This window comes from Petaurus breviceps, unplaced genomic scaffold (genome assembly GCF_028583685.1).
Source record: "Petaurus breviceps papuanus isolate PSGF00001 unplaced genomic scaffold, PetGlider_PUasm1.0 99, whole genome shotgun sequence".
Classification (NCBI taxonomy): Eukaryota; Metazoa; Chordata; class Mammalia; order Diprotodontia; family Petauridae; genus Petaurus; species Petaurus breviceps.
In genome coordinates this window covers 8,572,038-8,636,052 of record NW_027187465.1, presented here as the reverse complement: position 1 = coordinate 8,636,052, position 64,015 = coordinate 8,572,038, and the positions used below count along the sequence as shown (strand labels likewise).

General features: G+C 48.9%; 1 protein-coding gene across 7 annotated transcripts; it reads right to left on the bottom strand.

Annotated features, from left to right (window-relative positions):
• Positions 1-15,724: 15,724 nt before the first annotated feature.
• On the bottom strand, positions 15,725-61,673 carry GIT2 (GIT ArfGAP 2). 7 transcript variants are annotated; one of them, XM_069081622.1, is made up of 20 exons: positions 61,510-61,673; positions 51,932-52,065; positions 50,308-50,420; positions 49,546-49,651; positions 46,819-46,905; positions 46,524-46,654; positions 44,257-44,351; positions 42,960-43,005; positions 42,040-42,091; positions 41,271-41,343; positions 40,756-40,853; positions 39,906-40,017; positions 36,796-36,938; positions 35,538-35,687; positions 30,764-31,012; positions 28,735-28,824; positions 24,638-24,720; positions 23,300-23,488; positions 17,269-17,332; positions 15,725-16,709 (listed from the first exon to the last, which is right to left on the bottom strand). In XM_069081622.1, exons 1-20 carry the CDS (start codon positions 61,559-61,561, stop codon positions 16,497-16,499), a joined length of 2,280 nt encoding a protein of 759 aa, XP_068937723.1. In that variant the 5' UTR covers positions 61,562-61,673; the 3' UTR covers positions 15,725-16,496. The 7 variants fall into 7 exon arrangements, with proteins under 7 accessions (XP_068937723.1, XP_068937724.1, XP_068937727.1 ...); XM_069081623.1 differs by having other exon boundaries at positions 42,040-42,088; XM_069081626.1 differs by lacking the exon at positions 61,510-61,673 and adding an exon at positions 52,944-53,155.
• Positions 61,674-64,015: the final 2,342 nt, after the last annotated feature.

Below are 64,015 nucleotides of genomic sequence, written 5' to 3'. Positions count from 1 at the left end.
CAGATATTGCAAAGGTGAAATGGACAAGAGATGCTGCAGAGGCGAAATTGACACAGATATTGCAAAGGTGAAATGGACAAGAGATGCTACAGAGGTGAAATTGACACAGAGATATTGCAAAGGTGCTGGACACAGAGGTGTTGAAAGGGTGAAATGGACAAGAGATGCTACAGAGGCGAAATTGACACAGATATTGCAAAGGTGAAATGGACAAGAGATGCTACAGAGGCGAAATTGAGAGATTTTGGCACCAGCTTGGCTATCAGGACTAAAGATAGCAAGGAGTAAAGCCTGTGAGATAGGGTATAAAGGTATTTTTTGGTTTGGGTTTTTTCCTTTTAACAGAATAGTTTATTGATGCCTTGTCAGCTAGGGGGAGCCCTGGACTTGCAACCAGGTCAACTCACCTTCATGAGTGGACACAGAGTGTCCAAACGTGAGACACTTACTAGCTGTGTGACCCTGGGCAAGTCACTTTGCCCTGTTTGCCTCAGTTTTCTCATCTGTAAAATTAGCTGGAGAATGAAATGGCAAACCACTCCAAGTATCTCTGGCAAGAAAATCTCAAATGGGGTCATGGAGAGTTGGACACAACTAAAATAACTGAATAACAAAAAATTGTTTTCACATCAAGTAATTTCTAAATATACAACTCCCTTCCCTGCCCCTCTCTTCATTTGTAGGAATCTTTCCTTTATCATAAAGGCAAATAGTTAAACAAAACCAAGTAATAGTATGTGCCATAGTGCAGTGGATAGAGTGTCAGATGTGGAGTCAGGAGCACTTGAATTCAATTTTTTTTTTTTGCTTTTTTTGGGAGGGCAATTGGGGTTAAGTGACTTTCCCAAGGTCACACAGCTAGTTTTTGTGTTGCGTGTCTGAGACCGGATTTGAACTCAGGTCCTCCTGACTCCAGGGCCTGTGCTGTATTCACTGCGCCACCTATCTGCCCCTTGAATTCAAATCTTAACTTGAACATTTACTAGCTTTGTGATCCAAGGCAAGTCACTTAACTGCTCTGTGATTCAGTTTCCTCATCTGTAAAATGGTGATAATAATGATACATATCCCTCAGGGTGGGCACGAGAAGATCAGATGATAAAATGTGCTCATGGACAAGACTCAGGCACCATTCAAGGGTTCCAACATGAGCCAAAAGAAGGATTTACATGATTGTAATCATCAGAGGCAGTGTATTGGGAGCCATAGAGCCAAGAGGACCTGGGTTCAAGTCCTGTCTCTATACATCCTGGCTGTGTGACCCTAGGCAAGTCACAGCCTCTCAGTGATCTAAGCAACTCTCTAAAATTATAAGTGGAGAAAAAGGTGCTAACCTGCTTTGGCAGGAGTTCCCCCCACCTCTAAATCACAGTTCCTGTTCTATTGAAGTCATGCCCAGGTCGTTCTGTCCCCATCGTGCACAGGGGAGGCTCATTGTCTTTCCCAAGGTCACACAGCCAGTGTGTCAGAGATGGGATCTGAACTCATCTCCTCCTGTCTCCACGTCCAGCATTCTCCATAATTCTACCTGATTGTTGGCAAGAACAGAAGAGGGCATTTTGTCCAGTCTCTTCATTTTCTCAAAGGTAAATTTTGTTTTTTATCCATTGACAACTCTAAGACTAAGAAAAGAAAATGAGAAAAAAAAACAGCTTGAGTGGTGACTGATCAACGTGTCTGTCTGTCTGTCTGTGTGTCTTCCCCCACTTAGCCATTGTTCGTTTCACCCCCTAGAGGTGTCTACGTGAATGCGCTTCTGCCAGCCCCTCCCCCGCCCCATCTTTGCTTTCCTGTTCCTTTCTGGCCTTTGTTCCTGGGTGGAGCACGTGAATTTTTGCCTGTTCATGTTGTCTTTACAACATGGCTGTAGGACGCACCAAGATTTCTTTGGTTCTTTTCTTCCCTTGCATATCACTGCATACAAGTATTCCCGTGTTTCTTGGAATCATCATGCTCAGCCTTTCAGTCAGCTGGTCGATCAATAAGCATTTATTAAGCACCTACCATGTGCCAGATACTGAGGATAGAAAGAAGTTGACAAGCATTTATTAAGCACCTCCTCTGCACCTGGCACCATGGGGATACAAAGAAGTCAAGAAACATTTATTAAGCACCTGCTGTATGCTAGGCACTCTGCCAATCACTGGGGACAAACCAGCAAGCATTTGTTGAGTGCCTCCTATGTGCCAGGCCCTGTGCTAAGCCCTGGGGATACAAAAACAAGTGAGCAAGAATTTGCTTTTTGTCTTTTTTTTTTTTTTAAATAAATGTTTATAGGGGCGGGTAGGTGGCACAGTGAATAGAGCACTGGCCCTGGAGTCAGAAGGACCTGAGTTCAAATCCGGCCTCAAGACACAACACAAAAACTAGCCGTGTGACTTTGGGCAAGTCACTTAATCCCAATTGCCCTAAAAAAAATGTTTATATATTTCATTAACTATTTCCCAGTTACATGCAAAAATGATTTTTTAACATTTAAAAAACTTTTGAATTCCACATTTTCTCCCTTCTTCCTGCCTCTCCCCTCTCCATGAGAAGGCAAACAGTCTGTTATGGATTATACATGTAGAGTCATTCACAGCATTTCCATATTACTCATGTTGCTAAAGAAAAAAACAACAAAATAAAACAAGAAAAATAAAGAAAGTTTTTAAAAGTCTGCTCCAGTCTGCATTCAGACCTCATCGATTCTGTCTTTGGAGGTGGATAGCATTTTTCATCATTGGGTCCTTTGGAATTGTCATTAGTCATGGTCTCAATCAGAGTAACCAAGTTTCCAACCATTGGTCACCCTTATAATATTACTGCTACTGTGTACAATGTTCTCCTGGTTCTCCTCATTTTGGGGGGGGGAAAGTAAAACAAAAAAGTCTGGGGGCTGCTAGGTGGCACAGTGAATGGAGCACGGGCCCTGAAGTCAGGAGGACCTGAGTTCAAATCAGACCTAAGACACTTAACACTTACTAGCCGTGTGACCTTGGGCAAGTCACTTAACCCTAACTGCACTGCCCTCCCCCCTCCAAAAAGCAAAATTAAAAAAAAGTCTGCTTCAGTCTGTATTCAGACACCATCAGTTCCTTGCACTGGGGATGGACAGCATTTTCCATCCTCCTTCTGAGTTGTCTTGGGTCACTGTATTGCTGAGAATAACTAAGTCATTTGTGGCTGATCATCTTACAATATTGCTGTTACATTGTACACAGTATAAGTCACTTTGTTTCAGTCTGTGCAAGTCTTTCTGGGTTTTTCTGAGAGCATCCTTCAGCAAGCATGTCTTAAGCACTTACTGTGTTCCAGGCACTGTGCTAAGCCTTGGAGATACAAAGAAAGGAAAAAACAGTGGTCCCAGCCCTCAAGGAGCTCACACTCTCATGGGGGGAATGGCATGGAAATAACCAGGTACATATAGGCGACAAGCATTGATTAATTCATTGCCTACTCTGTGCCAGACACCGACGTGGGTATACAAAGAATGGCAAAAATAACTCCTGCCTTTAAGGAGTCTGATTATCTGGGGCTAGAGTGATAGGGAGGGAGACGCAATACTGTTTTTCAGTCATGCCCGATCCTTCATGACCCCAGCTGGGGTGCTTTGCCAACTTCTTCTCCAGCTCATTTTACAGATGAGGAAACTGAGGCAAACAGGATGAAGTGACTTGACCAGGGTCACACAGCCAGGAAGTGTCTGAGGCTGGATTTGAATTTGAGGAGTTGGCCTGAATTGCCCTGAGCCCCGTGCACTATGGCGCCACCTAGCAACTGTCTTGAAATATCTGAACACTTTTGGAAGCGGGATTCAACTTTTTCTGCTTGGCGCCTTAGGGAAAAACCAGTAACAGAGGCTGGAAGTTGCAGAAAGGAAGATTTCAATTTGGTATAAAGAAAAGCTTCCCAACGATTAAAACAGTGCCCAGACTCAACCCCTCCCCCACCTTTCCTCTGAGACCATCTTCCTTCTATTTTCTTTATCATGTCCGTACATAGTTGCTGACAAATTGTCTTCCCTATTAGACTATGAGTACCTTGAGGGCAGGGACCCCTGTTTTAGTCTTTCTTTGTATCTCCAGAGCTTAGTATGGTGCCTGGCACAAAGTAGGTGCTTGATAAATGCTCATTGTCCTCTTTACCCCCAGTGCTTAGCACAGTGCCTGGCACACAGTAGTAGATTAATAAATGCCCGTTGTAGGGATGGCTAGGTGGCACAGTGAATAGAGCACCAGCTCTGGAGTCAGGAGGACATGAGTTCAAATCCAAACTCAGATACTTAACACTTACCAGCTGTGTGACCTTGGGCAAGTCACTTAATTCTAATTACCCTGCCTTCTCCCCTCCAAAAAGCAAAAAATGAAAAAAAAAATTTTTAAAGGCGACTAGGTGGCACAGTGAATAGAGCACTGGCCCTGGAGTCAGGAGGACCTGAGTTCAAATCTGACCTCAGACAATTAACACAAAAACTAGCCATGTGACCTTGGGCAAGTCAACCCCCAGTTGCCCTCCAAAAAGCAAAAAAATAAATAAATAAAATAAAATAAATGCCCGTTGCCTTCTAGCTGCCAGGCTGCCTGGAAGAGTGGGGGGGTATTTTTCCGGGGGAGGAGAAGGTTCAGGAGAGACACAGGAGCTGTGTCTTAGGGCATTGGAAGAGCTGGGACTGGAGAGGGATTGCTGGGCTTGGCCCCACAAGGCAGAGCTGACAGTGGCCGGGGCCTGTTGCTGAAGCCATTGTTGTCTTGGTGCTAGGAGAGACTTCCGCAAGGATGACTGGTCCCAAAGTGAATCAGAGCATGGACAGCCCCTTGAGAGGACATTCCTATCCAGTACTGACTTGGAGGGAGCCCCTGGGTTCCGTCCAACACAGATTCTGTGATGCCATGAGCTGGACAGCACTGGCCTTGGGATCGAGGGTGGTGAGGTCAGAGCTCCCAGCAGTCAGTCAGAGTAGACATCTGGCAGAGAAGTACTGAATGCATTTCCAGGGTGGACAAACCATAAGGCAACCAGATGGCTCAGTCTATAGAGCTCAAAGCCTGGAGTCAGGAAGACCGGAGTTCAAATCCAGCCTCAGATTGTGTTAGCTATGTGACCTTGGGCAAATCATTTAACCTCTGCTTGCCTCAGTTTCCTCAATTGTAAAATTGAGATGACAGACCTACCTTGTGGAGATTAGATGCGACGGCATTTGTAAAGTTCTTAGCACAGTGCCTAGCACATAGTAGGTGCTATATAAAAGCTTCTTCCTTTCCCTTCCTCTCTCACCCCAAAGTGGCACATCTGGACTGGAGGGCAGTTGATTGTGTCATCACAGGATAGATCTAGAGATGGAAGGGGCAATCGAAGTCATCAAGGCCAACTTCCTTATTTTGTAGATGAGGAAACTGAAGCCAAAAGAGGTTAAGTGACTTGCTCAGGGTCACACAGCTTCCTAGACAGGATTCGAACTCAGCTCTCCTGACTTCCAGTTCAGCCCTCCATCGCCTACATCACCTGGTGCCCACAGGACTAAGGTGGTCCTGCATGATGGTCAAAATCCCTGTCTAGGCACAAGCACAGGAAATGCTAGAAACATTTCTCTGGGGCTTTACAGACACCTCTGTGAGACAGACACACTCTAGGTACTATTCATATTCCCATTTTATAGGTGAGGAAGCTAAGGTTCAGATCAGTGCAAGGTTGTATGTCTTCATTTGGTGTCAGGGGTGGGATTCGAATTCAGCTCTGTCCTAAGCTAAGCCCATCACCATACTCCACAGTATGGAGTGCTTGGCCTAGATACTCCCCTTCCAGCATCAGAGCTGTGAAAGCTACTTCCAACATGACCTGGGGTTTGGGAGATTGATTAAAGCTTGTTAGATAGGGCGCTGGGCCTGGATTCAAATCCAGTCTCATACACTTACTAGCTGTGTGACCATGGGAGTATCAAAACTCTCTTGGCCTCAGTTCCTCATCTATAAAATGAGGCAGTTGGATTCTGTAGGCTTCTAGTTCTAGATGTCTGATCTAGAACCCTGAACCCACCAGTTTTAGGAGCGTAGATACAGTCCTACCTGGAAGCAGCCCACCTCCAGAGGTCCCATGTAGCCCAAACAGCCTGTATTGATGCTGTTTCCAGTGCCAGGCCAGGAAAATCTGATATATAGAAAGGGGTAGGACACCCAGCTGCTGGGGAATGCTAGTGTTCTCTCAGCCTCCTGGCTGTTAGAGCTTAGAACCCTGGGTCAGAGACCTGGGAAGGTGAGGTACCACAGCATGAAGTGAAGACCCTCTATGGGGAGCTGGAGCACCTCAATTCAAATCCTGTTCTGCTAGTGGGCTGATTTGCTTCCCTTCTCTGGAATCACCTGTAAAATGGCCTAGTCAGGTTCTAGCTTTAAAGCCTAGATCCTCTTTCTTCTCACCTCTTCCTCAGGCAACCAGCTCTTGGCTTTCAGGCTGGAGGTGGGGGGCATCTAGCTCTCCAAGACAGATCTGCAAGGTCCTAGGCCAAGCTCAAGGTTAGTGACTCTATCCCTGCCTCTTGGGTCTTAGCCCTTCTGGTCTCTCTCTGCTTCCAAAAGTCAGATTCTGCATTGGAGGTAGGACAGGCTTATCAGGAATCAGAGGAAGCTGGGCAAAAGGTCGAGAGCCTTAACTAACACATGCACATCACTGGAGAGCTAGAAGGGACCTCACTGGCCATGGAGTCCAACACGTTTTTGTTTATTTTCTTATTATTTCTTGTTTGTTTGCTTTTTGGAGGGCAATTGGGGTTGAGTGATTTGCCCAAGGTCACACGGCTAGTTTTTGTGTTAAGTGTCTGAGGCTGGATTTGAACTCAGGTCCTCCTGACTTCAGGGCCAGCTCTCTATTCACTATGTCACCTAGCTGCCCCTTTTCTTATTATTTGTAATATAATTTTTTATCTTACTTTTAGTTTCAAATTATCTCATTCTCTGTCCCCTCTCTCCTTCCCTCAACCTACTAGGAAGGCAAGAGAGACAAAACCCATTACTATGCACACACGCATATACATACAAATATGCATGTGTGCTATGTGTGTTATATACATATTGTGACAGACAGCGACAGTCATACAAAGCAAATAGCCATGCCCCTCTCTCAAAAAAAAAAGGAAAGAAAGAAGAAAATATGGTTCTGTCTGAACTCTGAGTCCATCTCATGGCTGGTGGATGTCATGTTTCATCATGAGCCCTTCAGAACTGTGGTGGGTCATTGTGCTGATCAGAGTTACTAAGTCTCTCAGAGTTGATTATCATCCCAATGTTGCTGTTACTGTGTACAATGTTCTCCTGGTTCTGCTCACTTCACTCAGCATCAGTTCATTTAAGTCTTCCCAGGTTTCCCTGAAACCATCCCCCTCATCATTTCTTAGGGCACAAAATCATGTTCATGTGCTATAACTTGCTCGATCATTCCCCAGTGGATGGGCATCCCCTTGGTTTCTGATTCTTTGCCACCACAAAGGGTGCTGCCATCAATAATTTTGTGCATATGGATCCTCTTCATTAATCTTTTTGGGGTATAAAATAGCAAGTAGACTACTGGGTCAAAAGGTATACACCCAGTTTAGTAGTTTTAGGGGCACAGTTCCAAATTGCTTTCCAGAATGGAGTCCAATCTATTCTTTTTCTTTTTGAGGGGGAAGGCGAGGCAATTGGAGTTAAGTGACTTGCCCAAGGTTACACAGCTAGTTAAGTGTCAAGTGTCTGAGGGTGAATTTGAACTCGGGGTCTCCTGACTTCAGGGTCGACACTCTATTCCCTGCACCACCAAGCTGCCCCAAATAATTTCTTTTTTTTTTGAGGGGGGAAGGTGAGGCAGTTGGAGTTAAGTGACTTTCCCAAGGTCACACAGCTACTAAGTGTCCAATTCCTTCTTGAACGGAATCCTCACTATAATATACATAAAAGGCTGTCATCCTGCCTCTACTTGAACATTTCCAAAGAGAAGGCATTTCTCAAATTAATCGATTAATCAATCTACATTTATTAAGCACCTACTGTGTACCACACACTGTGTTAGTTGCTGGGGATACACAGATAATAGTGGGACAGTCTCTGTTTACATTCCAGGGAGAGATAACATGTAAATAACTGGGTACTTACAGGAGAATATGGATGAGATTCTGAGAGGGGAGGCATTAGCAATAGGCAGAGCATGTGGAGAGATCAGGAAAGGTCTCCTGCAGATGATGGGATTTGGGCTGAGCCTCGGAGGAATCCAGGAAAACTAAGAGGTGGAGGTGAGGGGGCAGAGCATTTTGGGCATGGGGGACAATCAGTACAAAAGCCCAAAGGTGGAGGATGGAGGATGTAGTTCAAGGAAGTACAAGTAGACTGGGAGAGGAGAGTTCTCTGAGAGATACCGTGTAGGTAGAAACTACGAGATCTGGTCACAGATTTGGATGTATGGGATATGAAAGTGAGAACCAAAGGGTTACACAAATGTTATAAGCCTGGGTGATTGAAAGGATGAAGGTGCCCTTGTTGAGTAATAGGAAAGTCTGGAAGAAGAGATGGTTTTGGGGAAAAGATAGTGAGTTCTGTTTTGAATTTATTGAGTTTGAGATGCCTGTGGGACATCTGGTTGGAAATGTCCAAGAGGCAGCTGGCAGAGACAACAGGGCTGGTTATATAGATCAGAGAATCTTTTGCAGACCGGTAATCATTGAACCCACGGCTCCTGATGAACTCACCAAGGAAGAGAGGATAGCACAAAAAAAGAAGAGGGTCCAGGGCAGAGCCTTGAGAGACATCCATGGTTAGTGGGCACGTTAGTGGGCAAGGAGACTGAGAAGGGGCAATCAGACAGATAGGAGGGAATCAGAAGAAAGCAGGACCAGAACCTAGAGAAAAGAGATCAGAAAGGAGATGATCAACAGGGTCAGTGATGCAGGGAGGTCAAAGGGGATGAGGACTGAGAAAAGGCTTAGCAATGGAGAGTGGATTGGGAACTCTGGAGAGGAAGATTTCAGATGCATTTCAGTTGAGGTTGGAAGTCAGACCACAGAGTTTAGGTGAGAGGGAGAGCAGAAGTGAAGATGCCGGATGGAGACAGTGATGACGCTTGGGCAAATGAGCCAAAGAGAGACAGGATGAGTCCAATGGGCATCGTAAGGAAGAAGCCAGCGAAGAGGAAGGAACAGAAGATCAAAGCCAGTGGGGATGAGAGGGGGAGCAGTTTGCTGGAGAAATCAGGAAGGGATGAGATCAAAGGTGAAAGTAGATACGTCAGCTTTGGCAAGGGCTATTTCTTCATCTGAGACTAGACAGGAAGAGATGAAGCACCTACAATGTACCGATCACTGTGCTAAGTGCTTCAAGAAATATCTTACTTGATCCTCATAACAATCCTGGGAGGTAGGTGCTGCTATTATCCTTATTTTACAGATGAGGAAACTGAGGCAAGCAGAGGTGAAGTGACTTGCCCAGGGTCACATGGCTGTTAAATATCTGAGGCTGGACTTGAACTCAGGTCTTTCTGATTGCAAGTCCCAAGCTCTTCCCATTGTACCACTTAGCTGCCTCAAGTGAGGAAGGAACAAACTTAGGGTACCAATGAATGGAGAGACAAACCTCAAGCCCCCACAGAGCATCCTCTCAGGGATTCTTCACTTGGGTTCTGCAAACTTATTTTTCAAAAATATTTTGATAATTGTATCCCTTTGTAATCCTATGTATGTTTTATGCATTTAAGAACATCCTGGAAAGAAGCCCAGGACAAAAAAAAGGAAAACCCCTGCTTAGGCAGCTCCCAGAGAGAGTGGAAGCTACTTAAGGGCAGAACCGTATATTTTGTTTGGTCCTTTCAACTTTAGTGTGAGGTACACAGCAGGTACTTAATAAATGCTTATTGCTTGTTCACTGTTTTTGATTAATCATTCTTTAGTTTAATAATTTATTTTCACTTTCATTTATCATATATTGTATAAATATATAACAATATACATATTTTATTTAATAATCATTATCTTTATCACCATTATCACTAACCACTACTCTTGGTTTTAAAAAAATCAGATCTATTGATTCCAAGAGATTGTAAGCTTCTTGAGGGCAGGAACTGTTTCCTTTCTTGTCCTTGCACCCCCAGAGCCTAGACAGTAGCTGGCATATTGTAGGCACTTAAAGCACATTGATTATGTGGGGAAAGGGCAGATGTTCACTTTTGGGGGGCAATGACTTCTCTGGCAGTTTGGGGAAGCCTGTGCACCCTTTCTCAGAATCGTATTTTTAAATGCATAAAACAAATAGATGGAGAATTCTAGGGGCACCGACTGTAATGAAAAACTAAAGTGAGACTGTGGACCCGAGGTCAGGAAGCCCTTCTGTTAGAAGACACTCAGAACGAAGAGAAATTGGGAGGTCTTCTCTGGGCTGGGTGGGTGGGGGTTGGGTTGAAATGGCAAGAGGAAGGAGTTTGGGGAACCGTGAAGGCAGTGAGAAGTGTGGGACTTAGAAATTCTGACAGATGGAGAACGGCTGAGGAGGAAAGACATGAGCTACTGGAAAAAAGAGAAGAAAGAAGCTGGATGTGGTGAGAAGGGGAGAAAGGGAAGGCAGGAGGCTGAGAGAGGGGAGGGGTTGGGATCAATCTAGCAACCAAGCATTTATTAAGCACTTGCTGTAAGCCAGGCACTGGGCTAAACACTGGGGACACAAGGAAAGGCAAGCCCAGTTCTTGCCCTCAGGGAACCTACATTCTAATGAGGGATAACAATATACAAGCTTGTGTGTGTGCACACATATATATACACTCTCTATATATATATACACACATGTAATACACTATACACACATACATGTATTATATATATACTCTCAGTACACACACACACACGATATACAAGCTACATAGAGCAAATGAACATTAGCCTTGGAGGGAAAAGGACTAGGAGCTGTGGGAACCAGGGAAGGCCTCCTGGTGGTGGTCTTAAGTTGAGTCTTAAAGGAAGCCAGAGATTCTAAGAGACTAAGGAGCATGGCAGGCATGAGGCACAGCCAATGCAAAGGCACAGAGATGGGAGGTGGAACTTTGAAGGCAAAGAATAGCCCAGTATGGTTGGATCATAGAACAGAATGTGTAGAGGGAGGTGATGTATTAGATTTGAGATGGAAAGGGACCAGGTGGTGAAGTGTTTTAAATGACACATTGCAGGCACTTAAAGGAATTTCCATTTCATCACAGAGGTCATGGGGCACCATTAAGAGTTTACGAGTCAGACCAATGCTTTCAGAAGCCGCTTTTTTGAGTGGGGAATGGACTGGAGTGGGCACAGAGTTGAGGCAGGGTCCAATTTGGAGACTATTGCAATGATCGGGTGAGTCGTGATGAGGCTTATGCTTATGAATTGAAGGGGACTCTGAAAATTATTGTAGAGAAACAATTTACAAGATTTGGCAACTGATTAGATAGGTGGGTTAAGAGAGATGAGTCAAGGGCTGACACCCCTAGATGACCAGGATGGTGGAGCCCTTGGACTTCTAGTAACAAGGAAGTCTGGAAGGGCAGGGCAAGTTCCACTTTGGATATGTTGAGTTTGAGGTGTCTATGGTACAACCAGTTGGAATCATCCAACAGATAGTTGATGATGGCTGACTAACTCGGGAGATGCCAGCTGGACAAAAAGATCTGGGAATCACGGGACTGTAGATTTTGACCTAGTAGGGACCTTAGAGATTGTCTGATCTAACCCCTTTATTTTACAGATGAGGAAACTGAGGCCCACAGGGATTGGCTTGCCCAGGGTCCCACACAGCTGATATTAAAGCCAGGATTACAATCCAGGTCTCTGGCCCTCGTTCACTCAAGCTCCCCTTTTCCTAAAGTCCTGGTTCGGACTCTTCCATTTCGTCTTCAGCACTGACTGGCTACCAAGTTCTGCTGGTTGTATTTCCAGAAGCCCCCTTGTACCTGCTGGTTACTTCTGCCTTCAGTGCCCATCCCATTCCTGTTCTTCCCTTAAAACCCGACTCAACCACTGTCTCCCCCCTTCTGTTCTGCAACTCTTAACACATGCACCACATGGTACCTGAGGCCAGGCACTCTGCTTCTGTATTTGTATTTGTATCCCAGTGCTTCACGGCAGAAATATTCTTCCTTTCCCTCCTAGCTACGTGGCTTTCCCTTGAGTTGCAGAGCAGACTGCTTGCTCCCATGAATTCCGGTGCCTGAGCTCTTCTCTTTTCCACCCATCCATCTTCCCTGGTTCTTTTAAGGATCCACCTTCACTAACCCACGGGGCCTTCAAGGCTACCCCTAATCTGAGATTGCAGCTGCTTGTCAGAGAATGGAGGAGGCATCGAGGGGCAACTTACTTTCCCTAATACTAGCCAGCGAGATGACAGAGAGCTGAAAGGGTGCTTAGAAGTCAGTTAAGGCCCCTCATCCTACAGTGGGGCCCAGAGAGGTAAATGGACTTTTTCAAGGAAGGTCCCTGTGATAGTAATGGCATTTAAAGATTCCCCCTGTATTGGCTTGGTTTTAAAATTGATTGTGTTAAAACCCAGAGCTTGTTAATCCCACCTGTGGGATGGACTTGTAGATGTGAAAAGAGAGTCCTGGACTGGGAGGAGCTGGTGACGTAGATTTGGAGAGACAAGAGGGAGGCAGAAGATCTTTTTTGGAAGCGGCACCCAGGCACCCACGTGGAGGCAGAGAGAGACTGAGAAGGATTGCTGAGAGCCACTTTGAATCGCCCTGGACTTTTGAGACCTGCCCCCTGAGCTGCCAAGGACTGAGGAGACATAGCTGTTTTGCTGGTACTTTGTCTGTTTTGATGTTGTTTTGCCAGATTTGTCCACTGGTGAAAGACAGTCCTGTTGTTGAAGAAGTCCTGGAACCTGGCTTTTGGCTAAAAAGCCCTGAGACTGTCCTGCAGACAGAGAGTGAATACTGTCCACTGGTGAAGGACAGTGCTGTTGTTGCAGGGGTCTGGGAACCTTTCTGTTGGTTCAGAAGCCCTGAAGGATTTTCTTGTTGTATGTTTACAGAAATCCTGGGAGAGGGTTTTGCTAATGTTTTCAGGGGTTTTAGGACTGTTCTACAGAGGATGAATTAATGAAGGGACTGGCAACGTATCTTGTGGCCTTGCTAAGCCTTGTCTCCCCAGGAACTAAGATTGCTGAGAACTTGCCTCGTGTCAAGATGAAGAAAAGACCTCCATTTGAGTATTAAGTGCTGTGCTTAAACTTGATGTAACTCTGGGGTAGATTCAATTGTGATCCAGGCGTGGGGAACTTTTGACCTTTTTGTGTTCTATGGTTGAGCAAATGAATGTATTTTACTTATGTTTGGAAACTAATCTCCATTTGAGAAGAGGGGCTTTGTGGTGGACTAAATAAAGGTATAGCCTAGGGGTGGAGAAGTATTTAGAACAGGGACTTTGTAATTGATTGAATGATTGGAAGGTCCTGGGGTGGGGTAGTCCTTGGAGATTATTTAATCACACTTAGTAAATGCTGTATTTGGAATGATGCCATGTTTTGATCTTCTCTGTTCTTGGTTTGTCACTGAATAAAATGGAGAGCGCCTATGCTGGTATTCTGAACCTTGGGAAGTTGCCTTTCTTTTGGCATTACAGTACAGTCCCAAGTCTAAAATCGCGGTCTCCTCAGTCCCCCATCCAATTCCCTCCATTCTCCCATGCTCACCAAGGTGATGCCAGATTCATTATCCCAGGGGCAAAAGAGACACACAAATGGATGGATGGATGAGTGGGTGGAACGCCTGAATCTCTTGGGTTTAGAACCATTCTTGGGGAATGGTCAATTGGTTTGGGAAGACATTGTTACCAGTCACAGACATTTGTAAAGCCTGTTTATTGCATAACTAGCAGGCACATAATGCAAAACAATTTTACAACACTTAAAAGGTTGTACAATAATTACAATAACAATGTACAACAAAAGCAAAATCATAAGTACAGAATGATGAGTGACACTGATAAATACATTTTTCAATAAAAAGGCATTTTTTGTTTTTCCTATGCAGCATTTTTGGAAAGGAAAGGATTTCACTCCACCCAGGACAAGGAAAGAAACATGAGATGAACTTTCTGGAAACTCGCTGATGCACCTGCACAAAGAAGGGCCCCCTCTGAGGTCCTACCAGTGAAGTCACAGCAGGGACTGTCCCAGATCCTGAGCTGTGCCTCTGAGGGCCCAGCTTTCTCCTTTTTGGCAAACAGGAACGATTTGTACCCGACAGGCATGGTGGGATCTTGGGCCGAGGGCCCTTGAGGGGAAAGGCGTTTGTAATGTCTGCTCCTAAAGTGCCGCTGTTCGTAAAGTGCACCTGTCCTCTTGGCTTCTCAGCAGAGAAATACATGCTTTCAGAAGAAGAACAGACATCACAACAAGGGCTCTCTGGAGCCCTCCGACCCGGACACACGCAAAAGGGGAACAGAAACAATCCCCCCGGGTGAGGGGCCCTTGGCCAACAGAACAGAAAGCTCTGGGATGGGGCAGGTGTGACATGGACCACTGACGATAGCTTCCATTCCTGCAAACTGTGCTACTAAAGACTCCTCTGTGTGTTTTTGGCACTGCTCGGGCACAGAGAAAGTGCTCACACCGCAAAATCTCGCCTACAAACACTTCTGCTTCCCCCGCCTTTCTTGGGACGTTATCCGCCATTTAGGAGCAAAGTGGTCACTTGAGATGAACTCATCAATATGCTGAAAATGGCTTAGCTTTCCCAATACTTGAGACTTTCTGTCTTCTATTGGTCATTTATCAATGGCACCAATTCAGAACTGTCATTGCATTTCTGTAGGATTCACATGGCTAAGGTCTGGGGGCTAAACAAAGTAGCAGGACGATGAGAGGGCACCGTGTACAGCCAGAGTTATCAGACAGCTGGGTTTTTTTAAACAAAAATTGAGAGTGACCCTCCACCCCCAGCTGCCCCAAAGGCAGTGACAGCAACAGCCCCGCGTAAGCAGCTGACAAGGTTATGGCACTTGGTGGCAATGCAAACAAGGGGACGAGAATGGCAAGAGATGAGTCCTTCTCCAATGCGCACACATGCACACACCCCTCCCCTTTATCTTCAAGAGAGCGCACCTGGGGGGGGGAATCTCAACCTGCAATGTATGGCCAAAGCTACAAACATGTTTCTGCATCAAACCATTCTGTGAAAAGAGAAATCCATTTAGCACATAGACAAGCTTAGACAAAATCTGCAGCAGTGGACCACGTTTTACTATGATTATTTCAATGGGTTTATCTGCAGTGACAAGTAGGTTATTGCAGATGTAATTTTAAAAAAGAGAGCAGGCCAACACCCTCCCGACAAACGGCAATGAGGGGCCTATTTTATGGGCATGGGCCAAGGGCACTCATGTAGCCACAACCACAGACAGGAATGCCTTCAAACCTCAAACCCCAGTCCCCAGAGGCCCTGTATTATCTGAACCACAACCACACACAGACCTTTACAATCAGTGCGAATGGACCATCTTTCTATGAATGAAGATCCCCAGGGCCCAGAAACCAGGGCTGACAATTCGTCATAGCTTTGGGACATTTGGCAGCCGAGGAGTCTGTGTGCCCGAGGAGTCTTTTCTAAGTGGTGGCTACTTTTTAGGAAGGGTGAAAACCAGCTCAGGGGCACGAAGACTCATTCTGCAGGGAATTCTTACAAGACAAAGAAGCAATACCTGTAGGCTGATGGGGGATGCAGGAACACGAGTTCTGTGGCTGGGGTGACCAAGGCTGTTTGTGGCTTCTGACTGTGGTCAATGGCAGCTGTGTTTGAGGGGCTCTAGAGAACCGGAAGTGGCTTACTCAGCCCACATGCTCTTCTGTGGTCAGTTCTCACAAAATAGCCTCCACTCTGTAATCCTAAGGCTTTAAAGACCTTACCCAGACACAAACCCTGCAGCCGGCAGTCCTGGCCCAACCTAACCTAACAATAAAGAAAGGTCATGGGGTCCGTTCTACATGAGATGGGAGAGGACTAGCCTGTAGGTAAGCGATGGCATCACCTCCACCCTGCTGGTCCCCCTGCTTCCTTCAGAAATGCGCCACCACCTTTTCCCTGCATGGGCTCAGACACCCCAAGACTTTCCAGGCCAGTTGCAGGAAGCTGGCGACATTCTGGTAATTGCACAATGCTTACATATGGGACAGAGACTGTACAGTTTGAATCCAATTGTCTCGAGGACATTTTTTCTAAAGCTCTTTCCATAGTTTTAGCCAAAGACGACATGAAGCTGCTGGAGACAACAAACACCAAGACCTTTTTGCATGTAATGACGCCAGCCCAAGAGCAGTTCACAACACACTGGATCAGTAACGAAGCTGGCAAACGGGCACAAAATAAGGCAAGTGGGTTAAATTAATAGTGGAAAATGTGTTAGAAAACATGCAAAAATAATACTGAGTTTTATTTTAAAAAGTTTACTCTGCCACTAATTTTTCTTTGTAAAAATCTGTAAAGTTCCGTGTCTAAATCTGAAGCCGGCTCTGACGAAGGCGAAAAGGCCCAAGAGGTGACTACTGGTTGTTCTCTTTGGTGGTGATGGTCACCAGCTGCTTAGCTGCCTTGGCGATGTCGTACGCGCACTGAATGACCTGCTGGGTCACCAGCTGGATGTCTGCGGCACAGCTGGACTCCCCGGGCAGGGTCTTCTTGCACTCGGACTGGAGTCTGTAGGCACTGGACGTCAGGAGGCGCAGGGAAGTCCTCACCATATCAGATTTGGGTTTCTAAAGAGAGAAAATTCAACGCGATCTCCTTGAATACACACTAAAAGTCAGTCAGGGGTAGGGAACCCTTCTAGGTCCTTGGTGCGGCCTTGTGCCTGGGTCCAAGTTTTACAGACCAAATCCTTTGATTAAGGGGATCTGTTCTGTGAAGTCTGGATTCAGTCAGAGGGCTGCACTTGAGGACCTACAAGGCCATGTGGCCTGGAGGCATCAGCTCCCCACCCCCGAGTGGCTTATCTGAAATGTTATCCACTGGCACACTCTATTAACCAACAATAACATGAACCGATGGGCCCAGTAACTGACACTAATGCCGAGACCCAGAAACCATTTTCTCTCAGAGTTCTCATTATGTGCCACAGAACGTTTGTGAGATCAGGGATTTAGAAAATGGATTAAGATCCAGAATGGACCTTGAAGGTTATCCAAGACCAAGCCCTTTCATTTAGAGATGGGGAGCCTGAGGCCCACTGAGGAAGGTCACAAACCTAACAACTGGAGAAGGGCCCCCAGGTCCCCGACCCTCCAGCAGCAGGACCCAGACAGACTCATGACTTACTTTGGGGAAGAGGGCTGCCATTTCTGTCACGGCCACATGTATCCTCTCTGAGCACGGAATATAACTGCAAAATAAAGCAAGAGATTACTCAAAAGCAACAACCTATTGCAGAGCGTGGGGCTGGCTGATGGGCGAACCACCACTCCTTCAGGAACAACGTCCGGTGAGGAGGCAGCAGGCCTTCCTTGTCATTGTCCCCCTCGGTAGAGGGCTGGGGACTCCCAGGGGCCTCACACATAGCCACAATGCAGGGCCAGCATCAGGTGGCAGAGATGAGGGGCTCCACAGCCCACTGCTGGCAGAGATGCCAGGGGACGCTTTGGTCTGCCTTTCTCTGCATGCTCAGCATGGCTGCCTGGCATGCCCAGCGGGCAGCAATCACTCCAGCAGTTACTGGAGGGGAAAGGGAAAATTTGAGAGGCCACAGGGGGTGTGACCCTGCCCTGGCTGGCTGTCTGCTTACTCCTCCGAGGCCTTGTCTCCTTGGCCCCTGATGCAGAATAAAGATTCTAAGGCCCCAGAAGTCACAGGGTCACAGGACTATGAAAAACAGTAACCTGAGAGCCATTTATGCCCAAATTTATTTTCCCAAAGGATACTTTGAGCCTTTGCAGTGGTCAGAGTTGACCTGTCTATAAATGTAAACCAACATGTACAAGGAGAACAGAAATGCAGGGTCACACTCCCAAGTGAACTTCATTAAAGTCAGATGACCTCAGGCACCCCCCAACCTCCGCCTTTTACTAACATGCTTGTCTCAGGACCACGCCGCTACCCAATTAGATCCCAGAGTCTTTAGGAAGTGGCTTCTGGATGCCAGGTCTGGCTGAGGCCCAGACCACTCCAGGGAAGCCCTCAGTCCCCATGCTCCCCTCCACTGCCCATGCTCCTTCATCAAGGCCTCTGGGACACCAAAGGGCCAGAAGTCTCTGACATCCTAAGCCAATGATGATGAGGAGAATGAAGACTTTTAACGAAGCTCAAAAACAGGCATTTCTCCACATAAAACTCGCTCTCAAGACAATCTGCTTAATAAAGAAATGCTTGACTGAAGTGGATTCTCAAGAATAAAAAATCTGTGGCTGAAAAACCAGGACTAACCCCTGACCCTTTCAGGGCCCACCAAGAAGCAGCGCAGGCCTGGAGGGGCAGGGAGACAGAGCCAGGCCTCGCTCTCAGGGGGCTCCCGGCAGAGCCAAAGACACCACCTGTCAGCAGCCAGCGCCTCATCGGCTCCCACAGTGTCAACGCTCACCTCTGAGGAGATCCTCGGAGGACGCCTCCACTTACCTCCAGCGACCTCTCAGACATCTCCAGCTGGGCATTCGGCAGACGTGGCAAATCTGACATGCCCCTGCCTGACCTCGTTCTCCTTCCTCTCCCCCAGCCCCCACCCTAGGAGCCATCCTGGCTTCCTCCCCTTCTCATTCCCAGTGTTTGTCCCGCTTCCTTCCCTCTGTGATGCAAACACTGCCCTGGTAAAAGCCTCCAGCCTCTCCAGGACGCTGGCTGCCCAGCTGATCTTCCTGAAGCACCAATCTGATCATGCCACCATTCAATCACTCCTCCAGGATTAAAGAGAAAACCCTCTGGCTTTTAAAGCCCCTCCTCCCCTCTAGCCTTCTTGCTCCTGATGCCCATTCAGGTACTTGGTGACACAGTGACAGCAGTCTCCTGGTTCTTCCTCACACCAGACCCTCCACCTCCAGACTCTGGGCCTTTGTACTGGCCGTCCTCCCTGAGCACTCTCCCTCCTCTCCCTGGCTCCTGGTCCCCTCACTGCGAGGGCCTTCCCCACCTGGCCCCTGCTCAGAACAGTGCCTAGCACGTGACAGGCCCTCAATGCACGCTGAATGAGTGACAGACAAAAAGAGCTAAATTGAGGATAAACTGGAGAGAACCAGGAGAACAGAGGGGGCGTGGCCTCTCAGAGAAGGGGGGATCCTGGCTGGCCCTGGAAGAGGGCGGGGAGGACGCCCCGGCACTGGCACCGGCACCGCAGCATCCTGTAGAGTGTAAAGGGAATGCAAATTTCGAAGATCTTCCCTGCCCCTAGGCTAAAGTGCACCTGTAGCCTGGGGTGGGAGGCTTGTTTTTTCAGTAGATACTTTTTGATTGGCCAGTGAGTCAATAAGGTTGTTACATTCTCTGAGCCAGGAGAAGGCTATATAAGCCCTGATGTGTAGCTTTGTTTTGGGACTCGCTTTGAGAAGTGTTCTGTGATTTGATCTGAATTCTGGGAAACCGTTGTCCAGGGCCCCCCCGGCTTTGAAAAACCCAGATGTTGACTGGGTATGTATGTAATGGTTGGACAGTTTGGAAATCTGTCTACTTGATCTGTTTCTGCCTTGATAATTCTGCCTGTATACTTTGAAGTTCGGGGTGCTGACCTTTTATGTCTGTCTGATTAAAGTAAGCTTGTTAACCCATTTTGAGTTGCTTTCCTTTAACAAAGCAGATCCAAGAACCTGTGGTGGAAGCAACCCTGAGGACGCTTGGGGTGCTTGCTGCTACATAGAGGGAGGACAAGGGCCCGGCAATCTGTGATCCCTTAGGACAGGAGAGGGCTGAGGAGGCTCCTTAAAGACCTCAAACATCTGTTTTCCTACTTTTCTTCTCTGTAAAGCACAAAAGCCAACTTCTTAGCTCATTTTGTGAGATGATCTTTCATCTGCCCAGTGAATGACCCTAATAAATCTCACTCTAAGTAAGAAAGCTGCCTTGACCCAGGCTATCTGAAGCCTGGGAGGTGAGCTTGTGCTCTAGGAGAGCTCACTCCAGGAGGGGTGGACAGAGCTGGGACCTGGAGGGTCTGAGCTAGCCTTCCAGCTCGGGCACTCACTAGCCTGGAACCCATGGCAGCTGACTTCACCTCTGCCTGCCACGGTCTCCTCTGGGCTTCATGGCCTCTCAGGCCCCCTGCCGGCTTCCATCCCATGAGTCACTGTCCCATCTCAGCCCCGTCTGAACCCCATAATGTCAGGATGATGCGCACGGAGACTGAACTGAACAAACCTCCCACCCCTCTCCACCTCCCCTTACAGACTCTCCCTGGCCTTCTGGGACCAAGCGTGACCCAACCCGACACGCGGTTATTTGTCCAAGTCTAACACCACACGCAGAACAAGACCACTCATGCTACTCAGGAAAGGGGCTTTCACCCTTGCTCCAAGAATTCTGCCTAAAACCAAGACAGTTTCAGGCTTCACATCTCCGACAGTTCATCTGGTTCCAGTTCCCATTTAGGGCCAGATGGCCAGGCCACTCTCCCGGCCACAAGAAAAAGGGATTCTCCTTTCAGTCTCTTTGGAGAATCTGCTCCCTCCCAACGCTGGGAGGAAGATCTTAGCACAAAAGGAAGCAGCAATTAAGGAGGCGGACCCTCTGCAGGGGGAGAGTAACATCGAGAACCTTCTCTAAAGCCTTTCATGCTTAATGTGGGACCCGCTGGGGGACAGGTAGGAGAGGCTTGGAGGTAGACAGAGAGGGGGAGAGGAGAGAGAAACAGAGAGACAGAGAGGGAGGGAGAGAGGGAGAGAGACAGAGAGAGAGGAGAGAGAAATGAAGAGAGACAGACAGACAGAGACAGAGAGAGACTGCCACTGAGGTCAATGGCTTTGAGGGACAGCACCTGTACACCCCTTAAGGATTAAGAAAGAGCACTGAGTGAGGAAGTGCGGGGGGCAGGGCACATGCTGAAGGCGCACTCTCCTGGAGCAGAGGTGGAGAGCCCCTCCAAGCAGGGAGGCCACCTCCCAGCCCGTCCCCTCTGGTGTCCCTGGCCACTTAGTGCCCTGGGAGCCGCCTTGTCTGTACAAACTCGTGCACCTGCTCATGGATCTGATAACTCCTCATCTGCTCAGCCGAGGGTGCCAGGCACTGGGAGACTTCGAGACAAATGGGGCCAGGACCTCAAGCAGCTGTTTCTCTAAGAGCCACTATCCTGGAACATCCCCCTCGATCTCAGGAAAACTCATGTTGTTTTTCTGCTTCTGCCCATTTCACTTTTCCCTGAGCCAAAGAGGATGACCTGGGATGAGAGTTGTCCCCGCATCCTCTGGAGGCCCGCAGGGACCCCAGGCAGACAACGTGAGTTTTTAACACGTGCAGGAGAAAACAAGAACAGGCCAATTCCGGTTTCAGAACCAAACATGGAGCTTGGGCATTGGGAAGAACAAAGAAAAAGGGAAGGCGTGTCAGAGTGAGAACTGCACTAACTCCCCCAGACACGAAGCTTTAAGCCTTCCTGAGCCCCTACTGAGGCCTTCTGAGAACAAAGTCACCTTCTGTTAATGGAGAAAGCTAAAACCCAGTGCGGTGCAAAGTGACGAGGCCCCCATGGCACCCCGTGAGCAGCTGCTACTCTATGTATCCCGTGGGATGAAGCCACGAGGAAGCCTTTACTGTGACACCAAGGGCCCCGAGCCAAAGGAATGCAGGCAGGAACCCATGGCCGAGCAGCGACCTCACTTGGGGCGTCTGAGGCCGGTTAAGGGCAGCGTAGTGGACACGGCCCCTGCAGAACCACAAAGGCACAGAAGCCTCCAGAGAACAAGAAGCGGAGGGAGGAGAAAGGCCTGGAGGCATCAAGTGTGAGCGGTGGGGCTGAGGGGCTGATGGTGCTGCCCTCAGTGGGAACCCTCTGCTGAGAGCGCAGGAGGGCGCCCGCTTTGTTTCTGAATTCTGAACCCCGCTCTCCCAAGCTCAGCCCAACTCCTCACACTTCCTAGAAACCTTAGAACACGCACCAGGGGAGTGCCCAGAGGGTGCCAGCCCCAAGAATGTTCCAGCTGGGCGACCCTGGGCCAATGACAGCACCGCTGCCAGCCTCAGCTTCCTCATCTGTGAAGGGGGTTAAGAACAGCCTCTATTCCACAGGGCTGTTGTGAGGATAAATGAGAGATTTGGGAAGTGTTTTACCTTAAAGCAACACATGAATGTGAGCTGTTATTCTTACTAAAGTATGCTACTTCTCAGTGCGTCTGACAGGGCTGATTCCAGAAGGAGACCCCCGTGAGTCAGAGAAAAAGCAAATAACGTTCTTGATCCAGCAACTGCCCCCACACGCTGTCGGGGTCAGCTGAGGAACAGAGAGGGTCTGTCTAAGGAGCTTCCTTTCCCTGCATGAAAGAAAAGCACTCAGGGCAATGATCGGATCATCTTCACTTAGGATTAACTTGTCTGGGGCAAGAAAACCCCCAAGGGACATCAGACCACCCAAGTCAACACCGCCTTGTACATACAGGATAAGAGTGATCCCCTCTGGCACAGCAACGGCAGGAAGCACCAGAGATGGTCTGGGAGACGTCCACGGGAGGCAATGGGCAAAGCTCTGCCTGCTTCAGGTTAAGAGCAAACAGCACCCGGGTCTACACAGATGATACCAACACCACCACCACTACTATGAGCTAAGGCCATGAACAGCATTTACAATGCCCTAAGGTTTACAAATATTATTTTATTGTCACAAAAACCCTGAGAGATAAGTACTCTTATTAGCCCCATTTTCTAGATGGTGAACTGAGAGACTTGTCCAGGGTCACACAGCCAGTGAGCGTCAGTGGCTGGATTTGAACTCAGGTCTTCCTGACTCTAGTTAGGAGGATATCTGTGATACCACAGTCTGTGTTGCCCTTTTCAATAGGAACTTTATTTAAAGATGTTCAAAAATGAACATTTCTAAAAAACAATTTCACAGACTCTGAGAATCTCAGAATTGGAAAGGCTACAGAGGCTACCTCGTTCAGCAACAGCATCCCCAGCAGGGCCACACGGCCTCTGCACAGAGCCCACCTCCCCGGGCCAGCCAGTCCTGAGATGGAGGTGAAGCCAGAGCTCCTGGAGTGTGCTAGCCCCTTCCTTTTCCCCCAGGACAGGGCCCCAGAGCAGGGGGCACAGCCGTGCAGACATCACGCGCTCACTGACAGACTGCTCACCAAGAAGCCTCTAGCGGCTGCTGGTGGCCCCTCCCTGCCCTCCCCGCGGCCCCACGGCACCCCCGGAAGGCTCCAAGCAGAACGCCTCGCCTCACCTGTCATGCTTGTTTTCTTGGGCCGCTCTCAAGAGCTCCTGGATGTTCTTGGTGATCTGCTCAGTTTTCCGAATGACGTCTTCTGTGCTCGGAAGGGTGGAACTCGACAGGCTGTGGGGGTCTCCCACATCGGGGAAGGCGCCTTCCCCAGGCCAGAGGACGCTCCGCTGTCGGGCCTTTCTGCTTGACCTGGGAAGGCGAGGGACGAAGCACAAGGCTGGTGAGTGAGGGGCCAGCTCACTGCCCTCTAGCATGTAAAGGGGGATGGCTAGCTCACGGGGCAGTTGGGGCACGGCGCCCCACCTAGCTCTCTTCCCTTCATCGCGAGGCAGTTACGGCTCACACGGACCCTTTCTGGTCCACCTCAGGGCTAGACATGGTCATGGAGACAGCATGAGGCCGGGAGCAGGAGTCAGAGGACTTGGGCACAATCTGACTCTCCACATGGGTCTCTGTGGCCGAGTCACTATGTCCTGGCCTCGGAGGCCTCTGAGGTCCTCGCCTGCTCTAAAGTCTTGGATTTTAGGTTTCCTTCCACAGAAAAGGTAGACTGAGCAAGACCAATAACACAGACAGGAGGGAAGTCTTATTATTCCTGCCATCTCCCCCAGAAAAGGCAATCCCATGGCCACAAATGGAGAACAAGAATAGGAACTGTATGTTCACTGTAGAGTGAATAATAATTGTGGAAATCTATGTAGAGATACTGCTGAGACAGACATAAAGAGATCGAGAGAGGGTAGGGAGAGTGAGGAAGGGAGGATAGGGAGAGACGGAGAGACAGAGACAGGGGAGGAGGAAGGGGGTGGGGGAGAGAGAGAGAGGAGAGAAGGAGGGAGAGAGAGAGAAGAGAGAGAAAAGGAGGAGACAGAGAGAGGAGAGAGAAGAGGAGAGACACGGAGAAAGGAGAGAGGACAGAGGAGAGAGAGAGAGAGAGAGAGAGAGAGAGAGAGAGAGAGAGAGAGAGAGAGAGAGAGAGAGAGAAAGAGGAGAGAAATGGAGAGACAGAGGTGGGGGAGGAGGATGGGGCAGGAGGGAGAGACAGAAACAGAGATGGGAGAAGGAGAGAGAGACAGAGATACAGACAGAGAGGAGAAAGGGAGAGGGGGAGAGACAGACAGACACACACAGAGAAGTGGGAGGCGGGGAGGAGAGGGAGACAGACAGGGCTCTCTGGCTCTCCCAGGGAACACAATCCTGCCCAGGCCTTGGCTTCTGCCGCAGCTGATGGTGCCAGAGCACCCGCAGGGCTTGCCTAAAGCAGGAAGGTGCAGGCAGGGATGCCCCGGGCTGGGCTCTCCCCACCCTGTGCACAGGCCCTGCACAGGCCCTACGTACCCTGTGTCATCCAGCTCCGAGTCAGGGGTGGTATTGTCATAGTCGCTCTCAGGCACACTATTCTGCTTCTCTAACTTTGAAGTCTAAAACAAACAGAAGAGGCACCTGTTACCAAACGCTCCAACACCTCCCAAGCACCCTCCTTCAAGGATCTGAGGTCTGGGCTGTGCTTCCATGTGACTGAGGACTGGAGCAAACCCTCTATTGGAAACACAAGCAGCAGGATAAGGGTCCACAATTCTCTTCCCAACAGTGACTCTTGTCCAGCAAGCATGGCACCGTCCCAGGGGGAAAGGCCAGGAGGCTGCTCCCTCTTGGCAGAAAGGCCCACAAGCCTCCCTAAAAGGACCATGTGGGATTCTAGAACAATCCAACTGACTGACAAGACAGACCCCAATTTAGACATCTGTGGAAGGAGGTGGAACGGACCTGAGGGAGTGCATTTTAATGGATGAGTTAATAGAGACCCGCAGAGATCATGGAGCTCGCCCAGGGTTACACAGCTAAGTTGTAGCAAGACCTGGGCCATGTAGCTCCAACTTCCATAGACCCCTGGGCATAACAGCAAGAATGCTGGAACCAAAGTCAGGAGAAGCTGAAGTCTTTGTGAGCCTCAGTTTCCTCATCCATAAAATGGGGACAGTAACACATGCCCTGCCCCACCAGGCTGCTGTGAGCAGAGGGTTTCACAACCGCTAAGGTGCCACGGCAATGGCATTTCTGTCAGGACTACGTCCACTGAACCTGTGAACTATTCTGAGACAAAAACAAAAGGTTTCTCCCTGCTCAAGACATTTTAAGGTACGGGCTCACCAGGGAAGAGAACCCAGTGCTTCTGGAGTCATGCCTTCAACACAGGCCGAGGCTGATTCTAGGTGACTTGAGAGGCCAGAAGACTTTACTGGGGTGAGGCCTCTCCAAAGAGTGTGTCAAAGGTCCCTCAGACAATTCCCACACAAGACTTCTCAAAAGATTCTGAGTGTGGTAGATGCCTTCTTTGGAAGGGACTAGCAAAAATCTGCCATGTTCATTCTTAAGAAGAAATGAAATTGGGGTGGCCAGGTAGCACAGCGAGTAAGAGCACCAGTTCCAGTGTTGAGAAGACCTGGAGATTGAATCCTGGGCTCAGACACTTAGCAACCACCCAGAAACACCTGGCCATGTAACCTTGAGCAAGTTACTTAACCCCAATTGCTTAGGGGCAGCCAGGTGGCTCAGCGAGTAAGAGCACTGGCTCCAGTGTCAGGATGACCTGGATCAAATCCGGGCTCAGATACTCCGCACCACACCCAGAAATAACTGGCCATGTAACCTTGAGCAAGTTACTTAACCCCGATTGCTTTAGAGAAAAAAAAAAAAGAAGAAATGAAATGGACTGATCTTACAGTTTCCACCTTGACTGGAAGTAAAAGGGCTTGTAGTTATTTAGAATATAAATCAATGTCCAGAAATTATTCTGGGAATTCCCATTTGAAATTAAGCAGAGACACCCAAGTTTTTATTAGAAAAGCAAATGGTCTGGGGCAGCTACGTGGTGCAGTAAATAGAGCACCAGCCCTAGAGTCAGGAGGACCTGAGTCCAAATCCGGTCTCAGACACTTAACATTTAACTAACCGTGTGACCTTGGGCAAGTTACTTAATCCTAACTGCCCTCCAAAAAAGTGCAAAAAAAAAAAAAAAAGGAAATAGTCAGGCACTGTCAATGATAAAAAGTCCTGTCCTCAAATAATTGTGATCTGCAGGGATGGGACAGAAGAGAAGCCAAGTTTTGTCATTAAACAGGAAGAAAAATTTGTAATTATAATTTAACAAACTACTCAACTGAAACAGCAGCAGCAGGCTTTCAGCCCTTCATGTCTCTGGCAGTTGGCCAGATTTCTGATTAATCAATGCTGCTCAGCATTTTAAACCTGACAGACAGGCTGCTAATTACCAAGGGAGTGAAAAAGTGATGTGCCTGCCTAACCAGCCTGGTCTGCCCAATTCCCTGTAGCCCCTCTCCCCTAGGCTGGCTGCGCCCCCCACCAGTACCCTGTCTTCTGCTGGCAATGCTATCCCAAGCTGGAGGATCCCCAAACCAACCCAAGCCTTATAGTCTATTCCAATGCAACCCAAGAATGATTTCTTGAGAGGAAGAGATAAGGCAAGTTCTGAAAAATCTAGCACAACTGTCGACGTCAACTTCTTTTTGAACATCTTCCTTTAGCAAGAATTATCATGCTGACCTTGTAGGCTCAGTCTTGCTTTTGGGATGATTTGAGTGAGTGGCTGCCCATTAGAAACTGAGCTGTAAGACCAAATGATAAACTATGGTGATCAATGAAATACAGTAAGCCTAACCCAATGTGTTTCACTTAAGGAATTCAGATAAAAAAAAAAAGGTCACAACTCTGGACTACCTTTCCCAAGTTCTAACGGCCTTATGCTGATTTCCAAGCTCCACTCCATTCAAAATCATACTCCATAAATGGAATGCCAAAAAAAACAAAAAAAGATTTAAATTCTATTCCTGGGTTTGCTCCCAAGAGATAAGTCATCTATTCAAATAACATTAGAAAATAGGATTAAATTGAAAATATTATGGGATCAGTTCCATCTCCTTCCTTTCTATGAATTTGACAAAGAACCAAACAAATGATAGCATAGTGAGCTCAAAGGAGGGGGTACCTTGCACACAGACCCCTCCCATTGTGGGACTGGAATTAGCCTTTCTCCATCCACCTTCTAAAAGGGGCCCCTCCCCAGGAACCCAGATCCTTAAGCACCTCAAAGCCAAATTCCTTATTCCTTTATCTCCCTTGGTGGGAAGGACAATATGCAATCAGGCGGTCAGATTATTCAGCATTTAACTGTACGAACAATTATTACAAGCATGCAGAGCCAAGATCTACTGGTTAAAAGTGTTGTTTTCCAAAGCTGTTAATTAGAAAAGGGACCTGGTAGCTGGTGCAGCTCATGAACTAGTCTCAGTTTTCTCTGCACCCAGAATCCATCAGACTGTCAGAACCCTTGGGGCTGTCTGGGTGCTCTAACGGCCTAACTTTTCATCTCAGGAATTAACACAGGTGCTGCCTGGGCCAATGGCTCTTCCCCCTAGGCTGGGCACTCCCTTCCCATCCTATCTGCAGCTGGGGATCTGCAGGCACTTCATTCCTAGTGACTCCACACCTCTAGACTAGGCTCGGGAGTTCAGAAGCACAGATGCTTCCAAGATGGCCCAGGCCCACACTAGATGTGTCTTTACAGGCTCCCCTGCCCCTGAAATGATTAAACCAATCACAGAGGAGCATGGCAGAGCTGCCACTGAGCCTCGGTTTCTGGGGCAGTGGCCAATGGCTCTAGAGCCCTGCCAGACTATGCGGCCCCTCGGTGGCTCTGAGGAGCTCACCACTTGGCCCCAGGGCCTTGGGCACATCCACTTCTGTCCCACCGACTTGAGGCTGGTCACTCTCTGCTTTTGGTGCCTATGACCAACCCGAGCCCCAAGTGCTGATGAGTCCCAAGGGCAAACCACCTCCTCCCTGGCTGGTCACTCCAAGGTGCTCTTGTCTGGAATCCTTTCCCAACTAATCTTAACAATCTGGATTCAACCCCATGACCCAAGTGAGCGACACCAGAGCTCCTGGTAGCCCCTGAACTCCACCTGTGAATACAGAAAGCAGCTCGCTGCCCCAAACACGGGAGGTGCCACTCTCTTCATGCTCATCCAGAATCAACTATTTTCTTTTGCCTTATAATCCCAAGTTGTAAAGTGGACTCTACTAAGAAGAGATCATTAACCAGCAGCCAGCTAATTTCCTCTTGATTATTCTGAAAAGACAGTGATGCTGCGGAATCAATGACTGCCTGTGGATGATTTAGGCATGGTGTTAAGAACCAAAAGGAGCTCAGCCACGTGAAGTTAGAGAGTGAGGCAGGGTATCTGTGTGTCTGCTGGCATAGGTGTGGGCTGTGAGAAGTAAGAAGGGCAGGGCGCTTCCATGCAGGAGGGAGGGGAGGTTAGCAGAGGGAGAGGAGGGGGCCGCAGCACCAAGCTCCCCGGCCACGGCCAGTGCAGCGTCCTCCAGAGAACAGACCAAGTCAGAAGGTACTTAACCCTTCGTGCGCCTTCATCCCTTGACCAGGAAAGTGTGGAGGGGAAGGAAGGCAGAGATGAAGAGGAGGTCACAAACGCACTCCTCCCGATCTAAAAGGGGAGAGAGAAACACACTCGGGAAAACAACAAACAAACAAAGACGGGATAAAAGTCACCCGTAGACAGGCCCGCTGAGCCCTGGCAGAGGGCCACTGTCCAGATGAAGAAGACCGCCCCAAACAGCTGACCTCCAGCAACACACACCTGGTGGTGGCCGGGACAATCCAATGATGCAAATCCATGTTAAATCCCACAGTGAAATAAATGCCAGCTTTGACCAAAACAATCCACAATAGACTGTTTGAAGTAGGAACAAATGTGGGATGAATGTATTTTGAGATTCAGTAATTCCAAACGGGAACAATAAACAAAAAAAACTCATTTTGGAACGAGGCCTGAAAATACAGTCGTTACACCAAGACATTAAAAATGAGAAATTACAAGAAGTGACGCTGAGTGAAGAGAACAGAACCAGGGACCCTTGGACGCAGTAACAGCCACAGCGTGTAATGACCAGCTGTGACGGACTTGGCTCCTCTCAGCAGTGCAAGGATCTAAGACAACTCCAAAAGACTCCCCACAGAAAGTGCCATCCCCATCCAGAGAGAGGACTATGAAGTCTGAATGCAGATGACTGGCTTTTTTTTTTGTTTTTTCTTTACTGTAATTATTCCCTTCAGCTCTGATTATTCTTTACAATATAACTAATGTGGAAATGTTTTTTTTAAGTAAATTATATGGCATAAGAAATATTCACCCTTTGGGGAAAAAATGAGAAATTACAGGAATGAAAAAAATTGCACTTTCCAGTATTTCTCTTTTACAAAGGACGTTACTAAAATTGCACAAAAGTCCAATTCTGGTGGGGTCTTTTATTCCTGACCTCCAAATTCCAAAGCCCACATATAAAAATCAATGGTTAAGTACACATTTATTAGTTAATAAAATCTGCCCTTTCAAAGCCTTTTCCTATCACTGACCCTAATTAATAGCTGGACTAAAATAAAGGTGATCTAAATTCATAATTACACAATTTTCTCCCATGAAATTAAATTCACAAAATTAAATACAAGCTCAATGGAGAGATTTTTAAAAACAACATCCCAGCAACAGGCACACCTTATCTGCCCAAAATAAGCCCCTGGCTGTGATCCATTGGGCCGCCTCCGTGTTTTCAGACCCCTTTATGGTACGGTATGGTACGGTATGTGTCATCACACTTTACTGTGGGCAGCCCAACTGGAGAAGTCACCCCCAACTGAGACAATAAGGGAAACAATGGAAACCGCTTCCTATGAGCGTTACTGAAGGCTGGTCATCTCCACATCTCCAGAGATCAGAGGAGCAACAGAAAGGACTATGGAGGCTGTGAGGTTTTCTCACGGGGCATGTCACCAAACCCCTGGCTATCTTACAATGGTGCCAGAGGACCACAGCTCACAGACCTGGTTACCTTTAAAATATGTACAGACTGGCTTTCACTCTCATTGTATAAATTATGGCAAAATACGCTTTCTCCAAAATCAAAACAGAGCACAGAAGCTGCCAGGAGGACCCCACATCCCTGCAAGGAACATGAGTAGCCAGTGGGAGCCCAGACTTGGGTCTGCTGACCTGTTCTGGAAGGTGCTGGGAGAAGAGGCTTATTACTACACAAGGTCACAGACCCTGTTAGGGCCACCTCCAAGGCTCAGGTGCTGGATGAATACTTACCAGTCTGATTCCAAATATCTGTCTGTGCCCTGGCTAGTTCAACAAATACAGGTAAAGGAGGGGGAAAGAAAGGTCTGTGCAGAAGCTAGAAGCCGGCCTGCACATGTTAAAGGAGATCACCAGGAAGCCCTCGATCCTTGACATGCTTCTCCAAGGCCATCCAGCAGACACAGTGACCGCACATCAGGGCTCAAGTGGGCAAAGAAGCACAGAATTAGGTCAGAAAACCAGTGGGACTGCGCAGAGCAGTGAGCCCGAGGGCACTGGGTCTACTTACGTGTGGGGGGAAAGGCTGCAGTCTGGTCACGCTCTCTTCTGGGTAGGCGACTTCCCCCAGGGGGAGGTAGGGTTTCTGACCAGATCCAGTCTCGTACATGGACATGGGTCTACTGCCCCGGGCAGATGGACGCCGCTTTAAGGAGGAAGGGCTGGAGGGGTCTGGGTACTCAGAGCCAGGTGGCACCTGACAGAGATGGGTGGTGGCCTGCCTCCTGAGGGTCGAATTCTCGCTCTGGAGGCTCAGAAGCTGAAAGAGAGTGGAGCAGTGGGACTCTTGTTTGTCCGCGGCAAGCAGAAAGGCAAACACAGACCAGACAAGGACAAGTGGTCACTGGCTCTGACTACCAGTGGGACCACAGTCAGGGCAGTTCAATTAAGCAGTGCAGAAGGGCAGCTGGCCTGGCCTTTTGGGGACAGCCTTCAGGGCAGCTGTACCCTGCAGTGTGCAGGCAGGCCCTGCAAGCTTTCATTTGCAGCACTAAAAAGTCACTAGAACCTTTTTTCCTTTTTCATAACAAGCCCTTATTAATTCGCAAATGCCAAAATCGGAGCACAGATGCCGGGGGAGCAGCAGAATGAAAAAAGGAGGTGCTTCGCAAAGCAAGAAAGACAGTGAGATTTAGCTGGTGGAAGTGAAGATTAGCTGTTTTCCCAAAAGCCAACAAGAAATATTATGTGAACAGATTTTATTCCATAATATCCTTGATGATTTGGCCCTTTTTTCAAACTCAGTCAACTCCAGTAAGAATGCTCTCTTAAAAGCAGGAAGAAAACCGCAGCCCCCTGGAGAGTTGGCCTCCTTCATGGGGCAGAGCAGGGGGCCTCCTCGGTGCCGCTGCTCCCCCTGGGGGACAGATGATCCCAGAGCCAAGACTTTCATGTGGGACCCAACCCTCCCTTGGCTTGGCTGGTGCCATGAACCTCTCCCAGGGGCAGTTTCAGCTTTAGCCCTTGTCTTCTGCCTGGCACCCCTCAGAGAAGTGAGCTCATCCCAAGCGTGGCCCCTTGCCTGCTTTCCGGGCAGGGCAGTCCACTACATGAGCTCTGGGGAATTTGGGCTTAGGATTCAGCAGCAAAGAGCTGCACTATTCCTTAAACACAATGAACCAAGTCCATTCTGCCCAGTTTCAGGCCCTAATCTTCCAGGACATCTTTATAAGCTGAGCAGGGTGTAATTTCAGACTTCTGCTCCTAGACAGTGACTGTAAAACCTGACCAGATTTCCCAGCACTGCCAAGTCTCGTGTCCATCCTTGTGTCAGGAGGCCACTATAAGGAGAACCCATCTATGAAAGACACAGCAACAGGACAACTCTTCCTCCTCTTCCTCTTAGTAAAGTGTCAAAGGTCAGACACAAATCTCCCTACTGTGACAGAAATGTGAAAATATGGAGGCAGCTTACACCTTTAGTTAGCCCTTGAAATAAAACTAAAAAATCCCGACCCTCTAGTAAAATAAAAGCAAGACGGGGCAGCTGGGTGGTGCAGCGAAGAGAGCACCAGCCCTGGAGTCAGGAGGACCTGAGTTCAAATCTGGCCTCAGACACTTGACACAATTACTAGCCATGTGACTTTGGGTAAGTCACTTAAGCCCAACTGCCCTCCACAAAGCAAAAAAAATTAAATTAAATTTTAAAAAAGCAAAATTCAAAAATTCCATGTATAATGGATTGCTAAAACAATTCTTTTCTTGCAGCAATTTCTTCCCCTCAAAGAAAGCCCTGAAGGTGCAAGCAGAGCTTGTGTACGATGCCCAAGAAGATGCAGTGAGAAGTAGACCCGACATGCATGCATGGGTTCACTCTGAATTCACCAAGTTAAAGGTTTATAACTGACTAAAGCGGTGAAGGGGTATGTGAAGGGGTCACTGAGTCACCTGCTTGTGTCTCCACAAAAAATAAAAGACTGTAGGCTTTCTCAGTGCCAGAGAACATGACTGACATGATTCACCCTGACACAGCCACACATCCTGGGCTCTGAACTCTGTAGGACCATCTACAAAGATTCGGATTTCTGCAGTCCAAAGATGAGCATTTCTGATCTGGGCCCCTCCCCGTGTTTAACTGACTTGTTCAACTGTTTCAACTGTTTAACTGATGTACCTGGATAACGTTTAATGGTGTTCTATTTGTTAACTCTCACATTTCGTCACTGTTTCAAAAAATATTCCAGAAAAAATAACTCAGCTAGCTTAACAGGCCAAGATATCAAGAGACTGTCCGCATGGAAGAACGCAATGAGTGAATGCTGGCTGGCAAATGGGTCTTTTGCCCTCCATACCTCCATGGGAGCAGAAGACATAAAAGGCTGGTGAATGAGGTCATTTCTGGTGAAATGTGACAAATTTAATATGACCATTACAAGAGTAAGCTGGACCCTGGAGGTTAGCATAATGGCAAATGCAACACATTTCCAGAAAAAGTCACCTTCCCTAACCAAAACCAGGTTCCTATCGAGCCCACTTACCTGAAAGCTTTCTGGCAAGACAGAGAACCATGGAAGCAAAGGAGAAGGAGACAGACAGCACTAGCTAGGCCGTGCCACGGAGGGGTCCTGGGATTTATGGTCAGAGCTGGAGGGGAGCCGGTTTCGGGTGCGTTTCTTCCCCTCTCACCATGGCCGCAGCCACCTCTCAGAGAGCCCGCAGGAGGCCTGACCATTAGGGTGGCATCTGGAGCCAGAGTCAAACAGTACTGGGAGAGGCTGCAGCCACAGCCTACACATGTGGACAGCATCTTTCACTAAGGTAAAAGGTTCCTCCTGTAATTTCAGGGAGGTTTCTGAGACGGTGGTCTGAATGACATCAGTCCCCAGGTAACAGGGACAACTTGGAGGAACTGAAAAGAAGCAGGGCCTTTGGAGAGCATCCCCACCGACAGAGAAAATACAGCCCCTGCTCCGAGCTGCCACCTGGCCCTGTGCTGGGCAGTCACTCCTGAAAGGCCCTTTGCGGAAGACATTTCTACCCCCGGGACTTATCTTCTCCAGGCTCTGACTCCTCTACTGTGAAGTCATCAAGGAACACTGTCTTCTGTGGTTAAAGGACACAGGATGACTGAAAAGACTTATACAAATAGAGAAGAAATCTTTCTGCTCTTCTTCCTTACAACATTCATTCTCTGGAACTGGCAAAAGCAACCGACATAAACTGATTAAATTCTAGTTCTCAAAACTGGAAATAACAGGAAGAACGCGAGGGTTAAGGGGTAGGGACTGAGTGTCCACATAGTGTCTGCTACGTGGCAGGCACTGCACTAAGCTCTACCATCATCACCTCATCTGACCCTCACAACAACCCTGGACACCCATTTCTGGGGCAGCCAGAAGTGAAGTGACTTGCCCAAGGTCACACAGCTAGTGAGTGACCAAGGATGAATTGGAGCTCAGATCTCTGTGGCTCCTGGCCCAGAGCTGCACCCGCTGAGCCCGGCCCAGCAGCCTAAGTTAGGTGAGAAGTACCCTATTTACTAGACTATCAGAGCCCTTACTCGGGAAGCCTCCACGGGGTAGATCTCAGAGCAAACCAATTTCCCTCATCAACCCCTCTCAATATCACTCTGGAACATTTCACAAGAAGGCAGGACGCCCCACCTCTGTTGCACAACTTACACTGTGCTATGGCTTAATGAAATCCACCATTTACAAAGAAAAGGGCATCTGACTCGCAGTCCTGCGAGGACAGGACGCAGCATGGGCCAGCAGGGCCAGCCCCGGACTGTAAGGCTCATCATCCGTGCTGCAATCCTGCCCTTGGGGGCCCTCGTCCGCACCTCCCTCTCCTCCCCCCAAAATGACCCAAATCAGGCCTCACAGACTGAGAAGTGAAGGGACCTCAGCCCCTTTCACACCACTAGCAAGTGTCCAGGCAGGATTTGAACTGTCTCCCTGGCTCCAGCCAAGGTTCTTCCCATTGCTAGGAAGTGAGGTACTCTTGGAAGGACAAACTCTGCCTGACGACTAAAGCACGGTCTGCTGGTCTGGAGTTGCAATGACTCATTAGCTGAGCCACTGTGCAGACACGATCTTCTCCAGAGGACCGAAGGAAGGCGAGAGACAGCTGGACTCCTGGTTACTTGGAGCACACCTTGCCTTCCCAAGCCCTGTGAAGGAGACTCTTCCCACCCGTGAGCTTTCTTGGAATACTCAAGTATTCTGTCAGGATGCTATGACCCTGTGCTCATCTACTGGCCTGCAAGTCCAGATTCCCTCTGGGAAGCCAAGCTCTGTAAGTTCTCTGGGCCACCCTGGGAGGCAGCAGGCTGCTGGGTTAGTCATCAGGAAGCCCCAGGTTCAAATCCCAGCTCTACCATTTACTGCCTTTGCCTCCAGCACGGTCACAGCAGAGACCCTCTAACGGCCCCTCCCACCAGCCATAATTTACTTGGTTTTGCTCACTTTGGTTCCAATCCTGCCCTTGTCATTTGCAGCACAAAAGCAGCAGGGCACAGTGGGCACGTGGGATCAGAAAGGCTCAGCTCCTGCCTGGGACACTTAGCTGTGCCCCTCAGGCAGGCCGCTTCCCCATCTCTGCCTCAGTCTCTGAGTTCGGGGGCCTCTAAGGTCCCTAATGACCCTGCGATGGGCACCTGTTCTGTGCCAGGCCCAGAAGCAGGCACACCTCGAGGACCTCCTCCAGCCCTGGCCCCCTGGCCCCTGGCACCAGAAAGGCTTCTTGTGTCTGCCAAGGTGATGAGGACGCGCCCCTCGTGCCCCGGACAGCTGTGCGTCCCAGCGGACTCAGAGCAAAGTGGGCTTTGCGCGGCCGGCTGTTACCTTTTTCTGCATCACTCTCAGCTCGTCACTCAGGCTGTTATTCACCTTCATGAGCTGCTGGATCTTTGCCTCGGAAGCCACGAGAGCGTTTTTGACGTCCATGAATTCCTGGATGGGGACTGGTCCGTCTGACAGGTCGGAGTCCAGGCTCTAAAGACACACCAGGAGGAAGAAAGTCAGCAGGACAGGGAGCCCCAAGCGGGTCCCGAGCAGACAATCGCGGGCTCTGGGGAGCCATGGCTGCCTCCTGGCACTGCTCCTGGGCACGTGCTCACCACCCCCGGCTGAGGAAGCGGTAGCTTCTCTGCAGCAGAGAGGGGCTCGGGCGTCCCCACCTTGGCTGGGGCTGCCGGCACACAGGAAGCTGCATTTTCTCACAGCTCCTGGTTCCTTGCTAAGGGGTCATACTCAGAGGGGTTCAGCTCTGAGTCTGGTAACCCAGGGCAAGCAGCCGTCCAGCTGGGGCTCCAAGGGCCCAGGCCCTCTCTGGACCTCAGCTTGCCTCCTCTGTAGATGAGAAGGGAAGGGGGGTCCAGAGGCTAGGCTTCCCTTCCAGGCCATTTCTCACCAACTAGGGGTTCATCCCTTCTAAGAAATCTGGGGTCATCAATGACAGTACACTATGGTTGGGTCAGAAGAGGGTGGCCTTGCTTCATAACCAAGCAGCCCCCAGGCATAGCTGTCTGTACTTCTCCCATGCCTATCTGCACCTTTGACCCAACAGATAACAAACTCATTGGTAAAATACTAAAAGGGGCCTCTGTAAGGTGTTTTAAGGTGGACCACATGCTTTACAAATACCCTCTGGGAGCCAGCTAAGTGGTGCAGTGACTAGAGCACTGATTCTGGAGGCAGGAGGACCTGAGTTCAAATCTGACCTCAAACACTTACTAGCTGTATGGCCCTGGGCAAGTCACTTAACCCTGACTTGCCTCCAAAAATAAAACCAAAAAATACCCAACCAAACACTCTCTGCTTGGAGCCTTGCCATAATTAACCTCATAGAAGAATACTCTTATTAGCAGCTCTACAGACAGTAAGCAGAGTCTAAGGCAGGATTTGAGCCAGAGCTCTGGAGGTCCCCCTCCCATGACCCAGCTACTACAGCAGACAGGTCAAACTCTCCCCCAAAATTCAGGAACCAGATTAAAATGTAATCTGGGGATGGCCAACACGCCAGAGAGCGTTCATCTGTGGTTTCTGCCTCTCCCTGAATGGGAAGGAAGCTGGCCCGAGGGCCGCCCTCCCGGGAGCCCACCTTCTGCCTGCTCCCTTTACTCGCTGTTGTTTCCAAATCGGGATCTTCATCGGACGCGACGCTATCATAGTCTGGCTGGTCATTATCTTGACTCTCCACGCTAGGCTGGCTGCCAAGGGCTTTCAGGATGAGCTCCACATTGTCTACCAACAAAGGCAAACAGAGTGACTTTGGATGGAGAAATGGGGCCAGGATGGGACCCAGAAAAGTTGCTGTGAGGAGGCCCTGAGATGGAACCCCAGGGCTCAGTCTCAGAAAAACCTCGGCAACGAAAGCAAAGGCAAGAGAGTCATGCCCCAGGTCACAAGAAGGCAAACTCCAGGCACAGGGAACCTCAGAATTTGGGGACAAGGGTGAAAAAAAAAAGGAAGTTAGCGGTTGGTAAGTGTGGCATGAGGAGAGTCTCTCGGATCTCCCTCAGCAGCCTCCATGGGGGCATATCCCACCCCTAAGAGAAGGTCAGATTCACAGGGCACTATCCTCCCCAACAGGAAACACTTAATGACTGCTTGCTAAATCAAACAAAGTGATAAGAAATTTAGATCAGGCATCATTTCATCAATCATGTCTGGTCTGCTGAGAGCCTAGGAACAGGATGTCTCTGTGTGGACTTCCTCAGTACTGAGGAAGACAGAGCTGGTGACTGGAACATTCCAGCAGACTGGAGAGCGCAGCAAGAATAAGTCTCTGGGTTCTACTGGAGCCCAGGTGGCCCATCCCACAAAACTCTCCAGTGCCTGGGCCCTGCCTTTGGGCTCATGCAACAACACTCACATGAACTGACTACCTGAGCAGCTGGACAGCCAGTCACCCACTGGAAAGCTGCATCCCCCCAGAAGTCTTGTAGGTTGTTGGCATCAAACTACCCCTCAACTGATCATCTCTGGAGAAATGACAAAATCAAGCTCTTAAGGACCAGATCTGGACCCAGAATTACCTCGTCAAGATTCAGGCCCACTCTGAGAGCCCATTTCAAAGGGAACAAAGGAAGGGCAGAACTAAAACGCCCTTGTTGTCAGTCCAAAGGAACAGGCAACTTCCAAGGGAGAGATTCTGAAGAGTCAAAGGGGACAATGCCACTAAGAAACAGGGGCGTCCACAGAGACTGACAGGAATGCTCAGAAGTCAGGGAGTCTGACATGGAAAAGATGTGCCCGAAAGGTGGAAGCAGGGGGAGGGGTGGGAGGATGGATGAAGATGGTGGCCCAGGCCTAAAGAAAGAAGCCAGAACAAGCTAGGTCTGAGGAAGGCGGCTAAGCCTTGGTTGTGCTGGCAGGAAAAGGAGGGTCCCACAGGGCACCCGGGCCACCCCAGCCATGCCACCCTCATTTGCTTCAGGGCTCTCTGCACTGAGGACAGAACAGAAACGACTGAGAACTGGCACGAGTTGAGTAAGGAGCCAGCAAGAGAGTACCGAGCTGCCCTTGGTCATCAGTGAATGTGACTAAGGAGCGTTCATGTTTGCAAGATCACAGGAATGACAGAAGGGCCCAACATAAGCCTGGATTCTTAAAAAGAAAGAGAGTGTGAGCAAGTCCTGGGAAGAGTCAAGAACCAGTCACTGAGGGATGATGAGCAAACCCCTGGAAAAGGAGGAGGCAACGCCAAAGCCAGTACGGCTCTCTCAAAGGCGGTGCCACGTTAACCTCGTGGCCCTCATACACGGGGCCACCCAATTCTGTAGGGCACAGGAATGTGGCAGAGTCAATGCAGACCTGACCAAGCATCTGCAGAAGCATTTTGTATGACTCCTGTGGAAAAGAGGGACAGAGGAGGACGTGAATACAATCAGACGGATCTGGGATCAGCCTCACAGCCACTTTGATCAGACTCCACGCACATCCGATGCGCAGCCTGCTGAAGGCTGGGAGACAGCTATCACAGTGGGGGTGAGAGCCAGTCCCTGCCCCCTTGCACTTGCCCTGGCAGGGGGCAGCTCTGGGCTGAACCGAATTGAATGGGGAGGCCTGCTCAGACCACAGCACCTCACAGAGATCTGGGGCTTTGGCAGGAGTCAGTAGTGGGATAGCGGATGGAGGCCAAACAGAGAATGGGACCCCGGGCTGCACTGAGAGGCAGAGCATGTAGGAACATAGGGATGGACTGCCCCTTCTCCTCTGGATTCTCTCTGATCTCCACAGATTAGGAAACATCGATCAGATGGAGAGTCTCCACAGGACAGCTAGGATGATCAAGAACCTTGAATGCAAGTCCTACAAGGAATGGCTGAAGAAATGTTCAGCCTGGAGGCAACTTGAGAGAACAGGATGGCTGGTTGGCTGCAAAGGCTTTGAAGGCTGATGTGTGAAAAACAATCAGACAGGTCCTGCAGGGCCCCAAGGGACAAAACCAGGATGGGGAGAAAGCCAGAAAGAAGCAAACTGAGATGAGATGCTAGAAAAACTTCTTAAGACTTAACAGCTCTCCCCCCCCAAAGTAGACTGGGCTGCCTCAGGGGCCTGTGGGTTTGCATCTCAATGGAAGGCTTTCAGGAGAGACCATGGCTGCCCCTCTCGATCTCTACATCTGTAGAAGCAATTCTGTGAGGGGGCAGATAGCCTGGGAGATCCAGCTGGAGAAGCTAGGTCACACCCATCACTCTGTCACCCTCAAATACAATAGCCCTCAACACCAGGAACTTTGGAGTTGAAAAACTATCTCTTAATGGTCTGAAACCAAGTCTCGTACTTACGTAACAGATTTAAAAATGAGCAACGATGACCCAAGACGACTTCAAATCTCTGTTTTACTTTTCCTCTTTAACCAAATTCAAGTTATGCTCTCGGCTAATGGCAAATGTCATCTCTGAAAAGGAAGCTGCAGGTGGCCTGGGATCTAAGAAGACAAGTCTCAGTGGCAGAAAATGACTTTGAAGGGAGCCGGGTCACTCCTGGAGGACTTTTCTATAATGCTGCAGCGTCCACGAATAGTAAAACTCACAGGACGGTGGGAAAAGGCTACGTATGGCTTCACTGACAGGCGGCCGCATCAAGCAGTGTCTACCTTACACTCTACACTGGCCACTACCAGGGTTAATCAGGGAGAGATGGGGCCAAGGTAAGCAGGCTAGAAGAGAAAGCACAGCAAGGCAGGAGGCTCTGTCTAGTCACCTTTTGAACCGGCGCTTGGGTTCCCCTGCTGTCTCCTCTTGGCATCGCTCAGAATATCTATGACCAGGGTAGCAAACTCATGAGCGTTAAACCGGGCTAATTTCTGTCTGCCCTGGGGAAGAGAAAATGATAAAAATTATTTCTAGCTCTTTCAAAGGTTCACACATAACTTCTCATTGGTCAGGCTACATCTGGGTGGTCTGTGACAGACAGTTCTGCCATCCTAGCTCAGGCTTCACTGATGATGGGTGTGGGCCCTCCCTCCTTCAATGCAGAGGATGCCCCAATGGGCAGCTCCAGGAGCTCCGGTGGCCAAGGTCTCCACCGCCTGGGGATCGGCCTCTCTGATGCATGCTTGCCCATCTTCCAGGCCTCTCCTGTCTGGTAAGAACTGCCAGAACCTGAGCCCCACTGGCCCAGCTTTCAAGAACCCAGTGATGCCTTACAACATAGAGATGTAAGGGAGGCTGTTGTCAGACAGGTTCAAGCACAATGAACCACAGCTCTAATAGAACCTAACAGATTTCTTCCTCCCAAGTTTACAGACATTATATAGATTTCACAAAATTAGTCACTCTTACACTGCCCACTGACTTTTCAAGCATTTGATGTTTTCTTTTTAATATTAAACCAGAGTTTAATCAAAACTCATGATGAAAAATTGATCTGAATTCAAATAAGTTTTTGAGAAAAAAAGAAGGGGTTAATTATAAATGTCAATATAAGCTTCAAGAGTGCTGACCATAAGGACCTGCCCATCCCTCTGTGTCTATTACAAATCAGGACGCCCCACACACAGAGATTGTGGCACATCATGTGCTGGTGAAGGACGTCCATAGAACTGACTTGCCTGGTTTCTTGTTGAAGAATATTCCGGATTCACTGGAAGGAAGGGGACGGCTGTTGTTTCGGTTACCAAAGTGCTATGGTTCTGAGTTGCAAGCCACACTAGTGAGGGAGAAGAAAAGAGCCAGACAATGACAATGGGGAGCAATGATGGATGGAACCACTGTCGGGCACCGGGGCGCCTCAGCTCCCAACCAGGGTCCATGAACTTGGGCTGCTGTTTTTTAATACACTGATAACTGTCCTTCAACATAATGGGCTTCCTCTGTACTCTTGAGCATGCTACTTTATACACATTCCAAGGAGGAAGGGGTGCGCAGGCTTCCCCAGACTGGAGAATGGTTTGTCAAGTCAATCTAGTCAAAACGAAACGTGGCTTTAGGAACGGAGCTACCTCGGAGGCAACACTCCCCATGGAAAATGACACAAGCACAACATTCAGACAAGAGGAGCCCAAGGTCCCTTCCAACCAGCTGCCGAGGGGAAAACAGCCCATTCTGCCAGGTCTGAGGAAGTCACCTGCATCAGTTTCTCGTCTGTCCACCTCGTCATACACATCCATGGCGAGCTCTTCAAACAAGTGATTACTTAGCTGAAACAAAAATAAGGACCACAAGGAACAAGGATTAGCACAAATGATGGAGACAGGCTAACTTCCCCATGTCATATCTGTCACCCACAGGACGCACACGCCTCATCAACACAGAAAAGGAGGGGAGAACTATTTCTGATCAAAGTCTTAAAATGGCACACGGTAAATGCCCTCCATGTGGCCTCATTGGGGTAGAATGGCATAGGGGCTTTCTCACTTACTCAGCCCTGGCCACTCTAACTCTCCTAACATGGCCCAAAACTTTCCATGCTGCCATCTTACAGGATGACAGTCATTATGAAGATCTTTCTCAATCACACCTACTCAGCTCTGACCTCATTCTCCATTTTAGCCTTGGGAAGTTGTTTTGAATTTATATATCTACAGTAAATTTGGTAGTACTGAAAAATGCCCCAGGTCCAGGTTTTAGGGAAACCTGTCAGCCAGTGAGCCCACGCTTTCTGCCAACTTTGTGTCATGTGCACACCCGGGAACCACATACCTAGGCCTGTCAGTCCAGCACTATCTCTGGGGCAGCCCTCCCTTATCACACCACCTGTGACACTGTGGGTCTGGCCATTTAAGCAGCTGCCAAACCCACGGTCTAGGCCACGATGGAGTTCCATATCTCTTGGTATTTGGCATTTGGTATGATTCCCACCCTACAGTTTATTAATAGTATACAAAGATACTCACAGACTGAAGTTTCTTCTTAGCAGCTTTTGCTAATTCAGACAAATCCAGGCTGCTAAGAAAATTCACAAAATTAATCTACATTTCAATATGAAAAACAATTAAGAAAGCCATTTTCACAAGCTCAGTAAGTTTTAATTAACATTCCAAGTTTCCAGTATTACACCTAATTATAATACAATTCAAAGTGACGCTATAACACTACCAACACAATCATATTCTAGTTAATTAATGGGCTCTAACTGTGACAGAAAACACAGGCAACTCTGGGATACCCCAGTGGAGCTCAGTGGTGAATTCTGAACACTTAACTGGTCATATTAATTCTTTTCTTCCTGAAATATTAAATGCTGGGAAGATCTTAAGGCAAAAATCCTCCTATGAACAAAAAGACAAAACGGAGTACTCTTAATCCGATACCTCTTTTGGGGGGGGGGGGGAGTTACAATCTGCTTGCACCGGGGGCTGGAGGGGTTGGCCCTCTGCTTAGGAACCCTGTGTGACAGTTCTGGGGATTCTCCTACAGAAATGGGTAGGAATCTGGGACTACAGAAGGGGCCTGGAGAAGTTCCTGCAGTAGCTACTCAGGTGAGAAACGGGCCAAGAAGCAAAGGGATCCTCCTTCTAAGAGGAGGGACAGACTCTGATCAACTAAAATAATGATGGTAAGTAACCCAGGAGAACTGGTTTCTTTTTCAAAATAAATCTGTTACGTATTTTTTGCAAACTTGTATTTTATAAATAACTAAAATCTACAGTGGTTTACTTACAGCTGTCTTATTTCCAATTGCAAAGCCATAAAAGAAAAAAATGTATGACTTTGTTATGACATATTATTCACAATGCCACAAGACCCTTACAGGTCACGAAACACTTAACATCAGTGATGAGTAAAATGGATTTTAGAATGTAGGCGATCCTACCTGTCTGCCATCTGAGGTATAATAAAGTGCTGTCCATTTTGGTGATCTGGAATAGAAACCAACCTGAGGTTTGTTTTTATGCCTTGGAAACACTGTAAAAGTACTCTGAACTTCATGTCAATTCACATTTTCCAATTCCTCTTTATTTTTCCAATAAAACTGTCAGGCTGCCCTTTTGGATTTCTGAAGGCCTGCTCAGCAGCAGTTGTATTACTCAGGCAGGGCCTCTGGGGACAACAAAGGTCCAGATAATGGGGCAGGAGAATAGGCCAGGAGCCCACCTCCTCTGCTGCCCCTTACATTTTAGTCCTTACCAATACATGTGGTGGTCCATAGCCATGTAACAGGCATTTGGAAAAAGTGACTTGATTTGGGGTTGGGACTGCTCCCATACTACTGACTGTCTGCTGGGCTGCATCACGAAGAATTTATCAAATGGCACAGAATCTCCTAGAAGCAGCATTGGGGAGGGAAGTCTTTCTTGCTCTAAGGATCTTCCACAGTCTAGACTTTCCTACTGACAGTCCAACTCCAGCTTTGTAAACGGGGCCCTGGCTTAGGGTCAAACGCCTTCCTATGTGTGAGTGAACTGTCAATATGTTTGCTGCTAAACATTCTTCTCTGGATTTCTATGATGCAAAATGAATAAGAGGCCATTTCTGGCATGAGCAGGGGCCAGAAATATCACAGGACTACCAGGACAATCCCTGCTGGCAAATACCATTTTGGAATTACATTATTACAAACACAAACCAGGAAAAACTAGGGGAAAGAATTTTTTTCATTTTAGTAAATGAAAAGGCCCGTCTTGTATAGCGAGAATCTTTACACCGAGGCCTGGTTGGCAAACTAATTCTAAGAAAATGAATCCTGTTTCCAGACCACTATCCCTGGGGATAACCCCCCTCCCACCTCCATGACTGAGAGATGTCTAGGATCAGAAGGCTGACTTTTCCCATTTCTTCTCAATAATCAAACCCAAACACAAGATGAGTTAATGACAAGAAGCTCCAAATTCTGGCATGGCCACACTCCCCTGGCTATGTTGTGGGGCTCTGATTCCTCTCATTCCACTCTCTGGATAAAATGGAGAGGTGGTAAAAATCCAAGTGTCCTGGCCTCACAGCATCTCCACATAAAGGACCATCAGGCAGTTTCCTCTAATTCTGCCTGAGAACCTTTCTGTACAAAGTTCCTTAATGTGACCCAAGTTGGCCTCCTGCTACTTCAGGACAATAATCCAGAAGTTGCTGACTGACCAGGCCTGTGGATACAGGGAAGCTGCGGGCCAGCTCACCTGGCCTCCTGCCACACAGGTAGAAGGCGAGTCTGTCTGTGAGCTCATACTGCACCTCGACCAGACGCTCAGCCAGCTCTCGGTGCCCTCCTTGTCTGCCAAGAGAAAACAAAGCAACGTCTGTGTCACACATGGCTCACTGGCTTTAAAACATAAAAGGACAAAGACGCTTCTGAGGACACCTCCATAGTCTGACCAAAACTGCCAGTCTGGAACAATCAGCCTCCTTCCATGGGGAAGGGCCCAGATATCCTTCAGTTACAGTCACCTTTAGAGAGCAAGACTCCATTAAATACAGACCCATCTCTTTTCACTTGCAAAACAGGTATTTGGCAAAGAATTCAACTGGATTCAACCACAAGCAATTCTTAATCACCTACAATCTGCAATTCTAGCTGCTGAGGATAAAAAGATCACCCAAACAAACTGGGCTCTCAAGGTGTTTCTCTTCCACAAGGACAGACCACAGAGTTGCATACACAAAAGCAACAGTTTGAGGAAAAGCCTGTAGCCCAAGTGGGCTGGAACAGAGATCATAAAGAGGTGCGATATTCAGAACCAGCATTTCCAAAGGCTTTAAGGTTTGCAAAGAGCTATCCTTGTAATGGAGGCCTCATGACAATCCTGGGAGAAAGATGCTATATGGAAGCAGGGCTGGAACTCGGGGCTTCCTGACCCCACGTAAAGGACCAAGAAGCTGCCTCAAAAGTTGGAAGGCAGACTGCAAGAGGCTTTACAGGCCAGACAAAGATATTTTTCTTTGTGCTAGAAGCAACAGAGCCATCGAAGGCTTCTGAGCAGGAGAATGACATGGTTAGGTATGTCATTCTAGAAGATTTATCTGGGGAACTGTGTGAACTAGAAAGGAGAGAAACCAAAACATCAGGGAAGTGAGTTTGGAAGGCTTGCCAATGGTCTGAGTAAGAGCTGCCCGGGGCAGGGGCAGGGGGCAGGGAAGTGGGGTGAGATGCTCCAGGCTTAGCACTGAGAACACCTATCCAATGACAGCTGAGAGAGCTCAGGGAGAGGAAAGAGCAAATAAGGACTTCAAGAGAAACACAGCACTGGCGGGGGGGGGGGAGGAGATTCACTGCAGGCTGATGGGAGACCCACAGAAAGAGGTCCAGCAGGCAGCTGGCAAGGTCAGAGCCTGCTCTGGGAGAGACTGTGGCTGCATCTCTAGAATTGGAAGGCCCCATACAGAGATGATAACAGAGCCCATGGTAGCTGAGGAGATGATCCCTCAGGGGATAAATGAGTGGAGATGTCCGAGAAGATGGCCTTAGATGGAGTTCTGGGGGACCCCCACCCTCAGTGGGGAGGAAAAGGTGATGTCCAAGCCAAGAGAAGGCAGAAGGGATCAGCAGCTGGGTTAGAGGAGAGGCAGGAAAGAGGACTGCCAGGAGGCGGGGTTGATGGTTAATGAGAAGCAAAACCGAGAAAAGGCCAAGGAATCTAGTAGCTCAAAAGGCCCTCAGGAATCCCGGAAAGGAGACTCGCTCAGCTGAGTGCTGGGATCAGATGCCAGAGGAATGAGAAGGAAGTGGTGGCACGTGTGTAAACGGCGACTTCGAGGAATTTCCAAGAACGCAGAGAATGTGAGGTCTTAGTTAACAGAACCAGTAAGAAGATTCACTACAGGGGCAGAGGATGGCATCTAACCAAATATTTTTCACTGAAATGAGAAGGAAACAAGTCAAGCCCCCGAGATGCCCCTGTGCTGGGGCACCAGGACTCACAACACTGGCACCATTAGAATTATTGCTGAGATGTTCGCATGATTTTGTCTGGTCTGCCCAGGGAGACCCTATACCCCCAGAAGATGGCCCGTGCCTACCTGCTGCTATCCGGCCTGTGCTGAGGGCTTAGCAATGTTTCTTGACCTAGGAGAGTGAACCTTGAGCCATTTCCCTGGCCCTCAGAGGGCTTCCACATCAGCTTTCCAGCATAGGAAAGGAAACCTCCTGTTCATTCTGACAGCATAGTGCCTCAATTCAGAGCCAGAAGATGGCCAAATGGCATCAGGCCTCAGACCCAGAAGGCACAGGCACATGACTTCTATCCCAATATTAAGCTTGGGAGTGAGTCATTCATCTGTTTCGAATGTCTTCATCTTCAAGATGAAATGACAGTGCGTTTTCAGTTAAGACACTAAATGCAGGCACTTTAATTCCATGGCCATGAATTCCCTGAAACCCTCACAAATTCACACAAAGCATCCCCAGTAACTAATGGAGAAGAGCTGAGGCCCAATCTGGGGCTCTTACCTTGCATAATCAATGGGGGTTTTCCCACTTGAGTCCTGTGTGCCTGGATCAGCCCCATACACTGCCAACAGCTCAGCCTGTAAAATCTGCCCTGCTTTGGCAGCAACGTGGAGTGGGGTGTTTCCTTTCTCCTAGGAGTCATTAATAAGAAGTTAGCAGACATGACATTTAAATAAGAGAATCACTACAAACAAATGGTTTCTAAAAAACACAACTAAACAACTAGATTGTCAGTTGCATAAACAAAACATACTTAGTACTAATTTAATGTTAATATTAGAATATATTTTCATACAGGGTGAAAAAAGTTGGCTTGGGCTCCTAAAGACAGTAGTCTTAAACATGTTTCCAGATTTCCTGTCCTCACACTTGAATGGAGTTGCTGAAAAAGAGAAAGAGAAAACAAGTATTAGAAGAAGGAAGAGAAGGAGCAGCAGGAATGCAGCCTGCTGTAGGCCCAGGACAGCTTGGGACCCTGGTCTACAAGGCTCTGAAGGAGACTCTCTGGCAGCTCCATGCCATGGATGAGATGAGCCCACATTATACCCAATTCTGGAACACAGCAGGCTGTGTTATGCTGAAGCTTAAGCATTTTCAGACAGCGACTGCCTGTGTCTTCCTCCTGGGTCAAACCTAAAATTCTGTAATCCAACCATGCCTGTGGACATGTAGCATCTGCTGTCCTGTCAGTCCCCAAGTTCTAGGAGCTGATCCAAAGGGCGAGTACCACAGAAGCTTGTATAAAGAATCTGAACAAGGCCAACCTTGTCAAGGATTGGGAGGCGGATGTCCTCCCTGGGCAATCACTAAGAATTTATTAAGGGCCAGGCACTGCGCTAGGGGCTGACAACACAAAGAAAGGCAAAAGCCAGCTCCTGCCCTCATGGAGCTCATATTTAACGGGGGAGACAATGAGCAAACTATGTCTAGGATAAGCTGGTAATGAAAAGAATTAAGGGGCATTAAGAAAGGCTGCCTCCTGAGGTGGGATTTCAGCCTGCTGAAGGAAACAAGGGAAGCCAGGAGACAGAGATGAGGAAGCAGAGTCCCAGGGAGGGGAGAAATCAGGTGACAGTGAGACAAGAGTCAGGAGGTGGGGCGCCTCCAGAGAGGAACAGCAAAGAGGCCAGGGCGTGGCTGGATGGCTAAGGGACAGTGGAGGGGAAGGGAAGAACCATAGAAGGAATAAGAATTCTGGAAAGGTCAGAGGAGAGAGTGTGAGTGTATGTGTGAGAGATATCTAGCCTGAACTTTAGGAAAATCACTTTAGTGGCTGAATGGAGGATGGAGTAGAAAGGGGAGATGCCCTGAGGCCGGCAGACCCCCCTGCAGGCTATGGTAATGGCCCAAGTGCTAGGTGATGAGGGGCTGTACCAGAAGAGGGGCAGTGTCAGAGGACAGAAAGGGGTGTATTCAAGGGATCCCTCAAAAGTAAAGCTGATGGGCCCTGGTACCATATTGGACCTGGGGGTAGGGGGTGAGAGATGATGAGAATTCCAGGATGACTCCTAGATTGGGAGCTGGAGGGACAGGGAGGGTGGCAGCGGTGCCTCCACAGTAATAGTAATAGGGTTCAGGAGTAAAGATAACATTCAGTTTTGGATATGTTGAGTTCAAGATGTCTACTGGACATCCAGTCTGAGATGCTCAGAAGGCAGATGGAGACATGAGATTGGAGGCCAGCAGAGAAATTAGGGGAGGACAGGTGAAATTGAGAATCATTAGCTTAGAGATAATCATTAAATCCATTGCCAAGTAAGTGGAATGGAGGGAGAAGAAAAGAGGGTCCAGAATCAATATTTTCAAAGCAAAAGCAGCCTCTCCCTTGCATACTAGCTTTTCATGTGTAGGAGAAGGCTGTGGCCCCTCCACAGATAACAGCTCAGGCAAACCACAAGCATCCCAAGCTCATGAGCTTGGCCACAAAGCCCACAGTCTGCTCTGTGGACCATCACCCACAGGCCTGAAAAGATTCATATTCTTCCACTGGCTTTTTTCTGTTCACAATTAATGCCACAATGGCAGAGACATGAATGAAATGTGTCCACTTAATAATATCCATAAACATTTAGAAACAAAAAAATTTTCCCCACTGATATACTTTTAAACATTAAGAAAAAAATACAAATTTAAAAAATATCTGTATCAAATGTAAATTGTGCTTTTGGGAACATATACTTTCTCTTTTTGGCCAAACGTAGCTGATGTGAACTGGAGAGGCAGCAGGGTGTTGCCCTTGGAAGCCAGGAAGACTCATGTTCCAATCCTGCCTCTGACCCTTCCTATCTCCAGGCTCAGTTTCCTCATCTGTAAGATGGGGGGAGGGCCGGATTTGATGGTCTCTGAGGCTCAGTTCAGCTTCAACTCTACAATCCCATGAAAAAACAGTATGATTTTGTGGCCACCAAGCTTCCAGGACCACAGAGGGCAAAGCCCCAATATTCAGGGTCCTGGTCCCACTGCACCCGGAGCACTGGATTCAGGTACACTGGAGAAGGGGGAACCAGGCAAGTAATGGCCCTCAAGTTCTCACAGGAGGCTGGTTAAAGGAACTGGGGATGCTGGTCTGGGAGGCTGGCAGCTGAGCCGTGTAATAACTGCAATTTGAAAGGTTTGTCACAGGAGAGTGGCCCCAGAGGGCAAAGTAACAAACTTAGACTTGGTGGGAGCTACGGGGGGAGAAGGCAGAACTAGGAACTAGAGTTATCCAAAAGTGATCCTCAGACTGACCCCCAAATCGAAGCAGTTGTGCGGGCTGGGAGCTGCTCCCAGGACAGCAGCTCAATGATGGATTGCCTTGGTTTTCTGCAGGGGTGAGGTATAGTTAGACTGGGTGGCTGCTGAGATTGTGTTCATTTCAAGTGTAGGAGCTGCCAACCTCATATAACAGAGTTATCAGTGACCAGCATCTACAAATAGAGTGGCTTTTACCAAACTGATGTTTCTGACAAAATAAAAATGGCTAAAAACCAGTGTACCTGGAATTGCAGTGAGTTTTAGAAGAACAAAGCCACAGGCTTACCTTACTAAGGTCTTTGGCAGTAACGCTATCATCATCTCGGCAAGGTAAGCGATGAACAAATGCTAGCATCTGGTACTTGGCTCGGATGAATTCAGCTTTATTGGGACTGGTTAAAAAGCAAAACCAAAAATCGGTCACTCCTCCTAATTCAGATATATTTTTCCCTACTCTTTATGCCTCAGGAGACACACAAGCCCTCAAGATGCTGAAATGCTTTCAAGTTCCACATTTAAGGAGTTAAAAGGGCCTGGCGATGTCTCCTGTGAGACAGCAGCTGCAAGAACATCAGTCCCCTGGCTTTCCAGAGAACCCCCTTCTCTAATCTGCGCACTTCAGAACCTACTTATTTTACATTACTAGCACAGGACGGCAAGCACAAGCACCCACGCAAGATCACTGGCCAAGACAGAGGGGGCACCAGCCTGGAGCTCTTAATGGCAAGCCAGGGCTTCTTCTGCTAAATGATACTACATTCTGTTTAGCCTCCTAAGTTTATTTACTATAGTGAGTGTCTTGGTAACTTGGGGTGAAAATGGCAAATCAGCCAAGGTGTACAATAAAGAAAGATGACTGTTTACACCAAGTAGCCCATCCACCCCAATCTCGCCAACGTTCTGAAGACTGGTGCCTGCTTTAAGATCAGGTTCACCACTTCCTTTGCTGCCCTTGGGAGACTAAACAAAAATAACCGCATTGCTTTAAATGTCTCCCCCCCCTCCCGCACTACAAAGAAAAAAAGGTTTTTATAGACTTTCCACTCACTGCACTTTATCCTGTGGATTAGCTTTACGCCTCCCACTCATAATGGAAGCAGGGTCCAGCAAAGAATGTTCCCAGATAGAATTAGCACCATTATTATACAGAGTTTCAACCATCTAAAAGAAGAAGTTAAAAACAAATCACATTTTAGTCTCTGTTCATTCAGTAATGAGCAATGCATGGAAATGAACTCTGGAGAGTTCTAGTTGGCAGAGGCCGGCGCCCAGCCCTGCCCCGCCCCACCCTGCCACAGAGTCAGGAGTAAGGAGGATGTCCAGGGCTCTGGTTCTCAGCATCGAAGATCCATGTGCTTGAGGAGCGAAATAAAATCCATGGTGCTCTCCCAAGAGTGTACTGCACCCCAGTCAGAGGAGCCAGTTTAGGAGAAGTTATTCCCAACTGCTCAGAACTGAGGACTCACATCTGAAATCCGTCATCTCTATGCTTCATACAAACCCAATGCCACCCTTTGATTCTAAAAATCACAGGCTGCCACTTTCTGCAACAGAACGGAACAGAGGTTCTGCTGTGAACTCAAGAGCTTGTCATCACTGATCTGCCCTCTACCCCAATTCCCGCTTACAGTAGAAGGGATGAGGCTGCAAGTACGGTGCCCGCCTTCACGTCAGCGCGGGGCACTTTTATGGAAGGGATTAAACACCATTTGTTTGGGGCTTAGGTCACCGAGGCCGAGCTTGATGGATGAGACAAGTATCTGGCCACAGAGCCAGTGAAACGTGTATTCAAGACAAATATAGGAGAAACACATGCTTAACTCTGGGCGCCTCTGGGCAGTAAAATGTGTCAAACCAAAATAGAAACACGTATGAAATTACAATGGGCCTCAAGCAAAAGGCAAAAACCGAGCCAGGACTTTGCCCAGCACTGGGCAGAGAAAAAACGAAATACAACTGGGGGACCTAGCGTGGCAGTGGAGAACCTGCAGCCTCGCAGCCACATGGAGTCGAGGCCACAAACAGTACCAACTTTAGAAAACTGAATTACAGCCAATGTTGGGGGAAAACCAGAAGCGTCCTGAGACAGGAAGTCTTTATTACTGCAGAAATAGGGTTCAAAAATGTTAGCAGGTACCCAGGAATCTAAGGACGACGACGACCATTTCCCACCACAGGAGCTTTAACGGCTGTGGACATCTGTCTAGCTCTGAGGATGGAGTCTCTGAGCCACCCTGTCCCTATATCTCCATTTTACAGAAGAGGAAATAGAGATTAACTCATCTCTGGTCACAGGGCCAGCATTAAGGCACAATTTGAATCTAGGTCTGGACCAAGTCCGAGTCCAGGACTCCCACCACAAGCATCACCACATGAAAGGACAGTGCCGGACACTGGAAGAGGGAGTCAAGTGGAACACAAATGCTATTGTCCTGTCACAGAGGGAACCGATCGGGTGAGAATTCAGCGGAGCCAAAGGTAGGAGCCGCACCAGGTCAGGTCCCACGGGGCTGATCACAAAAGGGCCTTCCGTGCTTACGCCATCCCCTGCCACTCAAGGATTTGTGTAAGTTTCCTGACCCATCCTAATGCAAACAGAACCTTCACTCATGAAAGAACAGTCTCCTCGCATTTCTATCACAGACCAGCAAAAATACAACCAAGAGCTTTACCTGGAGCAAAGTGGGGGGCCACGGCGTGTGCTTCAGGTGCCTCACTTGAGAGATGTGGCGTCCCAGGCTTCGGTGCACGCTGCAGCACTCATCACATATTAAAATCCCCCTATTTACTGATGCCCAGGAAGGATCTAAGAAGGGAAAGTCAAGCGGTATTTTGGATTAGAAAATATGACAAAGGGATATGGTACAAGCAAAAATTGCCAAACACATTGTGAACTGAATTCAGTTTTTCCAAAGAAACGTAACATACGAGCTCCCTTAGTTTTGGGTGTTCTCTTTCTCATTAAATTTATTTAAACCTGTGTACATGCTGTGTGTCTCAGCAGAACTGAACTTCTTCAGGGGCAAGGATGCTTTACTGCGTGTCTTAGTATACTGTGCGCCCAGCACAAACGAGTATTTGCTGACTTAAACTGATGGGGAGTCAGTCTGATGACGGGCTGATGATACGCAGGTCACATGGTCAATCGCTACAAGGATGAGTTCTAGCCAGACTTCAGCCTAACATAAGCTCACCCAGGGACCCAAGGTGGGAACGTACAGATGTTCTAAGTGGGAATTTAGAACTCCATTTTAAATGAAAACTAAATGATATTTAAACTAAATTTAACTTTAGAACCATAAGGGAATGTTCTAAATCAGGAACGGAGCCCTCCTGAGAGAAGACTGGTACCCTCCCCTTATTCAATGGAAGGACGGACAGTGCCCTTTCAAACCTTAACCCTGACACTTTGTTTCAGGCTCTACAATACAGCCAATAGTCAGAGACTTTTCAACATGAATCCAACTGGTGCCAGGAGCCCAGATGACACATTACAGGAGGCACAAACATTCAGAAGAGTGACAGCTGAGACTGGCTACAGATGGACCCAGTAACAAGTCCAATGAAACTGTCCAATTTAATTTAAAAGGAGTGTGTGTGTGGATCTGCACTCACAGCAGCGGTACCAAACAAGACTCCACCCCCAGTCCACTGCCCCCAGCCCAGACAAGGGCCAGAACTGACCGGAACCAACAAACCATCCCAACAGCCAAGGTGTGATGTCCTGCAGAAAGCTGAGCTTTGCTAACAACTCTCCATCCCAGATTTCCTGGGGAAATTCTGGAGCGGGTCATTGGGGAGAAGGCTCAGGGACATTTCCAGAGGAAGCATGATCACGGATGTCCAGCGTGGCTCACTGAGTCCTGCCACACTGAACTGTTCTTGGTAACGTCACCAAACAGAGCATATGTTGTTTAGTCTTGTCTGTATCTAAGAATCCAGGTTCTGGCCGCTGTAGTTCAGTCGTGTCTGACTCTCTCTGATCCCATTTGGGGTGTTCTTGGCAGAGATACTGAAATCATTTGTCATTTCCTCCTCCAGCTTATTTTACAGATGAGGAAACTGAGGTAAACAGGGTTAGGTGACTTGCCCAGGGTCACACAGTTAAGACGTGTCTGAAGTCAGATCTCCAGGCCTCGTGCTCTGTGCACTATGGAGACACCTAGCTGTGCCACCTAGATTTTGAGCAAAGCATCTTTTCTTCTAGAAAAGGAGGAGAGATGTAGGCCACATGATAATAAAACAGAAGAACGTGGAACTGGCTGAAAAGTCTCACTCACAAAGTGGTCCTTAGTGCTTCGATGTCCTCAGTGCAGGGTGCCAAGGCCTGGTGCTCAGCTGTGGAATACTTTTATCAGGGACTTGGATTAAGGCCTATGTGGCACGCTCAGCACATTTGCAGAGGACACAAACGGGAAAAGCAGTGAGATGGAGGGGCACGTCAGGATCCGAAAAGCTCCTGCCAGGCAACAATACTGGGCTGACACTAAATCAAGTTCATTAGGGAGAAATGTCACTTGGGTTCAAAAAGTCCATTTCACGAGTAGAAGCTGAGGAGGCTGTGGTCTGACAGCATTTGCTCTGAGAAGGATCTGAGGTTCCCAGTGATCTGCAAGCTCAATGAGCCGGCAGTGTGATGTACATTAAGAGAAGAAGGATCGCTCCCAGGAATAAGGAGGTTAATGGGCCCCCCAAGTACTCTGGCCCTGCTTGGACCACTCCATTCCAGTCACTACAGCACAGGAAGAACATGGGTAAGCTAGAGCGTCCCAGTAAGACGCCCAGGACTGGGCAAAGGGAGTGGGAGGGCAGCTTTAGCCTGGAGAGAGATTAGACTTGTTCTGTTAGCTCCAGAAGGCGGCATCAGGAGCAGTGGGTCAAAGCTGAAAGGAGCCATGTTCAGGATGTAGACATGCAGAGCACACGAAGCTCTCCATCAGCAGAGGCCTGGAAGCAGAGGCTCCGGTGGGGCTCCCTCTTCAGACAGGGAGTAGGCCAGAGGATCCCAAAGTCTTCTAACTCAGAGTCCAGAATATGTGATGAGTCCTAGCTCGGTAGCACTTCAGTTGTCCAAGTGAGTCTTCAGGTACCTGCAGTGGTATTATATTATCTCCATGTTCTAGAGAAGGAAACGGACACATCGTGGAATGCAGTGACTTGGCCAGGGCTATGAAACCAAGCAAACACCAGAGGGAGAATATGAACCCAGTTCTCCTGGCCCAAGTCAGGGACAGAAAGGACGCTGGGAGACCAGTTAGAAAGCAACTGACCTCAGCCAGGTAAGAGATGACAAGGGCCTGGACCAGACTATGGCTGTGGGAGGACAGCAGTCTCAGTGAAGAAGAAAGTCTGGCAGGTAGGAGGCCTCGAGGTTCCATCTGGGACGTACTAAGTTTGAGATGTCACCGTACATCCTGTTGGAGATGTCTAAAAGGCATCCGGGGAGAGATTAGATCTGGGAATCAGTGCAAGACTCATAGGAGCCGATGAGACCAACAAGCAAGAGTGGCCCAGACAGAGCCATGGAGAGTGAGTATGCCAGGCCAGGAGACAGAGGAGAAGCAGATGGACAGAGGGAGGAGGTCAGGAGAGAACAGTGCCACTGGGACCTGGAGAAGACACAGGAGCCTGAAGGACAAGGGGACAGACTGGGTCACAGGCTGCAGGGAGACTAAGGAGAAACCCGACTGTGAGAAGGCCACCGGACCTGGCAACTCTGGAGTGGGGAGTTTCAAGGGAATGATAGGGGGGGCAGCAATACTGCAGAGGAGAGTGAGAAGAGAGGAAGTGGAGGTGGCTTTCTCAAGGAGCCGAGCCAAGAAGGGGAGGAGAGATATCAGGAGGGAGATAGCGAGCTGGCTGGCTGGCGGTGATGATTAGATCAAGAGAGGCTTTGAGGGACGGGCAGGAAGACACAGGCATATTTGTTGGTAACAAGGAAGAAGATAAAAGAGAATAGTGTGCGGGTGGAAATGGGGGCAAAGTCAGAAGGGAATATATTTAAACATGCCGTTATTCGAAGGGGCAGAAGCCCAGGGGCCCCTGGAGGCCGTGATCTCCATAGAGAAAGCTGTATTTGGAGTGGCCATCTTTGTGCTCCATACAGTTCCACAGAACTTCGCCTCACTGCTTTCAAAACAAATGAGATTTAAATTCAGTTAATAGACTAATTTGAGTCAAGTTCCCTAAATATTAAAAAATAAAACTGAATGAAGCGTGCCCTTTCATTTAACTGACAGCTTGAAAAATAGGGGCACCATTTTAGTTACCTTAAAGATAGAATTTTATCCTTTGACACCACAAGGTCCAGAATTTAGGAATACTTCAAAGGACCCAGCTGTATCGACTGATGCTGTGCATTTCAAAATCCATACTGAAAACGGGATGGAAATTGTTATTTCAAAGTAGAATTATAATAAAATTCTTCTATCAATTTACATAGCTGATCCTAACAGTGTTTAAAAAAAAAATCTACAATACCTCCTAAGTAGCCACAAATCACTAGAAAACACAGAGGACCTAATTTACTTTTTAAAAAAAAACTACCAGATTCAGTCCCTTGTAAACTACACTATGAAAAATTCCTAGGATTTTTGAGTGGAGTCCCACAACCAATGAATTTGCTTTCCAGATTCAATAAAAGCCTACAAGCATACAGAAGGTAAAATGTCTTCTGTACGTCTATTAAAATATGAAGAAAAACAAGCCAGGGACAAACTTCTTTTTGAAATTATTTTCCAAGTATGATACTTCAGAAACTCACTTAATTCCACTATCACTAGAAAAAGCCCCAGACTAGAAATGGCAGAGGCCAGGACAGAAGGTCACCATTCCGTTTAGTTAAAAAGAAGCTAGGGAGCACAGTGAGTAGAGCACCAGCCCTGGAGTCAGGAGGACCTGAGTTCAAATCCAGCCTTAGATACTTGACACTTAACTAGCTGTGTGACCTTGGGTAAGTCACTTAACCCCAAACTGTCCTGCCCTTCCCCCTCCAAAAAGAAGGAAACACTGAACAAAGCTCTCTTCAAGTTATCTGAATATTAACAAAAAGTTAGAAGTAGTGGGGAAAGGGATTTTCCCCCCAGATATTGACAGTTAACAACCAGCATCTGATCTACAAGGAAGAGAAAAGCTAACTTGTTAAAGTTACTTTTTTCTAATTAATCAAGTCACCTATTCTCCCTCTCACCATTACCTCCCAGTGAAAAAGTAACAAAAACAAAGCCTTGTAACAAATTCAGAATCAAGCAACAGATTCCCAAATTGGCTATTGCCAAAAAATACATCCATGTCTTCATCTGCACTGTCGGGAGGTGTAAAGCATGTTTGCCGAGTCCTGTGGAATCATGTCTGGTCCCTGTGTCAATAAGAGTATCGAAGTCTTTCAAGTTTGTTTGTCTTAACATTGTTGTTACTGAATAAAATGTTCTCCTCACTGTGCATCAGCTTATCCAAGTCTTCGCAGGCTTCTCTAAAACCATCCCCCCCTTCCTCATTTCTTACAGCACACCAGCATTCTATCACCTTCACAGACAGCCCCAGTGGATGGACATTCCCTCAGTTTCCAATTTTTTGCCACCACAAAAAGAGGTGCTCTCAATAGTTTTGTACATGAGGGTCCTTGTACTATTCCTTCAATCTCTTTGGGGCAGAGACATGGAAGGGGTGTCACTGAGTCAAAGGGTAGGGTGCAGCTTAATTGCTTGGGGGGGCCCAGTTCCAAACTGCTTTTCAGAATGGTCAGACCAATCCACGAGGGCAGCTGATTTTTAAAGAATCATTTCTCCTGACAGAAGGTGCCAAAACAATGTAAGTGCCTCTCTGCACTCACATATTTAGGGAGTCCAGGAAGGGAACAGGAAATTAGGGAGGAGCAGCAGAGAACTGCAGTCTCTTTGTTCTATTATGCTCCAGAAAAGAACGCCATCCGTAGGAATACCGCAAGTCTAAATGCGCACAAGGCCAGCCATGTCTGTTTAGCACCTGCAGGTGTAATGGAAACCCAACTGCCCCCAAGGACCACAAGGCTGACCAGCAAACCATCAAGTCTCTCCCATCTGATGCAGGAAGATGAATCTCAGAGGTGCTGTCAAGTCCTTTAATTAAGCCAGAATGAGGTGCAGTCATTGAACAGAGTCCCCTCGAAGATCCGCCCTTCTACAGGAAGCCTTCCCTCCATTCCCAGCTTCCTGCTTGTCCTGTGTGAGCCTGCCTGTCAGAGATGCCTTTGCACATTGTCTCCTCCTTTAGACTAGAAGCTCCTAGAGGCAGGGACCGCCCTTGCTTCATTTTGTATCCCCAGCGCTTAGCGCAGAGCCTGACACACAGTAGGTGCTTAATAAGTGTTTAATGATTGACTGATTAGAACTCCAGAAATAGGGGATCATCACTAAATGGTTACCCCCAAATCTCTGATGCAATCTGGGATGTCACACTTGCCAGGTGAGGCAGATGACAAGTCCCGAGACAGCAAGCAAAGACATCTGCACTGCAGGACTGCCAGCAGGCCCACAGTGACCCAGGTCTGTGCAGACCATGCACCCCACACTTCAGCACCCAGAGCTTTGCAGACTGCAGTGTCATCTCCCAAGAAGTACTGGAAACCGCCAGGGTTAATCTGGAAAGGATGTGCGATCAAGGGGCGAAGCCAGCAGTGAGGAACCTGCAGCCTGGAGGCCACATATGAAGGGCTGCCCTGGAGGACCTAGAGTGCCGCATGTGACCTCCAAGCCACAGGTTCCCCAGCCCTGGTTAAGTCACCAACAGGCGTGAGGCAGGGTCTCCATGGGAATTCTTTCAATGGGTGATACTTGAGTACTTCTCAAAAGTAAGATGAACGTGCAGCTGCCCAAAGCCTTTGGGGTCCTGCAGGCAGGAAAAGAAACCCAAATCTCCAGGTCTGTGAGTCTGCTACACATTTCAAGGTATATTCTAAGCATACTCAAAACAGGAAGGAAGTGACTCAAGGCCCTGCAGATCAGGCCTCCAGCAACAATGACAATGAGGTCCTGGATGGGAGGCGCTGAGAAACAGAAAATGTCCCAGCAGTACAAGGCTGTGTCTGCACCCTCCTGGGACTGGGGAAGCAATCTTTCTTTGGTCAACCAAAAGACCTTTTGGGGAGTCAAAAAAGACTGATGCAAATAAAGGGGAGCGCTGGGTCAAAGACATATCTGAGTCACACATCTCTGGTCCGACTGAAAGGAGAGACAAGCAATGTGGAAAGCTGAACTCAGAGCTGTGACTTCAACCAATAAAGCCATTTTCGGTCAGATGTGCTGCGAGGCCAGTCTTACTTAGTTCTCACAAAAGCCGTTTTTAAAAACATGGCTTCTCCTTCCCTCCCTCTCTTCAAAGGGAAGGATAACCCTGCATGTCCTACACGTGCACTCATACTGCCACATGAGGTTACGGTTAACTCAGGTCCATTTTAAAGCTCAGGCCAAGCTTCAAAATGACAAGAAGGAAGTTCTAAAGAAATACTGGCATCCAAGGATTTCACAGAAAATCCTTATTTTGGAAAGGATTGGGCTCCAGAGGCCACCCTAAGGCCTCTCCTGCCTCCGGAAAGGAATAAGGTGGATGGAGCCACTTCTCAATGCAAAGGCAAATGGACAAAAAGACAGGACCACAGGGGGAGGCTGACAGAGAGGCTGGCAAAGAGGCCTCGAGAAAGGACTAGAAGATCAGGGTTCAAATCCTGGCTTGACCACTTCCTACCTTGAGAAACTTCCAACAATTTATTTAGCCTCTTGGGGACTGCCTTTCTTTATCTTTGAAATGGCCTCCTATGACCCCTTCAAATTTAAATCCTAGAATTCCTACAATCTCATTTCACTCCCATCAATGAGGTCAATTAATTAATCACCAAGAACCTACCAAGCACCTATTAGAAGTCAGGACCTGTGTGCACTGTAGACACCAAGATAAAAGGCAGAGTCCCTCTGCTCAGTCGACTTTCAGTCATGTGTGTGTGCACACACAGGCATGTGAGCACACACACATACATATAAACATACATAAACAAAACAGGTGCGCATGTATACAATGTACACATACAAACGTGTGTATGTATATATGCACACGTGACTATACACAGAAAAAGTAAAAACTAAAGAGACTGAAATAGAAAGTAGTGCTCTCTGGGGCCCAGGGAAGGAGAGAAGACATCCTGGGCACAGGGGATGCCAAGAACAGGGAATGGAACACCCAGAGCAGGCTGGGCAGGTGGGCCAAGGCCAGTGGCGAAGTTTCAGAAGCCCAAGTGAGTTAACATTTTATCCTCGAGGCAGCAGAGAGCCCCTGGAGCTTAGGGTGTAAGGCATCCCAGAGTTAAACCTGCACTTTAGGCTGGAGAACCAGAAATGCCAAGATTTGGCCACTGATTGGATGCTGGTGAGGAGCTTTGTACCTGGAGAACCAGAACGATCAAGAAAGAAGCAGACAGGTGCCTAAGAAAGGTGGGTTCCAGGATCAAGACCAAGTTGTCTGGCTGGGCTGAGTGTGAGATCCCAGGAGGAGAGGTGGCCCTGGGGCTGCCTGGATGGATCTGGGAGTCATGTGCAAGGAGATGACAATGGGAGCAGATGAGATCACCAAGGCAGCACTGAGACAGGGAAGAGGGCCCAGGACAGAGGCTGGGAGAGGAGCCATGGTTAGGGGAGGAGAGACGGATGAGGAGCCAGAAAGAGAGACGGAGGATGGGCAGGCAGGGAGGAGAAGCAGGAGACATGTAAAAGTGGACTGGGAGGTCAGGGCCATCAAAGGTGGCCTGAGAAAAGACTTCAGCTTTGGCAATTCAGGGATAGTCGACAGCACTGGATCCCACAATTTCATTTGAATGAGGAGGTCAGAAGCCAGACTGCCAGGGCACAAGGAAGGAGGGTGCAGGAAGTGGCAGCAGCCACAGCCACTCAGAGGCAGTTTTTTCTTAGGAGTCTGGCTGAGAAAGTGAGGAGGGAGACAGGTAGATCTAGTGAATGAAGATGCTGAGGATGCCTGACTCACTTTAAGGGCAGTGCACAGAGGCGGGCCTGGAGTCAGGAAGAGGAATCCTCCTGAGCTCAAATCTGCCCTCAGACACTTCCTAGCTGTGTGACCCTGGGCAAGTCACTCGGCCCTGTTTGCCTCGGTTTCCTCCTCCGTTAAATGAGCTGGAGAAGGAAATGGCAAGTCACAGCAGGACCTCTGCCAAGAAAACCCAAAGGAGGGCATGAGGGATTGGTCACAACTGAAAAACAACAGACGGCAACAAACTGGCTTTAAAATAAACAGGTGACCCTCTGACCCTCCTCAGGTGCCCAAAAGAAAGCCCAACAGCCCCAGGAATCTCACAGGCCCAGAAGGCTCGGGCGGCTCATACAGACCGGGCCTGGCACGAGGAAGCCCTGCCTGGGCCCCTCTTCTTCCCTGCGTCCATCTTAAGGGCCAGCCTCCCAGAGACCCCGGTCCACTGGGCTCCCTGGCACCGGGCCAGGCCGGGCCCACTCACTGCGCCAAGGAGCCCCCGCACCTGGCCTCGGGCTCCGGGGCTCACACGCTCCTCAGTTTCCTCGTCTGTAAAACGGGGATGCAGACACTGTGGCAGCGCACCTGCGGGGGCCTCGGTTACCCCGCTGTTTAAAGGGCTAAGCCAAGTGACCCCGGGGTCCCGAGCAACGTCCACGCTCACGGACACCCGGGGATCCTGGGACCCACTTAAGAGATCGGGCCACAGCCGGGAGAGGTCTGCCCCACTCCGAAGAGGGGGCCCCTCCTGCCTCGGTGTCCCCACCCGCAGGGGGGCGGGTGCTGCAGGGGGGGCAGCAGCCGACGGCCCGCCCCCCTCTGCTCCCCCTCCTGCAGGGGGGCCCGCGCGGCTCCTGCCTCAGTGTCCTCCTCCCGCTGACCCAAACCTCCTTAGCTCCAGGCCTGGCATGCAGTAGGCGCTTAATAACTCCCCCTCCACTGGGGAGGGGCGGGCCGGCCTCCTCGGCCCCTCCCAGCTCCGGCTCTGACGCCGCCGCCCCCCTCCAGGCCTCAGTTTCCCCTCGGGGTGGGTCCCTCCCGTCCCCAGGCCCGGCGGCTCCGGTCCCGGCCAAGCTGGGGCGCGGACACCGGAGTCCCTCGGCTGACACCTGCCACCGGCGCCGGCCGGGCCGGACCCAGCCCCCCGCTCGTTTCCCGCCTCCCCGCGGCTGCTCCGGGGGGCGCCGCCTGACGGCCCGGAGGCGGCACCCCCTGCCCGGCCCGTCCGGCGCCGCTCACTCACCGGGGCCGCTGCAGTCGGCGCACACCTCGCTGCTCCGCAGCCGCTTCGACATGGCTCCCGCCTCGGGCGCCCCGACGGCGGCGGCGACGGCGACGGCGCTTCCGCTCCGACGGCTCCGCTCCCGGCAGCGCTGGCAGCCCCGCGGCGGCGGCAGCGGCGGCGGCGGCACCTCCCCCTCGGCAGCGCGCAGGCGCAGCGCGCAGGCGCCACCGCTCCACCGCCCCGCCCGAAGGCGGAGCTCCCATCACATGGCCGGAAGCGGCGGGCGCCCGCCCAGCGCCATCTTGGGTAAGGGCAAGGCGGACGCCACGCCCTTTCCTGGCTCCTTCCTGTGGATTCCGGGAATGTCAGAGCTGCCCGCGCCCCGAGAATCACCGAAATAGAAAGGGGGAAGCAGCCTGGGACACCCGGGAAACTCTTTCTAGTCCTCAGAAATAACTAATGTCGTGGAAAGAACTCGGGTTGGGAGGCAGAAGGTCCGGGTCCAAGTCCTGCCCATGATGCTGAATGTCTGCATCCCCCTTTGGTCCAGCCTCTTCACTTCTCTGGCCGCAGTTTCCCCTTTTGCAAGAGAAAGCACTTGCGTTATGGGACCTCCGAGGCCCCTTCCAGGTCCACCTCTATGATCTCAGAAACCCTTAACAACCCCTGCCATACTAAGCAAGTTAACTCAACTCAAGAAGCGCTTATTAAGGACCTACTATGCTCCAGGCGCTGAGCTGCAGGCTGGGGATGCAAGAAGTCCCTGCCCTCAAGGAGCTTACAGTCTAAAGGGGGAGACAACCGGCCAACATATGTACAAAGAGCGCAGCTGAGGGGGCGGCCAGGTAGCACAGCGAGTAAGAGCACCGGCTCCAGTGTCAGAACGACCTGGAGATCGAATCCCGGGCTCAGACACTTAGCACCCACCCAGAAACACCTGGCCGTGTAACCTTGAGCAAGTTACTTAACCCCAATTGCTTAGGGGCGGCCAGGTGGCTCAGCGAGTAAGAGCACCGGGTCCAGTGTTGGGACGACCTGGAGATCAAATCCTGGGCTCAGACACTCAGCACCACACCCAGAAATAACTGCAATTGCTTTAAAAAAAAAAAAAAAAGAGCGCAGCTGAGGTTAAATGACAGTGAAGTATCTGAGGCTGAAACCGCTCAATGCTGGAAAACTTAGACTCCTAAGTGTATGATAAGGGAAGGAGGGTGCCGGGAAGAACCTTCCTCTCTCCCTCTGTCAATCTCTCTCTTTCTCCTCTCCCTCCCACCCCCTCTCTCTCTGACTTCACTCTTGGAAATGTGGCACGAGGCTCTCTCTCTGGGCCGCTCCTGGAGGTTCTCCCTCCCAGTACCTCTGGCAGCGGCTCCCTGGATGGCCCCTGGACCCTGTGCTCAGCAGATGTCCCACCAGTGGTGGTCCAGAAGCAGAGGGTTTAGCACCTTAGAGGAGACCTTGTGAGCTCTGGAGGTCAGCGCTCCCAGGGCCCTCAGTGCCAGCTGCCCTGTGGAGGCAGTAATCACCGCAGGGAGGATGAACCCCAGCCCCGACCTGGCATTTCGGGTGCCTCGGACCTTCAGGGAGTTGTGGAGACAAGGTAGAGCCAATGGGAAAGAGGACAAATGCCCACTCACCAGTCTGACCGCTTTTCCACTGTTTATAAAGGATGAACTTCCTGGGAGAGTGGCACAGAGGAACGGGTTACTGTCTCATGTTTTAGGTCTTTGTTAGCACGGCCTTACGAAACTTGGTTGTTTTAAACCTCCCTTTTGTAGTGGACGAAATAAAGAGCTGTCCTAGAAACCTGATCTACTTTGTTCATCCAGAGCCGAGGCATGAGTCAAAGCTCAGCTCTGACTGTGCTCTTTCTGAGGATGCCCAGGGTGGGTTTTGAAGGGACAGAGGGCAGGGAAAAGAACTTGACCCCTCTCTCTCTCTCTTTTTTTTTTTTTTGCTTTTTGGAGGGCAATTGGGGTTAAGTGACTTGCCCAAGGTCACACGGCTAGTTTTTGTGTTGTGTCTGAGGCAGGATCTGAACCCAGGTCCTTCTGACTCCAGGGCCGGTGCTCTATTCACTGTGCCACTTAGCCGCCCCTTGACCCCTCTCTTTAGCAGAAAAACTTAACCAGGACTGAAGCCCGAGTTCTGGCCCCTTAGCTGGGGTAACAGAGCATCCTAGCTCTGGGGGCCTGGCAGCAGTTTTGTGCTTTGTGTGACTAGTATGTAAGTCTGGGGGAGTTAGTCACTCAGTGGTCCACAGCTAATCTCTGAGGCAGAGTCTGACCTTAGAGCTTCCCAAGGCCATTACTAGCTCTGTATCTACTTTTAGCTATAGTAATGATAATAAATAACATTTATAGAGTACTTATGTATTATATAGTCTATATTACTTACTATATAATAGCTTACATTTATAGAGTACTTATATAGTCTATAGTCTATATTACTTACTATATAATAGCTTACATTTATAGAGTACTTATATAGTATATAGTCTATATTACTTACTATATAATGGCTT

Coding starts and splice junctions, on each gene's coding strand:
- GIT2 (XM_069081622.1), bottom strand. CDS start 61,561: ATGTCGAAGCGGCTGCGGAGCAGCGAGGTGTGCGCCGACTGCAGCGGC. Junction 46,906..49,545: donor CTGCCAAAGACCTTAGTAAG/GTAAGCCTGTGG, acceptor TCTCTTTTTCAG/CAACTCCATTCAAGTGTGAG. Junction 42,092..42,959: donor ATACCTCAGATGGCAGACAG/GTAGGATCGCCT, acceptor GAATTTTCTTAG/CAGCCTGGATTTGTCTGAAT.